Source organism: Danio aesculapii, chromosome 10, assembly GCF_903798145.1.
Source record: "Danio aesculapii chromosome 10, fDanAes4.1, whole genome shotgun sequence".
Classification (NCBI taxonomy): domain Eukaryota; kingdom Metazoa; phylum Chordata; class Actinopteri; order Cypriniformes; family Danionidae; genus Danio; species Danio aesculapii.
Window position 1 is genome coordinate 28,358,248 of NC_079444.1, and position 65,453 is coordinate 28,423,700.

Below are 65,453 nucleotides of genomic sequence, written 5' to 3' on the forward strand. Positions count from 1 at the left end.
TCTTTAAAATACATTCAGTGACACAACAACAGTAATATTCATACATTTCTAGTTGTTTTGGTCTTATGCCATGACTCTTCATGTTAGAAATGTTTGCTGTAACAATACTGGTAATCTATCACATTGACAGAAAGACCTCTCAGTCAATCAGAATCAAGAACCAGGATAAACTGCTGCATGAAACTCTGTATTACAAGTTAGTGTAGGATTATGAATCAGACTATATCAATTATAGTGAAAAGCCTTGCTGTTGTGATGCTTGGAGTCTGACCGGGCTGCATGGAACTGGATGGTGATTACCCAGTGATGAATATATTTCATTCTGCACATAGGTGGGGGTGTCAGATTGGACAGGAGACCGGTGATGGGCTCTTCCTGGTTGAACATGAAAATGACTACTTGATTAGTGTAATTAAATTCAATGGTAACACTTTACTTGAAGTGGTGTTCATTTGACTGTCATGACAGCTTTATAAATCATGAAATGACATGTAATGTAAATGAGATTTTATGCATGCTTATGAAAACTATTATTAAGTGTCATTTACTCAATTATTTCATTTTAAATGCAAAGATGACATGTTTATTATACCAACTTGACATTGTCATGAACTTTGACATTTTCATGAACTGAGTGAATGATACCAAATGACAGTTGTTATAAGCATGGATAAAATCTCAGTCACATTTATGACATGTCATGATTATAAAGGTTTTAATGGCAGTCCTATCAACACCACTTTAAGTAAAGTGTTCCCCTTACGAAAATATGACATGCATTTCATTTTAGCTTTTAATGATTTGTAAGGTTAAGAAGACTTGTATTATCCCTTAATACAAATAATAGGATAATACAAATGTTCTTTTTTTGAGTAAAACCTCTTTGATTCTCAGTGATTTTTCACATATTTGACGCACACATATTGAATATTGAAGAATTAATGTTATACTCACTGTAACGCTCACAGAAGACTGTAATAAGGAGTACTGCAAAAATCAGCAATGCAGAGGTCACCACAGCTATCCATATGCCTACGGTATTAAAAACAATTATTGAGCAGAACTAAGTAACACAGTTATTGCATTCCAAACAAGCTACACTCAAAAAATGCTGGGGATTTTTTTTATTTCTTAAAATAAATATATAGTGCCAAATTTAACTCTATTGTCCATATTATACCCAATTTGTCTGAAAAAAACAGCATTTTTTAGAGTGTGTGGGATTTAATGCTGTTATGAGATTGTATATCAATTACAAACACAAATAAGGTAATACTTCGGTCCTTATTACAGTAATTAGGAAGCACATGAAGAGTTGTTGGTTGGCTCAGGGTCGAGTGGTTCACCCAACACGAGTAGTTTTCACAGTCAGATATATTCAGATATGAACGGAGAGTGAAGGATCCATCTGGGTTGGTTTTGTTAATGTTCAATGTCTGAGAAATGTTGTGAAATTCTCCATTTCTCATCCACACCTGCTCTATAGGCGAAGGGTAAAACTCTTCAGAGCTGCACAGGATTGTGAGAAATCCATTTGATGCTCTCATTTGTGATACAGACACAATGGGGCGAGCTATAAAAAAATGAAGCATCAGTAATTTTAACAGCATTTACATGTAAAGCCATTGTATATTATCTACCATCACACATCAGTTTGATTCTAGTCATAATTAACTTACCAATCACTTGAACAAATGTTCCGTCTTCTCGCAAAACAACTGAAGGAGGTGGAATTAGTCTTGTCTGAACACATTTATAAGTGCCAGTATCATTTATCTGCAGATCTGATACCTCAAATGAGATGTTATTAGGAATCCAAATTAATCTAACATTATACTTACAAGATTGACTAATCAATGAATTGTTTATAATCTTTGCTGAGCATAATATATAATTGTTTCCCAGTTTCACATCGAAACTGACAGTTTCATTTGATGGTTTGTAGTTACAGCTAATATTTACTGATGCTCCTCGATGAACAGTTTGAACTGATGTGATGTTAGAAGATGTTAGTCCAGCTACAACAGCTGAAAAAAAGCAGGCAGTTTATATTTAAGAAGTAAGTATCTTTATTGTCGAATCACAGTATGAAGATTAAACTGAATTGCATAATCATTACCAGAAAACAAAGACAGGAGCATCCACTCGCATGCAGTCACAAAGATACTCACTGATGTTATCTATTGAGAACACAAAGATATAGCAATATTTTATTTTTGCCTGTTCTGCAATAATGACTAGCTGACTAGTGACAAATCGCCATTAAGTATTGATCTGGATTCAAATAAAAGTTATCAAAATTAAAAGTTAGAGGATACAAAATGGATGAAACTAGAACAAATAAGAAAACAGCGGCAAGCTGAGAGTCAGTCAGAACATATTTTACATTTCCGATAACAGACAATAAACCAAACAGCATCAAGCATGCACAAATATAAAAATCTTTCAGCAAAGTGATCCTTATCAAGATTTTAAAAATCATGTACATTACTGCATGATTATGATTCACAAATTTGAGCAAAACAGGTTTCACATTTGACTGTCAGAGAGCTTCAAGCTATTTACTAGCAGCATAAAAACCTTTTCGCATATACATTTTAATCTTACATAATATAAAATCTCACCATTTCGAATGCCAGAAAGTGCCTCCTTGTTTGTAAATCTCATGAACCGATGGTTCAACCTCACAGTGGTGTGAAAGAAGAAGTGATGATTCTATGAGGAGGAGCTTTCATTTAAGTGAAGTAAGAAACAAGCTCAACCAATCTGACGAAGGCAGTCTGAAACTTAAAAACCTATCATTTAATTGTAAGTTTTTTCCAGATTCTCCCAAGAGAAATGACTATTCATTCAGGGAGCAGCCAATCACAAATGCTCTGTTCTTTTCAGGCCTATACTATGTTGCTGAACTGAGGAACTTTAAATGGTTAAAACCAATGTCCTCCAGACCTCATTTACTTGAAACTTTCTGCACCAAGGCTTCTGTTGTACAGCATGCTCTTTGTGCTCTGAAGAAGCGGTGAGATCTAATTTAAACCACACGGTGTAGGAGGTTACGAACACGTGCAAGGCAGGGAAGTTGATTTTTAGGTCATGTACAATAAGACATACAATACAAAAAGAGATACAAAATGAAAAGAATGAATTATATAATGACCACAAAGCCAGTGCATTGATCTTGTGCTCTTGTGCGCACCAGTTTCTGTTGCATCTTAAGGCTGTTATAGGAAGCACTTAGAAAGTGATTTCCTTGTGTTTATGCTACAAGGCATGCTATATTTGGCCTTTCACTTTGTGCAGCTAGTCACCCTTTTTGTCACAACTTTAATACAAGTTACTTACTCCAAACAATTTTCAAACATTTACAACCCCAAATCAGAAAAAGTTGTAGATAAAAGAAAGTAGGGTTTTGAAGAAGGTAGAGAAATGGATGCTGTGTGGTCCGGACCAAAGAAGAAAAGGATCATCCAGACTGTTAGCAGCAACAAGTCCAAAAGCCAGGGTCTGTCATGGTATGGGGTTGTGTTAGTGCCCTTATTTCAAAAAGACAATGCAAAACCACATTCTGCACACACATTACAAAGTCCTGGCTGTGGAGGAAGAGAATGGTCTGGTGTCTGGTCTCTCTGCAGTCCCAACCTGTCTCCAATAGAGAATGTGTGGTGCATTTTGAAGTGCAAAATGCAACAACAAAGACCCATACTGTTGCGCACCTTAAGACTTGTTTGCAGGAAGCATAGAACAAAATTACACATGAAACTCTTCATTACTTGGTGTCAGTCCCTAAACACCACAGTCACAAGTCACAGCTGAATGAACCGAACATTTCAAAACAATAGGATTTTTTAATGAATTTCAGTTGTTTTATAATATTCATTCAATCATTTTCTTTTCGGCTTAGTCCCTTTATTAAACTGGGGTCACCACAGCGGAATGAACCGCCAACTTATCAAGCATATGTTTTATGCAGTGGATGCCTATCCAGCCGCAACCCAACACTGGGAATCACCCATACACACTCTTTCACACACATACACTACAGAAAATTTAGCTTATTCAGTTCACCTATAGCACATGTCTTTGGGCTGTGGGGGAAACCGGAACACCCGGAGGAAACCCAAACCGGGAGGACATGCAAACTCCACACAGAAATACCAACTGACCTAGCCGGGGCTCGAATCAGTGACTTTCTTGCTGTGAGGTAATCGTGCTACCCACTGCGCCATCGTGATGCCCTGTTTTATAATATATTTGATCGAACAAATAGTGACCTATTTAATTCTGTATGGAAATTGTATTTATAACAGATCGGTTTAGTGAATAATTCAATGACTCCTCTGTCTTATAGCATTTCATTTTTGGTAATTAATCACCCAAGTCAATAATTCAATGATTCTCTTTTTTGGTTGTAGTATGATTCAGGGTTTCCCACAGAAATCAGCTAAATGTGTTATTCAAAGAATTGTTTAAAAACAATTGGTTGCTTTCTCACACATTGAAAGATCAGCTTAGTCTGCTTTATAAACAGGGATCAGTCTTCTTTGAAAGTCAAATCTGAAGTCCAAAACTATTAGGGTAGTGAAAAAACTACTGTTCTATCATTGTAAAATGCATCCATTTAACATTTATTGTCGAGAAGGATCTACTCCGATAGGGCTGCATGGTATTGGATGATGATTACCCAGTGTTGAATACAACACCTCAGACTGTAGGTGATCTTGAAGCACAGGCTCAGATGTGACACTCACAGCTACTGGAGACACAGATGACTTATGTGCTCTTCCTAGAAGAACATGAGAGTATACATTCAGTCACTGCATTTTATGATAAAAGTATTTTTCAAAACACTCTAATACTTGGCCCTTCATTCAATAAGCTTATGCAACATCACAGAATTTATTTTAATCAAGAGTTGGGTTTATTTTTGACAGAGATCTTGTATGATCTATTGTAAAATCTAAAGTGCCAAAGACTTTTAAGTGGGAATAAGGTGAATGGGGTATATGCACACAGACTTTTAATTTTCAGTCAGCCAGCCTAAGCACTTCTGGTGAGCTGTCGCTCCATTACAAAATCACCATGTTTAATATCTGATTTCTTTAAAAATCTGTGATCTTTGCTGCGATAGATATACGATATAAAGAGGGTATCCGACCAGACAATAAGCACTGCATTAAATTCCATTTTATCACACCATATATGTAAAATACGAATATTCATTTTACCCCAGTATTTCCTACGCTAGCCTGATGCTACTGGCAGATGCTGTGGAGCGTTTACACCAGGGGTCCCCAAACATTTTCCTATAAAGGGCCAAAAAGCCTCTTGATTGAGGGCTGTGGGCTGAATATACTGTATACCAAAGCATATATATTAATTTTGCCATGGGTTATTTACTCATTTTTTTATGTAATATTTAAAACTAACTAGAAAATGTTGCTTTAAACTAATGCAGTATAATTTGTAACATTTTATAATGAACTAATAACAGTAAAAACATCCCATTTGTAACACAATGGAGTTCAATGCTGAATTTGAGCTGCGCCTGCCTTTGCCTTGATTTGCTCGCAGATGTCTTGTGCTTTGTCCTCCATCTGTCAAGTGACAGTATTTACATTTTAAAAGTCTGATTAACTTACAGTATTTAATTAAATCATTTAATTTCAGTTGGCTTTTTTTTAGCTAAGCAATAAAACCAAGAAACAAAATTATATTATATATATTATTATATTAAATTCAAAATGATGATCTCTGACAAAGGCATTCGCCCCAATTACCATCCCATCATTCTCCCTCTCTTTTCAGATGGGACGGTGGGCCAAATCAAAGGTTACCATAGGCCATCTTTGGCCTGAGGACCCTACTTTGGACATCTCTGGTTTACATTTAGTTCTGGTCTTTCATTTAGTTTTATGCTTGAACTAAACGAACGCTTAAGTCTATTTAACTGATTGTATTGTAATTAAATCACAACATCGGTGCAGTAAAAGGAACCTGAAATTGAAAATAGTCACATAAACCTTTCACCAGAAGTTTATCATTAGCTGAAAATCACTAGCTGTGCATAAACCCCAATGGTGACAAAATAAATAAATTGAGCCAGATGAATCTTGACATTTTAATCCTGGAATATAACCACAGGACATGCTTTAGGAGATGTTTTTTTAAAGAAATAAAAGCCACAAAATGATTAAAAGAATAAAACAATTCAAACCAGAAACACAATAGTCTCAGCAATTAGGGTAGAATCATTAAGTATTTGCTTTTTTAAAATTCAAACAATTTGTTTCCCCCTTTTTGACAGGCAGTCTATAACACCATCTGTGCATGTGGCCAGTAAGGTTTACCAGCCAAGCCAAGAAGTCATAGCATAGGACATTGACTGTTGACAATGTGTCACGGATTGGCCAGGCTCTTCCACCAGCATCACGCAAAGATCACCATCACCTGAGTATTAACCACACACAGCTGCACCCAATCACTTAGTCACTATATAAGCACACACCTCACTTCACTCAGTGTCCGGTCTCGTTCCTACGAAGCGGACTCTGAGTGAACACCTCCTGGTAATCACTTACACTCGATATCAGTATATTGTACTTATCTGCTCTCTGTCTCTCCTAGTTTGTCCAGTGTTCCCGGTGTCCTGTCTGCCTTGTGTTTGTCATCAGTCTGTCTTCCCCGCAAGCCCTCTGGTGTGTGCATTCGGTCTCCCTCAGTATCAGTCATCCAGCCTGCCACCAAGGATCATCCGCACAACCGGACTCCACTCACTTCTCCTCCGTTCTCCTGATGTGCTCATGTGTTACAAATAAACATTGTTAATAATTCACTCACCTTCCTTGTCCGTCTGCTTCCCATAACAGAAGACCGGACCACTACAATCAACAGCATGAGCACTCACGATCCCATTCAAGAGTTGGTGGACTCATTGAAGAGAGTTTTATTACCATCTACTCCACTTCCCGAAGCACCACCAGCACCGAGCACTTCTTCACCGTCCACCCACTCATCCAGTCCCATGGCTCGACCAGCGCCCTACTCTGGCGGGGCGGAGGAGTGCAATGGATTTCTTTTGCAATGTTCTCTCATATTCACCATGCAACCTGAGTTATATCCCACAGATCGGTCCAAAATCGCATTCATCATCTCCCTTCTCTCTGGACCGGCTCTTCGGTGGGCAGAAACCATTTGGCAACAGTCTGGGCCGGTAACCAGCTCCATTCAAGCCTTCACCAAGTACTTTAAGGAGGTTTTTGGTCGCGCAGATGCAGAAGTAGCAGCTGGAGAACAGTTATACCATCTCAAACAGGGAGCCATGTCCACTCAGGATTATGCGCTCCGGTTCCGTACTCTGGCTGCTGCTAGCGGATGGAATGAGCGATCTCTCCTCACCACCTACCGGCTCGGACTGGAGCCCAGCCTCCGACTACAGCTAGCAGCCCTCGACGATACCTTGGGGTTGGAGAAATTCATCCAACTATCCCTCCGCTGTTCCGATCGTCTGAGGGTGTACCAGCACGATCTTCCACCTGTTCCCCAAGCACTCCTCCGTTCGCCAGAGCCAGCAGTCCCTCCAGAACCTGAACCAATGATCGTGGAATCTGGTAGACTCACCATCACTGAGCGACAGAGGAGGCTGACCCGGGGTCTATGTATGTACTGTGGTGCCGAAGGACATGTCAGGCTGGACTGTCCCATTCGTCCAGCACGTCCCTTGGTGAGTGTATTCAGTTCCCCCATTGAAAAAATGCATCCTCTCACCACCAATGTCCAGTTAACTACCCCTTCTGTATCTGTTTCAGTCACGGCCCTCATCGACTCCGGGTCAGCTGGAAATTTCATCTCGTACGCCCTCTGTCGCCAGCTCCATCTTAACACCGAAGCCTCGACGCACGTCTACCAGATCCAACCCATAACCAACGCAATCCGTTCCCAGGCACGTATCCATCGCAAATGTGAACCTATCTATCTCCAAGTGGGATTGCTCCACAAGGAGGAGATCCAATTTCTGGTTCTGGAGGGTGCATCCATGGACATCATTCTAGGGCGCCCGTGGCTGGTGAAGCACGATCCCATCCTCTCTTGGGGCACAGGAGAAATAAAGAAATGGGGTGAAGACTGCAAAACCAGATGTTTTCCCGACCTACCTGTTCAACTTCAGAAACCACTTACCATCTATGTCACGTCTGTCGAAAGTCCAGTCAATAAACAATCCATTCAAATCCCGAAGATCTACTCCACATATGAAGACGTTTTTTTGCCCCAAGAGAGCTTCCCAGCTACCTCCACATCGGCCATGGGACTGCGCCATAGACCTGCTGCCAGACGCTCCTATGCCCAAAGGTAGGATCTACCCGTTGTCCCTTCCGGAAACTAAGGCCATGGAGGAGTATATTCAGGAAGCACTGAGTCAGGGGTATATCCGCCAGTCCACGTCACCCGCTGCCTCAAGCTTTTTCTTTGTGGCCAAGAAGGATGGAGGGCTGCGTCCTTGCATCGATTACCGAGTTCTGAATCAAGGAACAGTTAAGTTCCGGTATCCCCTTCCTCTCGTCCCTGCGGCCCTGGAACAACTCCGATCCGCCAAGATTTTCACGAAGTTGGACCTCCGCAGCGCCTACAATCTGGTCAGAATACGTGAGGGGGACGAGTGGAAGACTGCGTTTGTGACCCCTACAGGGCACTACGAATACCTGGTCATGCCCTATGGTCTGGTCAACGCCCCCTCCGTATTCCAGAACTTCATTCACGAAGTCCTCCGGGAGTTCCTCCATATCTCCGTCATAGTCTACATTGATGACATCCTAATTTACTCCCGGAGTGAGGCCGAACACCGCCACCACGTTGCGGAGGTCCTACAAACCCTCAGAGACCATCAATTGTACCTCAAGGCTGAAAAATGCTCCTTCCACCTACCATCTGTTCAGTTCTTGGGGTACATTATTGATCAGAAAGGGGTTCGCATGGACGAGGGGAAGGTCACTGCCGTTGTCTCCTGGCCACAACCAACAACTATTAAAGAACTCCAACGATTTCTAGGGTTTGCCAATTTCTATAGACGATTCATCCACAACTACAGTCTCATTACCGCTCCGCTGACCAACCTACTCAAAAATCACCCCAAGAAACTCTCCTGGCCTCCCGAAGCCGATGCAGCCTTCCAAACCCTCAAACAATCATTCACTCAAGCTCCACTCCTGACTCACCCAGATCCTGAAATCCCGTTCGTGGTCGAGGTAGATGCCTCGACAACTGGAGTTGGAGCCATCCTGTCACAGCATCAAGGTACACCAGCATTACTCCATCCATGCGCCTATTTCTCAAGGAAGCTCAGCCCGGCGGAGAGAAACTATGACATCGGAAATCGGGAGCTATTAGCTATCAAGCTTGCCCTGGAAGAATGGCGACACTGGCTGGAGGGAGCTAAACATCCTTTCCAGGTGATTACAGACCATAAGAATCTCCAGTACCTCAGAGAAGCCAAAAGACTCTGTCCTCGTCAGGCCCGATGGTCCCTGTTCTTCTCCCGATTCCAATTCTCAATATCTTACCGACCTGGGTCAAAGAACATCAGAGCGGACGCACTTTCCCGTATTTATGATCAGCCGGAAATCATGGAGACCCCAGCCAGAATCCTCCCAGAACAGATCACGGTCTGTCCCATCACCTGGTCCGCTCCTACAGTCGTCGCCACTCCCGAATCCAGGACTCCGCCGGGCTGTCCCCCCAATCGTCGCTTCATTCCTGAAAACCAACGGGTAGATCTGATCCATTCCACCCATACATCTTTGGGCACAGGACATCCCGGGACCAACAACACCCTCTCGCTGCTATCCCAACGCTTTTGGTGGCCGCACATGGCGAGGGATGTGAGGAGATACGTTCAAGGCTGTAGAGAGTGCGCTATGTCGAAGAGTCCTCGCCATCTACCTGCAGGTAAACTCCATCCCTTGCCCATCCCAAACCGCCCCTGGTCACACCTAGGAGTTGACTTCATGACAGATCTCCCATCATCTGAAGGTAATACCTGCATTTTAGTCATTGTCGATCGATTTTCCAAATTCTGCCGTCTGATTTCCTTGAAGGGACTGCCCACAGCCCTGGAAACCGCCGAAACCCTATTCAACCATGTCTTCCGATGCTTTGGATTACCTGAGGACATAGTCTCGGACAGAGGACCCCAGTTCATCTCCAGACTATGGAAAGCCTTCTTCAGACTCCTAGGTGTGACCGTCAGCCTCTCGTCTGGCTATCATCCACAGACCAACGGCCAGACAGAGAGGAAAATCCAAGAAGTGGGGCGGTTCCTCAGAACATTCTGTCACGGTCATCAAAACTCCTGGAGCCAGTTTCTGGGCTGGGCGGAATACGCCCAGAATTCCCTGCGGCAACCTACCACCGGACTTACGCCATTCCAGTGTATTCTGGGCTTCCAACCTCCACTCTTTCCCTGGGATGGCGAACCTTCTGATGTCCCCGCAGTGGATTACTGGTTCCGGGAGAGCGAGAGGGTCTGGGACGATGCTCATCACCATCTCCAGAGGGCAGTTCGCAGAGCCAAGGAGGTCTCCGACAAGAGGAGGATCCCAGGTCCAAGCTATGCGCCGGGGCAGAAAGTTTGGCTCTCCACCAGAGACATCCGCTTGCGACTGCCCTCCCGAAAACTTAGTCCCAGATTTGTTGGTCCCTTCACCATCCTGGAGCAGGTCAACCCCGTCACATTTAAGTTACAGTTACCACCACAATATAGGATCCACCCCACATTCCACGTTTCACTCCTCAAACCCTTTCACGACCCTCTGATTCCTTCCACAGAGCCTGGCCATGAAGAGGAACCTCCTCCCCCCCTGATGTCGGAAGTCGGATCCATTTATAAGATCAAGGACCTTCTACGGTCCCGACGTCGTGGTGGTCAGCTGGAATATCTTGTCGACTGGGAGGGATACGGTCCGGAGGAGAGATCTTGGGTCCCCAGATCAGATATATTAGATCCTGCACTTATGGAAGAGTTCCACTCCAATCACCCCGAGTTTCCAGCACCTCGTGGACGTGGTAGACCACCACGGCGTCGGAGGTATAGGCCCTCAGGAGCGGGCCCTGGGGAGGGGGGTAATGTCACGGATTGGCCAGGCTCTTCCACCAGCATCACGCAAAGATCACCATCACCTGAGTATTAACCACACACAGCTGCACCCAATCACTTAGTCACTATATAAGCACACACCTCACTTCACTCAGTGTCCGGTCTCGTTCCTACGAAGCGGACTCTGAGTGAACACCTCCTGGTAATCACTTACACTCGATATCAGTATATTGTACTTATCTGCTCTCTGTCTCTCCTAGTTTGTCCAGTGTTCCCGGTGTCCTGTCTGCCTTGTGTTTGTCATCAGTCTGTCTTCCCCGCAAGCCCTCTGGTGTGTGCATTCGGTCTCCCTCAGTATCAGTCATCCAGCCTGCCACCAAGGATCATCCGCACAACCGGACTCCACTCACTTCTCCTCCGTTCTCCTGATGTGCTCATGTGTTACAAATAAACATTGTTAATAATTCACTCACCTTCCTTGTCCGTCTGCTTCCCATAACACAATGTTGATGCCACAGGATAAAAAGTTTAATGACATTTCACTTGTATATTAAAAATAAAAATGGTAACACTACAATAGCGGTACATGAATAATGATGTATTAATATGTAAACTAAACATTACTTTATTATGAACTAAAGATGAGTTGATGCATGCGCTAATCATAAACAAAATTTAACTACAACATGAGTTCATGTATGAATAACGGCTACCTTGATTACTTGTTAGTACATTTGTTTGTTAATTAATGTATTAGTAACAACATTAGTTTATGCTTAATTTAACTATCGTCAACTCCTGATATGTTAATGTATAGTTATATTGTGACATCATCATTACCCATTTTTAATACTCATGAACTCCTTATGTATGTCTGTCTAGTGCGTTTACACCGAAGTGTTCTGTCAACATCAATATAAACAGTTTAAACACAGGAGTAGTTAAGGATGAGTTTATCATGATGTGCCCCTCCAAGTAAAGTCATGACAAAATTACACATGAACAGCTCATGAGCTCATGTTGGTTACATTTAGCTTAAACTTAAATGTTAATTAATATATTAATTAATAACATGTACTAGCAAGTAATCAAGGTAGCCATTATTCACACATGAACTCTTGTGAGTCATGTTGTAGTTGACGCACGTCTTATCTCATCATTAATTCATAATACAATTATGTTTACTTTACATATTATAATATCATTATTCATGTACAGTGTTGGGGAGTAGTTACATGTAACGGCATTACGTAAATTTAATAACAAAATAAATGTAACTGTAATTCGTTACAGTTACTGAGAAGGCCTGTGAGCTGTGAGGCCGGTGTCTAGCCGATGAGAATAAAGCCATATGACGGCAAGAAAGACTATTTCTTCTTCTACCTGTTTTACGGTGGTTGACAACAAACGTTTTGGTCGCCAACCAAGGCTAACACAAGAAATTTGCTTGATGGAAAGATGACTGAGGGAGAGGAGGTCTATAAATATATATATATATATATATATATATATATATATATATATATATATATATATATATATATATATATATATATATATAGTTTACTGTAGTAACGGCTAAAGCATACTATGGTAATTACTATTACTTCATGATAGTTACTAATGATACTACATTATGTAGTGTAATTTATTAATGAAGAATTGAATAATATATATACACACAATATAATGCTTATTTCTAAATATTTCCCTTTACTATATATTACTATAGTATTTTAAATGTGTAACACCTGGTTTTATTGTATTTTGTTTTGGCTGTTATATTCTATAATTTGTTTCTGTTTGGTACAGCTTATTAATTACAGTAGATAACTGAACTGAACAATTATAATTCATATGTTTCACTGACAGTTTTATTGATCACTAAGGTATGAGTGACTTGGATTGCTTCGATTTAAAAATGAAAATTGCAAAAATAGCTTAGATGTATTTTTTTTTTTATTGCAAATGCCACAAAAATCACCCTGCACAACTAACTAAAACTTTGATTTTAGTTGAATACATCAAAGCTATTTTTGCAATTTTTATTTTTAAATCGAAGCAATATATATATGGTCTGGTTTTGTGGTGGCTGTACTTTAAAATTAAATTAATATAATTTAAATTCAAGTGATGAAAAAACTTGAGTGCTATAAGGTCACACCTGTTTGGTATAAATGCTTGAAAATGATTTAGTTGAAAATATCCATTAGACACTTAAAAGCAGGGGCGTAGCGGACATTTTAAAAGTGGGGGGGACGGCTGTATGAGATCATATGTTCATATAATTATTAATTACCTGTTTCTAAATGGTCTGCCTCTAAAAGTGAGGGGGACGGATCCCCCCGTCCCCCCTGGTTGCTACGCCCCTGCTTAAAAGTAATCAGATGTAATCAGTTACTTTACTTTTATAAATTAATTGAAAAGGTACACTACTTATTACATTGTAAATATGGTCATTTGTAATCTATAATCTATTACATTTCCAAAGTAACCTCCCCAACACTGCTCATGTACTACTATTGTAAAGTGTTGTCTAAAAACCATTCGTAGTCTTATGTGGACAAAACAAATCTGTAGTTCTAGTTTCAAAATGATTTTCACGAAAAGAATAAGTCACCAAGAGCTGACACTGAGACTTACTGTAAGATTTACAAATGATCAATGCAGTCATCAAAAAGACAGTCAACAAGACCACAGACACCACTGTCACAAGCAGAGCTACCCCTAAAGACAAAATAATTTCCTCATGAATACAGTATTTAAATAAACACATTTAAATAAATATTTAAAATTTCCAAACTTACCCTCTTTTTCATAGCAGGCAGAGCTTGATAAATTAGCGATGAGTGGTTTGTTTAAGGACGAGTGGTTTACCCAGCAGGAGTAGACTGTGTTGTTGATTTGGGGTGGCAGTATAAGGTATGATTCATGACTGAATGATTTGTTTGAGTACGAGTTGTTGATGAATTCTCCATCTCTGATCCACAGCAGTTCAAGTGAATCATTGTGAAATGCTACAGAGCACAGAATCCTGGAAGATCCGTCAAGCATCTTCTCACAGGATAGAGACAAGACCGGACGCACTGAAAATAGCAGAAGCATTCAAAGAGAGTTATACAATAACTTAATCACTAATCTCTTTTTTTCTGATGGCAACGTAATTATTTACCAATAACTTGGACTTGTGTTACTCCCAGATTCACGTGTGGTGGTGGTATAGTCCTCATCACAGTACAGGTGTATGTGTTTTTATCCTGAATTTGAAGATTTAAGAGCTCAAATGAGATTTCCTCAGTCTCTGGAATCCAGTTAAACTTGACGTAATCTCTGCAGTTTTGTTGTTTCCATAAACTTACATTAAAGCGAAGTGAACAGAGAGTATAATTTGATGACTGAATATTCACTGCCATCAATTCTGTGTCATCTGTTCGGCTGTAGTTGCAGTTGATTCTTGCAGACTGCCCATGATTGACAAATAAAGTTGTAGTGTGATTCATTGCCGCATTGACAAAATCTGAAAAAGCAAACAAGAAGAACTTGAATCCCCCATAGCAAGCTGTGAATTACTTGCATAGCTTCTCTATTGACAAATGCTTCCTGTGTAATTTGCTGAAGCACAAAATGCATTTCACAAAAATATCTTCATGTTCTTTATATTGTTCATATTAAAATTTACCAAAACCTCCAGGTTATTAGCATTTCTGTCAACAAAAGAATCATTAAGAGTTGTTTCTTACCAAAAGCCGAAGTCAGCAGCATCCACCCACAACAGATCAGAGAGAAACACTGTAAGACAGTTGACACGTTTAACTGAAATGTCAAATGACTATTTATAACTGGACTAGATAAATAACCAAGCATCTAAGCAATAGGTACAAATTTAATAATTACAACCCTAAAATATACAAATGCATGTTTTTTGTTGCCCATCGAGAATTGCAAACAAACTCTGTAACAAGAGCTAAAAAGATTGAATAAAAATGTTCTCAGCTCAGTTAAATGCATTATAATGATTTACATCTATAATAGATATGTTAATAAAATGGTATAAAGAAGGTTTCTTATGTTCATGAAGATCACACTTACCATCCCTCTTTCCTGTGAAAGCGTGGTGTGTTGTCTCGCTGTGTTAAGCTGAAGTGCAATGAAACTGGGCAGAGGTGGTGATTTCCCCTAAGTTATGCAACGGTTAGCAATAATAAACTAGACAACAATACGTCATCTGGATCTCATCAAATTCCATGTATTTTTCGAAACATATTTTAAAAACAGTAAATGACCAAACACACAATTCCAACAAAGATGGTCTGACAAAAATGAAACAAGAATAAGAACATAACGACATCCTTTTCTGACACATTGAAATGTATTTGGAAGGCCCTTCCTACTTTCATATAAATGAGCAGGCAAATGCTTTACACCAACACAATCTGAATTAGTACAGATTTTTCTGAGTTAAACCATTGTTGGAAACATTTGTAATAATGCACACATCAACAAAAACAACAACAACAATGTGTTTTTGATAAAAATCATGAAATAAACGAAGATTTCTGAAGGTTAAAGCAGTCAAAAATTAGTAGCACATTCACAGGACTCATTAGTCTCACAGGACATCCCTAGTCTCTCACTTCTCTACAGTGATCTTAATTAGCTTTTCAGTCGTTTCCAGTTATCTGACTGTAATTTAATAGCCATTTGTTTCAATAAAGGATTAGTCAGGTTTAGATCAGGACTCTGGGCAGCCATTTCATTATTTCAGTGCTTTCAGCTTTAATTACCTGTTTTAGCAATTCTGCGAGAAGGCTATAAACGAAGGTTGGAGCCAGCTCCAAGTGGGTGAAGCCACCTTTCCACTACATAATACATTTGGACACGACTGTCGGAATATGCCCCCTTGTGGCAGTCACACAAAATTTTCAGTTTTGTCGTGCACCATGGCAGAGAAGCTGTTCTCGCAGTGTCCGAAATAAAGGAGTGCAAAAGCTAGAGCCTTTATTCTCCATCTGTTCACCATGGTTGAATGAATGAATCCTAGAAGCTCACAGACCGCTAAATATTTTGGAGGGAATGTGAAGACAACATAAAAGAATAATATTTTTTATTACTCAAAAAATTTCTCATCTCACGCACACGGATCTGCTTAGACAACACTGGAATACATCACATCCAGTCGGCTTGTCGCATACGGTCTAGCTGCAGAAGTTCAAATATTTTAATGTATTCGCAGCTCAAATCGGATCCTAATTTTCCACATACGGAAGTGATCGGAACTCCACGCCGCTCCCGGAAATACTCTCCATTGGAAATGAATGACTTCCAGTCTGTCGCTTGTCATGTGAAAAAGGAAAGGCAGCTTAAGACTTGAGCTCCAAGTGGACCGTACAAACCTGGAGTTTTTATTAATTTAATGTCTTGTATATATGACACGGAGCCCAATATTGTGCTTTATAAATGTCTACACCTACCCCAACCCTAAACCCAACCTCTCAGTATCTGTTGTGTTTTATTAACGTTTACACCTATCCTAACCCTAAACCCAACCTCACAGTAACCTGATGTGTTTTATTAATATCTGCTCCACCTACAACACCTAAACCCAACCTACTTGAGGTTTAAGTCCCTCCCACTTGGAGGTCACCCAACCTTCTTGCGGTGTAATCCCTCCCATTTTGGGTCTCCGGGCTGCAGTGATACCTACTTGCATTCTGCTGTGTGGAGTCATTGTCATATATGACAGGTGTTGGGAGATTTGTATTCACTATGGCATGTAGCTGTAAAAAGGGCTATACTCATGCTGCTAACAACGCCCCCCTGCAAAAAAAGGGGAAGTGCGTTTGGTAATGCGCGCTGAGACGTGTGATGTGCACAGAAATCTAAACTCTATGCCGAATTAGGCTCACTTTCATGTAATGCAGCTTGAATCGTTTAAAATTATTAAAACACAATACTTTTATAAAGATTGTAAACAAGCCTGGCTTGCCAAAACATGTTTTTAAAGCTCACGGTCACATCGTAGCTATGCTGCCAGGGTGGGCCAAGCATGGAAAGAGTCCTGAAAAATCATACTCCAGTACCATTATTTGCTAAAAAATGTAGGTCAAGTGCATTTATAAAGCTTCTGTGTCTTGAGGCTGGACTTTCTGATTAAATTTTTCTACGGGCAATTTGATTGGATGGGAATCACAAGATTGATTAATCTAAAATAAACATAGTGACTGCAGATTGAAGGAAAATAGCAATATAAAAGCACCAACACAGAACAAAATATTGACTCAAATAAAAGTAAAAGAATGCATTTAAACTATTTAGTAAAGTACAAATAATGAGAAAAAACTTCTAAATTACAGTAATTTGAGTGTTTGGCACACCACTGTCTTTCACTGACATTTTTTTTAGACACTTTAGGTTCAGTCTTTCTCTAGTTTGACAATGAGCATTGTGTTTTCATCATTATGGGAAGTCATTTTAACTCTTATAAGGATAAAAAGGAAATTTTAGACTGACCAGTTATCTCAAATGTATTGAATAAGTAGGTTGTGTATTCTTTGTTACAATAGATGTCATCAGTCTTGAATTTGAAAAAGATTTTATTGCATTAGAGTTTGACTGTTGCTTGTTAGTTGGAAGTGTAAGAGGATGTTGACTTTCGTCATATCTTCAAAAATACTTATTAACCACAAACACAAGGGGGAATGAGTGGGAAATAAAGAGTCAGGCCTGTGACGCAGCTGATGAAAAACATGTAAACCACTGACATTTTAGAGACACTACCTGATAAAAGGTCAACGAAGTGCATCAAACGGATGTTGTTCAAAATGCATTTTGTGTTTTAACACAACTTTGATGGTTTTACTCACCTTCAAATGTTGACTATTGTACTAGGCCTACAGAGATATTACAGTTTAGAACCACTTTACAGATGCTTTCATGCAAAATTATTTAAACATGTTATTTGTTTACACTCATGAGCCAAAACATTATGACCACCATCTATTATACTAGTCCTCTGTGTGATGCTAAAACATTACCAAGGCATGGACCATACCAGCGGTTCCCAAAGTGGGGGTCATGGAACAATGACGAGGGGTCACTTGGTGATTTCCAAAACACAAACAAATAAAAAGTTTATTAAACTATTAGAATTACCATATTTTATTCATAAACCACAGAAGATAGTTAATAGTTTTGTTAAAGAAACAACAACATACAAATAAACATCAATCAGCCTCCAAATTATATATATATATATATATATATATATATATATATATATATATATATCCTGAAGTCCACTATCATCTCCACTGTTTTCAGAGTGTTGAGCTCCAGGTTGTTGTGACTGCACCAGACAGCCAGCTTCTTAACCTCCTGTCTGTAAGCAGACTTGTCACTGTCCTGAATGAGGCCAATAAATGTGGTGTCATCTGCAAACTTCAGGACTCCTTTGAAGTGCAGTCACTCGTGTACAGGGAGAAGAGTCAAGGTCGCAGGCTGAAATGTTTGGGAATCCTTGGACTATACAAAACCCCTGGAGGTGTACTGTGATGTAGAGCACAAAAACACTAGCAGTAGACATCCCACAGATGCTGAATAGGATTGAAATCTAGGGAATTTGGAGGGCAAGCAACACCTGGAATTCTTCATCACATTCTCATGAAAATATCATTTATTCACTGCTGAAATTAACAACAGAAACCACCACAGAGCAATATAAATAACAATATAAATGTTACAAAACACAACGGTTGAGACCCAAAAGACCATTAAAGTTTACATTAAAACAAACAATTTCCATTAAAACTATTAAAAATGTATGTTTTTCCATTTCATTGGTTACCACACATACAATATAATAGTTCAATGCTTTCTAAAAGATGTAAATATATTTAAAAGATGTAAATATATAACTGTCACGGTCACACAATGTTTCATCAATTTATTCAGACAAGTGCATTAATAAGCAGGTAAGTGAGAGTCTTTGCAATGCAGCAGCTTAAGTGGTTTACGTTGTAAACAGATAGCTTCAAGCAGACATAGTGTGTAAAGTCACTTCCCTTAATAATAGCTTTGTTCATCCACAGGTTTGAGAGAATCATCCACAGTTAAACGTTTAGAGGAGAGGGGAAACAGCCACGAAAGAAGTCGAGCCAGGGAGAAGGCAAGGTGACCCATCAAACATCGATTCTAGCTACTGACTGACTGACTGGAATCGAGGAGGCTTTATAGGGGACTTGATTAAGGGAACAGGTGTTGGTGATTGGCGAGGGAGAGCGCTGATTGGGAGAGTGGAAACGAGCCATTGGTGTGACAATAACATAGTTATTGTAATTACACTGTACCCCGCTGTTGTCATTACTAAAGATATTAAGTTAAAATAACTTGATGAAAATTTGATATACACGCAGGGGCGACAAGGTGGTGCAGTGGGTAGTGCTGTTGCCTCACAGCAAGACGGTCGCTGGTTTAAATCCCGTCTGGGTCAGTTGGCATTTCTGTGTGGAGTTTGCATGTTTACCCAGTGTTGGCGTGGGTTTCTTTCAGGTGCTCCATTTCCCCCACAGTCCAAAGACATGTGCTAGGTGAATTGGGTAAGTAGTGTTGTCTGTAATTGTCTGTAGTGTATGTGTATATACCCTGGTCCTCCAGGTTGGGGGTTGAGCTTTGAGCTAATAGCCCACCTCGTAAAAATTTGATGTTACAAAACACCAACATGGTGCAGCTAAACATAAACTTCGATCTAAATGTCTCTGGGAGTAAGTAAAAAATATAAAAGCTAAAAAATTGGAAGTTTAGTCTTTTAGCTATTTAAGTTATCTGTAATTAAACATTTAAGTTAATTCAATAAAGAGACCACATTTGGTCAGCTCAATTAACTGAGTTGTCGATTTCCCATTACTCAAACAGACTGAGGGAATCCCTTTCCTCAAATCATTTGAGTAGTCTCAACTTATTAGGGTTTACAGTGTACACATTGCAGTCTGCTCTAGATTTTTATTGCTTTATATACAAAATAGTGAAAACGGATACAGCATCAAAGTAAAACCGCTTAACACGCTTTGGCCTACATGTTGACGTTGCACAGCAAATCAGGCATTAAAGCAAAGGTTAGGTAAATTCTCTTCTGCCTATTCTCTATACTCTTCTGCCTGTGGTTTGGGCTTGTTTGCTCTGCCTGCTCTGTTGTTTGCTCTGATGTACATAATAGCTCCAATTCAACTATAAAAAGCACAACACAACATATCATGCCTGCGCTAAGGGCCCTTGTCAATAAACCCCTAAAATTCTGTGTCAACAGTGAGTAATGCAATGTAAGAAGAAAATGTCAACTAATATAATCCAAACAAATATGTTACAAGATGAATGATACAAGTGAAATAAACCATTTAGTCAAAATAATTGCCTACTGCACAAAAATTGAATAAGTGATTGTGTGTAATCTACAAAGTATTTACAGGGCTCCTATTTGACCCCTTTTACAAGATATAATATAGGCTGTGTTTTCATAATGCATCTGTAAAGTTTCAGCTCAAAACACTCATCAGATCATTTATTATACCCTGGTGAAGATGTTGCCTGTGCCTTTAAATGAAAATAAGCTGTCTCTCCCCACCCACATGCGTATCTGCCTCAACTGCGTTCCGTCAGATAAACAGCGGTCAGTGATACAGACATGAATGAAGCAGAGATCCAGGTTCAGAGTCAAAAATACCACAGTAAGAAATTGATCAGCACTACAACACCTGCACATGTCATCATGCACGTCATGGCTATCTCTTACTTCCTATTAGATTGACGACAGAGACTGCTGTAGTTGTTCAAGTTGCATTATTATTTTTTGGTATTTTTTTTTTGGGAAATCACAAAAAGCAACGATATAATGTGGCAATAAGCTCATAACTGTACTGTAAATTTCCACCGTGGCCATATTCACAACATAGGCTCATTCTGAAAACGTAGCCCTTTATACATTTAAAAACACAAGCCAAAATGTAAAATAAACAAGTTAATAACAGGGTAAGAATGTGGTCAAATCTGAAAATGTGGTAAAAATCAGGCAAGGGCTTTTCTTTTTCTGAATTGCTTTTGAAAACACTGCGGTTGGGTTTAGGGAAGGGGGTGGGCGAGTCAATTGGTGCTTTTTAAAATACTATTGGTTGGGTTTAGGAGGGTGGATCAATCGATCGGTCAGTCAGTCAGTCATCAGCGGCCCCTGATTAATTTACGCTGGCGCGAATGGCGCTCGCAAGAGAAATTTGAGATCTCAAAAAGAGTACACAGGCCTCTGTGTGGCCTCTGGTGGATTTGCAAAAACAAAAACTGCAAAAAAACAAAACAAAAAAAAAAAACGTAGCTCCTGGGATGTATTTGGCACTCTCCAAAAATGTATATAGAGGTACATTTTCAAAATGAGCCTGGGTTGCATAATTATCCATGTAAACACACAAAAACCACATTAACATTATACCAGACACTATAAAAAGGTAATTCCCAGCCACTAGACTTTTCTGACAGGGTATTCGAGTGACAGATGTAAAAGTATGTTGTGGGACTACTATATAGCAGTTATTATTATTAAAAATTATTAAAAATGTCCGCAGAGTCTGTCTGGCCCTAGGTATGAGAGGTAGAATTAGTATTGGCCATTTAATAATCGTATGCCAATCAATTTGGGGGGTGGAGAAAACCTGACTGCTATGGTACATTGCAGTGGGTCTCAAAACCGTTGATGTTTGGAAGCTATTTTAACATAAAAAAAAAAAAAACTTAATTGTTCATATCACTCTAATATGCCACACAGTTCTGTCCAAACAGCTTCCAAAAGTTGATTTTGCATGTTAGGAGTCTTTTAAGAAATACAATAACTGACTTTGTTACAGTGAAAATTTGCCAAGACCAATATTTTGTCTAAGCCCAAAATCTGTTTCAGTCTTTTAGATTGGTGCACAAAAGCGACTTGGAGAACAGTGGTTATTTTAATTTGGTTGAATTCAGTAAAATGCATACAATGGAAACATTTGTTAAAATTGTACATGGGCCCTTTCAAAAACTAAAGACAAAAAGGAACAGAAACTAATTGAATTCACAATTCACAGGTTCTGAAGTAAATATATATATATATCTCTGAATGCTCAAGAGATGTAAAGACGTGAAAAAAGCATGGTCTTAGATTACTTTTAGCTGGGTTTCTTCTTAATGCAGATGTCAGGACATTTTATCATATGAAACAAATATACATGCTTTTATTATCTTTTTAACTAGAAGTTGTTCTTAAAATATACCAAATGCAGTCATAGTGACCAAAAGCAGAAATAGACAAAATAAAAATGCTGAAACCTATATGTAGAGATGTGTCTTTAAGTGTGCCTCAGCTCACACATCCTGAAAAATGTATATATATATATATATATATATATATATATATATATATATATATATATATATATATATATATATATATATATATATATATATATATATATATATATATATATAAATAATCATTTTCATTGCACCCTGGTGGCAGGCTCCAAATTATGTCTTAGGGTAAGATGACTTGTCTATCTGTTGATCCATTTTAGATGTTGCAAAAGGCAGGTCAGTTTGTAGCTTAATGATGCTTAACTACGGCGCAAAACTGTCACTATATTGAGAGTCTATATTAGTGAAAAATTAACATTTGTTAGAAAGAGTAATATAAAGATTTTTTTTATGATAAGTCTTTAAAATTCAGTATTAAATTATCATAAACAGTTTTGGAATTATCACAATATATGCTTTTTCTTAGTAAAACTACACAATCTAAAAATAAAATCTGTTTTTAGGCTGCAAAAAAAAAAAAAAGGCACAATATGATGTGAAGAGGTTTAAGAAGATTCAACTATGCCACCTAGGTTTTCATCCAGGAATAGCCATTAAGCAATGTGGTTACAATTAAGTAAAAGACCCAACTGGTTCGTATAATAATTGAAGACAAGAGGTATGACTTCCCAAAAATAAAATAAATAAATAAATATTACACACAAAACAAAAACACAGGTTAAAACAATCTCTAGTAATCAAGAAACAAAACAAAAACAAAACTGCTTACCAGTTACAGTACATACCCACAGGTAACAAAATATCTGAGTACTAATAAATAAATAAATAAATAAACAAGTTAATAAATAAATAAAGCAGATCAATGCTAGCCTACCTCAAGTTAAGCCTGGCAAACAAACAGACACAGAATTATACTTGATACAAATCAAATTTCTTCCAAACTGCCTAGAGAAGGGGATTAAAAAAATATATAATAATAATAATAATAATAATAATAATAATAATAATAATAATAATAATAATAATAATAATAATAATAATGATGATGATGATGATGATGATGATGATGATAATAATAATAATAATAATAATAATAATAATAATAATAATAATAATAATAATAATAATAATAATAATAATAATGATAATAATGATAGGCCAGAAATGCTTGAAACACAAAGCAAATTAACCATTCTATACATTAACATTCAGCCATTAGAGACCTTTTGCCGCATTGACTAAAGACAGGATCACGCAAAGATGCAGAAATCAGCACTGATTCTTTAGTACAAGAACCAAAACAGCAGGTGTTTCAAATATTCCACACCATAAAACTCTACAGGGAGGAGTCCAATGAAGCAGTCCATTGGATGAAAATAAGAAACAACCAAAAGGAAACAGGACAACAAAAACAAGAACCACAGGAAACAGCAGCTAGAGCTTTCAAGCTGCACCTGTAATACATGCGGTAAACAGGCACAATAAATTTTATAATAAAAATGGTAATCAAAGTTACTAAAATAAAAAACAAAAATCAGCTGAAAGATTCCAATGATAAATCTCTTACCTCTTACAAACTTAAGTTGCGGTCACCTTTCTCCCCAAAGACTTCCATTCATACGCACAAGAATGCGTCAGACCGGAAACGCAAGCTCGTGCAAAAAGTTCTGCAGTTCGCTGCATTGGAAAGTTCAAGCTTAGTGAACTCTGACCTGCGAAATCGCATCACATGATTGCGAGAGACCAATCGAAGATCAAAACATGACCTCTCTGGACAGGAATTTAAAACATGGACCAATCACTCACTTTTTTTCATCTTGTTTAATCCTGCCCTTTTCCCAGCACCGTACTACAGAATTTCGCACACACAAACTCTAGTGTGACTGCAGCTTAACATAACCCACAAGTACAGACTGCACTGGCCACAAAGACACACACATTCATAAGTGGCAAACATTCATTTAGTTTGTGACTTGGGACATAAAGCCACACAGATGCATTCAATTAAGATGATTTGTTCAATACCAGTGGGCAGATCTTTCCATGGGTCACAAACAGTGCAGACCCCATTTAAAATAGTGGACCGGCCAAATTTGCATCTGATATACTTTTTGTTCATACTGCTAATTTCTTTCTTTCTTTCTAAATTGCTTTTTGAAAAATAATCTCTTTAAATTTATCATTTTACTGAAATATTGAATTAATCAATTATTACTCATAATATAAGTTTTATAATAATAAACTATGATTAATTCCAACACAATTAACAGGTTTCTTTAAAAAAAACAAACATATTGCTTCCTTCTAAAGAGGCTATTTTTAGACCAACTTCTGCTGTCTGAATATTTTTTACTACTTAGAACAGCAGTTTTCAGAAAGTCATAAGGATTCACCAGAAAAGTATTTCAGAAAGAAAGACATTTATTTAGATTTTGATGGTAAATGTGTCATTTTACAGCTACAAACCAAAGGGCAATCAGCCTCTTTGTGTTTAAGAAAGCCCAGGTTACCTTATCCTTTGAGGTCTGTTTACTCATTGGATTTTTTAAAAAACTCTCCCCTAAATCCCATTTTATTTTTAAGCTTTTGGTTGTCAGTAATTGTCGTATTTTTTTACATTGAGGCCATCTAAATAAGACTGGGCTATCAGACAAAGTCTAATGTAGTTTTACCTTTTTTGTGTAAGCTAAAGATAAATTATATATTTCTATTGTGACAGAACAGCACTTGCTTTTTATTCAGTCACAAGTTGCCTAAAGTGTGAGTGTTTCATGTTCATTATATAAAGTGGAGAGGCTTCCAACTATAAAATAAAAGGTCTTTAATGTTGTGTTTTGCACCATCACATCACTAAATTATTAGAACAAAGAACTAAAACAGTAACATATAAAAGTAATATTAAGCTATTTGTATTTTAGACACAATAATGTCTATATTTGATCTTTTAAAAAAATAGTTCCAAACAGCAGAAATGCAGTCATCTCTGAGCAATCAGGGGGATTTTGTTGTTGAATAAATTTGTGTTTATGAACAAACAAGTGAGCCACTTATTTCATTCTTGAATGAACTGTTGGGAATGAATCGTTTGAATGAATGATTACCTTGTCAGCATTAAGTAGTGGTTTTAGTAAAAAAAATTATAAAATAAATAAAAAAAATTATATATATAATTTGAATGAGCAGGTAAGTGTTTTCTAAAAATATCCTAATTGCAGTTTTTCTGCATTGTAAAAAGGTGTTTATTTAAAAAGTCTTACAAAAGAAAAGAAAAAACTGCCTCTGAATTGCCTTAACAAATATTTATATTTTTGAATTATACTTTTGCCTGGTGCCGATTTAACCGATCAAACAAACACATTTGCTTAATCCTGCTTACCCATGACATGCAAACACTCTAAAATAGGCATGGGACAATAATTTTCTGCTATACCATTTCTACGGTATATGTTTTATGTATTGTTTAAAGCTTTTTAGGATAATAGTAGAAAACAGTATCTCCAGCAGAAAAGATACCAAAAGAAGCTGTTTTAAATTGTAAAGAAATCTGTGTTTTTGACACTAGTGAAGAGAGCAGAAGTCAGTGACTCATTTGAATTATTTAGCCTGACTTATTTACTGTTTCAAAATATTATCAATGTTTCTCAAAATAAAATATGCTGTGTTTAATGGGGAAAATGTTTTATTTTTTTAAGATTTATTTTTGGCCTTTTTGCCTTTATTAGATAGGACAGTGATCAGACAGGAAGCAAAGTGGGAGAGAAAGAGGGGTAGGGTCAGGAAATGTCCTCAAGCTGGGATTCAAACTCAGAGCGCCCTAAAGTGCTACTGCACCATATGTCAGTGTGCTAACCCCTAGGCTATTGCACCTACAAATTTGTATTTATTTTTATATTTTTTTAAAGAAATATTTTAAAGCAGTATTCACAATACTGTGAAACCTTGATATTTTTATCCAAGGTTATCATACCATCAGAATCTTATACTGGCCCATGCCTACTCTGAAATAGGCTTGCATTTCTGAAATGATATATATGGAAATCAGAACAGACTTGGCTATATAGTTGAACAATCAGAACGGAGTCAGCTTAAAGATCGAAATCATAAAAAAATGTTTGGAGAAAATTACAATGTTTTCAAATGGATTTAAGCAATGATTTACACCTGTTAGGTGACTCCAAAGCAATATGATGACAATTTATAAAACCATAATTAATATTTCTATATTACAAACCTTACATTAGGTTTTTATTAGTAGATATACAAGTCAAATTTAGACATATAGGTGACACGGTGGCTCAACGGTTAGCACTGTCACCTCACAGCAAGAAGGCAGCTGGTTCGAGTCCTGGCTTGGCCAGTTGGCATTTCTGTGTGGAGTTTGCATGTTCTCCCCGTTTTGACGTGGGTTTCCTCCGGGTGCTCCGGTTTCCCCCACAGTCCATAGACATGCGCTATAGGTGAATTGAATAAACTAAATTGGTCGTAGTGTATAAGTGGGAATGAGAGTGTATGGGTGTTTCCCACTACTAGGTTGCAACTGGAAGGGCATCCACTGTGTAAAACATATGCTGGATAAGTGGATGGTTCGTTCTGCTGTGGCAACCCCTGGTGAATAAAGGGACTAAGCTGAAGGTAAATTAATGAGTGAATGAATTTAGACATAAAAAGTAGCAAGGGAGTTTCAATGAACTTTTTAAACATTTGACCATAACTTTTTAAATAGCTTTTTAATTGTGAAACTTAATATGTAAAACTCTGTAGCTGAATATTTAGCAAATTTAACATTAAATTTTAACATCATTTTTGTTAAAGGGTACAACAGATGTATAGGATTGCTTTAAAACATGGTTAAGCCAAATGTCCTGTAGACTTCTTTCTACAGCACGTCTTTAGATCTTCATGCATCTTCATGCACAGAATGGGCAACTGAACTATTTCAACCACACAGTGGGGGAGGCTGTAAAATTGAAGTAGGTTATGGCATCAAAGGCTACCACCAGTAGTCATGCAATGGTAGTACATGTAAAAAAGGTTTACAACAAATTACTTTTGACCTCTACAGCACACGGTTTTCAGCTGCACATTTTCTCATAGTTATGGGAAGCTAATTCTTTATTTACATTAATAAAATACAGGCCGTGCTGTTTTTGTATGTTTGGTGTGTTGAGGCTATAGCTAACCCACAACCTTTACACTGGTGTACTCTTAAGGTGACATTTATTTCCATACTGAAAGCAGCAGCCGAGCGTTGCATCAGAATAACTACCAAAGGGTTTGAAAATGAAAGTCAATGACTTAGTGCAAACCAGTCACTCGGCTTATGTACATTTAAATAGGTTAAACGTGTATGTATATGTGGTATATTATAACCCTTACCATTTTGTTGGGAGCGCAATGGCTGATATTTAAATGAATGGCTTGTATTTAAATGTTTCTGTCATGTCATGTCGTGTTTGGTGCAAAGAGCTAAATGAATTCTTGTCACGTAGCTTGTAGCTAAGACATAGTGTAATGTGCTAATGTGTTCTTACTACAATCAGGATGATGTAAGTGCTTTAATTTGGTTGTGTGTTTTAGAACCTCACCAACAAGTCCAATGCAACAGTCAGTATATATTGATAAGCATTTCAGTCACAGGAAACGTGAGCGGAAATACATTTTGATAGGGGTCTGGGTGCTGACCTGGTGCAGTGGCAAGCTGAGCTGCATGCAATGCTTTTAATGAGCACACCTAACCCCACCCCTAACCCTACCCTTCACATGCATTGTGTCTGAGTCATAATCAAAGCTGTATCCAGATACTATTGGAGTTTTCAAAAATAAAACCTTTTAATTTCAGCATTTCCCATGTGGGAACAACAATCTGTGTTTGCTCTGTATTTCTTAGAATACATCTCAAATAAAACAGCATCATGAAGCATATGACAAAACAAGAGGAGATCCGATGAGATCTGTTTAACAGAATATGGTGGTTTGTTGTGCGTCCTTCTTTTAAAATCACAGTGCTTAACCTAATAACACCATTCACTTTACCACTGTCATGTGCATATTGCAAAAGTCTATAGACACGAGTGCAACAGTCAATGATATCCCACAAAAATATACATTTGTCTTTTTGTTTGACATAATTTTAATCAATTTGCAGCCTATTGACTTTAAAAAGAATCATAACATCACAAAGCATATATGAACTTTTTTATATTCTCATTTACACAAATACAGTACAGTATACTCTGAGAAATAAAGGTACGAGAGCTGTCACTGGGGTGTAACCTATTCTAGAGGTAAACGTGTGCCTAATGGGTTCTTACTGATACCACAAAGGTATATATTATACCAAACAATTTCACAAGGTACTCTTTTGTACAAGTGATGTATGAATATGGACAGTGACACTCTCATATCTTTATATAGGCAAGTAATTAAATAGTTTTTGATCTCTGAGGAACTGAAGAAAGTTTTTACATTCTTAGAAGTGAGAAACAGCAATAGACTGTTACAAAAGCATGCTAGTTTAAGAATGAAAATAAATATAGACGGATTAGGGCAGAGTGCACACTTGAGACTTACCAGTGTTTACACAACTATAGTGACCAAAATTACAGTCAACACCGCAGAGATGACAAATGCCACTGCTACAGTCCCCATTAAATCCCAACCTAGAAGACAGAAATATTACAGAGGCCTATAATGAACCACCATATACTAAAACGGCATTATATCATACGATACATGTTTTTAAAAAGAAAATAAATATGCATAAAATCTTATAAACTTACCCTCTTTTTCATAGCAGGCAGAGCTTGATAAATTAGCGATGAGTGGTTTGTTTAAGGACGAGTGGTTTACCCAGCAGGAGTAGACTGTGTTGTTGATTTGGGGTGGCAGTATAAGGTATGATTTATGGCTAAATGATTTGTTTGAGTACGAGTTGTTGATGAATTCTCCATCTCTGATCCACAGCAGTTCAAGTGAATCACGATGAAATCCCACAGAGCACAGAATCATAGGAGATCCGTCAGGCATCTTCTCACAGAACAGAGACAAGACCGGACGCACTGAAAATAGTGAAAGTGTTCAAAAACAGTTATACAAGAAATTAACATTTCTGATGGAAACTTAATTATTTACCAATAACTTGGACTTGTGTTATTCCCAGATTCACATGTGGTGGTGGTATAGTCCTCATCACAGTACAGGTGTATGTGTTTTTATCCTGAAAATTTAAGAGCTCAAATGAGATTTCCTCAGTCTCTGGAATCCAGTTAAACTTGACGTGATCTCTGCAGTTCTGTTGTTTCCATAAACTCCCATTAAAGCGAAGTGAACAGAGAGTATAATTTAATGTCTGAATATTTACTGCCATCAAATCTGTGTTATCTGTTCTGCTGGAGTTGCAGTTGATTCTTGCCGACTGTCCATGATTGACAAATAAAGTTGTAGTGTGAATCTTTGCCGCATTGGCAAAATCTGAAAAGCAATGAGCAGCAGCAACTTGAATCTGTTACAAATTGTGAATTACACATTTAAATGATTGATCATAATTCATAATATGCATTATTCATAAATGCATCATAGATTTTGAACATTTAACATTACCATTAGCTGAAGACAGGAGCATCCAACCGCAACAGATTAAAAATAAATACTGCCAAAAATAAAGATCAATTAAACACAAAGAAAAAGACAAAGAACAATGTTGAATGTTGGTTTTGTAAAGAAATGTAATAATTCAGAATTAATAAACAAGCTTCCAAGTTGAATTATATTTCTGTTTATATGTATTTTGTAGTTCTCAATATTGTTTTTCACTATACAAAAATGGTTTCATTTCTTAACCTTTCCTACATTATTAAGTTAACTAAAAAATAAACAATATTTCTGAATATTTGCTCACTTTTATACAAATAAATGATCTAATATTGTTTCTGTTCACATTAATAAAGTATATTGATCATTTATTTTTCATTAAAGCATTAAATACAGTTAAAAAACAAGACTTATTGTATTGTACTAAGTTCTTAAATATCTTAAAAGTTACAAGAGACACACTCACCATTCCTCTTTCAAGTGAAAGCGCTGTGCATGTCCTGCTTTGTCTTATGCTATGAAACTGAATGAAGTCGAGGTGCTCATTTCCTCTTTAACTAAAGTAAAATGTAGGAGTTGCAGACAATATAAATCACTAACAATTCTGTATTCATTTAGTAAAATATTAATAGAAATATTCCAATGATGACAGATTGTGCTGCAGTCAGTGGTTGTACAATTTAAACTAAATTAAAAAGAAAAATAAATTCCACAATAAATTTTTGCTATTTTAACCCCAAAAAGAGTCACAAGTAGAGGAATGTTTATTGTATTAAATCAGTTTATTCAACTGGGACTTCTAATCTAGAGTAATGCTGTATATATTGACTAAAATGCCATGTCTGTTTGTTTTCACACATCACACATGCACAAACTTCCTGACCAACTTCTGTTAATGTCAACATTCAACAACATTTAAGTCAGTTCAACAATCATATCTTAGTTGAACCAATAATTGTTCAAACAACTTATTTTTACCAGTCCAGCTAACTAACAAGTACTCATTAGGCCAACATTTCATTAGTTGGATTTTGTTTACAGTGTAGATTAAGAAATTTACTTACAGATCTCATATGCACTAACCAGAAAGTTTATAATACTCTAAACACACAAACAAATAATTTTGTGTGACCTGACAATTGAATATTGAGTCAACAAATTATAATAATTAGCCAATAATTTTAGCTCATGGTCTGAAGTTAAAATTAAAAATATATATATTCACCAAACATTGTTCAGCCAATTCATCAAACAGAAGTGAAACATTTGTGTTTGGTCAACAAACCTTGCAGCAAAAAAATGGGTGTGCACAAGCATGTGAGAGCCGTTGGTTAGAGCAGATTGGTGGCAGAGATCAGACGAAAAATCATATTCAGATGGATTTTCCTTTAATAAAGTTATGGTGTGTAGTGAATTATGTATTTATTAAATCATGTTTAAGTTTAACCAAGTGGAAGTCTCAGTACAAACAACATAAAAACAAACAGCATGGGCATTACATTAGCCTGCCGCCTCCAACATAATGTTGGACACAGGAACGTTAGCTTGCGTTACTCTAGCTATATTTGGCAGAAAAACTGAATTCACACCCGTAATAGCGACATCTAACCTACTGTTTTCTCTGGGTACTTTAAGTTGCTACATTCCTTCATTCATTCATTTTCCTTCGACTTAGTCTCTTTATTCATCAGGGGTCGCCACAGTGGAATAAACCGCCAACTTATCCAGCATATGTTTTACACAGCGAATGCTTTTTCAGCCGCAGCCCAGTACTGGGAAACACCCATACACACTCATTCACACACACTGACAATTTAGTTTATTCAGTTCACACTGCATATCTTTGGACTGTGGGGGAAACCAGAGCACCCGGAAGAGAACACACAGGGAGAACATGCAAACTCCACACAGAAACACCAACTGACCCAGCCGGGACTAAAACCTTCTTGCTGTGAGGCAACAGTGCTAACCACTGAGCCACTGTTGCCCCTAAGTTACTACATATTGCCCCTAAGTTACTACATATTGTCATTACATTATTTTATGACGGAAGAAACACGAATTTGCTATAACATGTTTCTCTTATTCTTCTTTCAGTGTAAGGTGAAGCCAAAATTGCTGAAGAAAATTATATTAATGGAATGGAGACATTTGTATATGTATTTGATATATGTAGACTTAGTATTGACATATTTTTAACATACAGGACTATGGAAAAAGCACACAAATACAGCAGAGATGGGAATCCATGAACCAGTAAGCAGCGGCACATGATGAACATTAAGAGAGCTCTCAACTGTGCTGAATGTCTGCTGTCCCAGAAGAGGAGATGGTGCTTGACAATTTAGGAGACTTTATCATAGCATTTTATGTGCTTTTGGATTATTGTATGTACTCAATCGGGAATACAACAACTTTCTAAACATGTTCACATGGTAAATATTTGAAGTAGATGCAGCTTCACATGCTTGAAGTTCCCACTGAAGATTTTTTTCTGTTTTTCTTGAGATTTGTGTTAGTTTTGATAGTTCCTGTTCTGGAAAACTCTGTGTCAACTTGGTAAAGGGATTCATTGTTTTTGATGGTGTTTTTGACGGTTTTAATATTTAAATTTATTTGATGTATAATATTAATGAACTAATTTAACCATCCGAGTTCATTTTACCATTTGTAGAATGGTCACATTCAGTTTATTTGTTATTTTGAAGTATTTTACAATAGCATCTGTTTAATAAGAACAGATAAAAAAGTGGCCTTGTTTAATGAATCATTATTTTGTATATTTTATTTTGCATTTTCTTTTGGGACAATGGGGAATAAACAATTCAATAAAAATGCTTTAGCAATGTAAAATTACCAATTTACATTTTTTAAATTGGGTGGAACCAAAAAAAGCATGCTGGAAAAGTCCATCTAATAGCCCAATGACCAAACTAACAGCATGGTCGAAGGTTAAATGCATGTTAGCCTTTTCTAGCGCTTCTGAAAAGAATTTTGTTATTTATTAGAATTTATTTATATTAAATTTTTAGCTCAGAATTTAATCTGACGCCAATTTTAAGTGATTGTAAAATTTAGACTGTATTTCTAATTGTAAGAACGGATCACATTCATCATTTATGACTTAATTTAGAGTTTTGATTTATATCCGATTCCTTACTCTTAAGTTATACGTTCATTAGAGACCAAATGCTGCTCAGAGTTTCACGATCCGGGTTTGCATGTCTTCTCACGGACAGTATGTCGACACTCTGATGTTAGTCAGAGGATGCAGGATTAACTAATATTCAAATAGACTGGTTGCAAACTACTCACTCATCCTAAAAGAATAATCAACTTAGCCAAGCCCATGCAACTTGCTAAAATCAGCTATTAGATGATTAAAAGATCTCCATGCTGTCGAGCCAAAATGGCTCCGTACAGTCAAATGTGTCTTTAAAATCCATCTAATCATGTCGCATCATAAAGGTAGCGCAGACTCCACTTAGTCTACTGGATATAAAAAGAATTCAGAATGAATCAAAACTTAACATTTTATTTATCAGGTAAAATTGTATTAAGCCAATTACATAATAAAATGATCAGAAAGCCAATTCAGAGATGATATTGTAAAAATACAACATCCATTACTCAAAGATAAATCAAAGAGTTAGAGATGCATTCCTGACCAGAGAAGTATGTTGCAGCATAAGTCTCAGAGATGCTGCAACGAGGTGTCTTGGCTACAAGATCCCCCTGACATTTGTCCACATTTCCTTTAAATACTCAACTGAGAACAAACAGCCATAAATTAAAGATAATTGAAGTGTCACCGAGACCCTTGCTTGGTGAATTTGAGGAGTTAACCATCTCTAAGGAGGGGGAGCATCTGACAAAAATCTTATCAAAGCCAAAAACCAAATCAACATATACAAGTGAAATATTACAATGAAATTAAGACAATTTTACCAATCACACAGAGACATTTAAAATGATACCAAACATGAATATAAGGCTATCAGATGCACCATATTAAAACCTTGGACATTTAATGTGAAATGTGCTCTGAACTTCGGTCAAGAAGAAGGGTGAACTTTCTCGCATTACCCCCTGGTGTGGTGTAGCTCTGTTTTTCCAGCCCATGTTTGCATTGTCAACAGTGATTTGAATAGAACAGTTGAACAGCTGGTTTCCTGATCTTCTTCTCACATCAGAAAGGCTATTGTTGTATTGCATATCAATTCTTATGGTCTTGTCTCATGAAATTCCATAACAGTTCTTAAGATCTGATATTCTGGAGTCTTACAATGCAACAACTATTTAAATATTCAATTGGGCCAATACCATGATTGGGCAGACTTGATAGTTTTTCAACTGGCTGCTTTTTTTATCAGCCATTTCATCTTTGCTATCAAACGTATAACAACAAATGCACTGTCAGAAAGTTGACTTGACAGAAAAATGTTTTATTCACAGAAATGTTTGTAAACACAGTACTCTGTCAATGAATCTTTAACGTTTTGATCAATGAAAGAAGGATTTTTCTTTAGTTTATCTTCTCTGATGATTTAAATTAGGGGAGCCCAGACTTTTTGTATGTAGGGCCAAAAAGCAAAAGTCATTGAGAGCCGTGGGCTGAAAGTAAATATACCAAACTTTATTACATTAAAGTTGCCCTAGACAATCTCTAGCTTTTTTTTCATATTAAAAAATAAATAGAAAATATTACTTTAAATCGTAATAAATAATGCAGTATATTTTTTACAATGATAACTTATTACAATAAAACCAAAGCAATCACATGTATAACAGTGAAATCAATGCTGAATACACTAGTCAAGCAGAATCTGTTTTTGCTTTCATTTGCTCACTGATGTTTCAGATTGTCTTCTATCAGTATGTACATTTAAGAAAAAATCTGATTCACTTAAAACATTTAATTGAAAGATTTAATTGCAGTTAGGGTTAGGGTTAGTGTTAGCTTAGCAACAAAACAAACAAACAAACAAACAAACAAACAAACAAAATGCTACATTAAATTAGAAATGACAGTCTAATTAACCATCCCCATCGTTGTACTTCTCTTCTCAGATGGGATGGTGGGCCATGGGCCAACTTTGACCTGCGGGCCCTATTTTGGGCATCTCTGATCTAGATTGTGGGTGGTCACATGGATAGGAAGTGACAGGAACATGAGCGTACGTGTGCAGAAGAGTCACAGACACTGAGCACATCAACATGGTTTTGAAACGGATTACAGACTATCTTTTGTTTTGGACTTTAATTCATCTTTCAAATACAGGTAAAATACTTCATTTATGTTTACTGTGCTCTTTTATTTAAAGCAAAGAAGCTTCGTGGGATGTCTATCATGATTCATAGTACATTACAAATAATAACTAATAATAAACAAAGTTCTCAGTGACAGGCTTAATTAACTGATTTTATGTCTGGTTGGTTTTCTGTGATGTATTTTACAAAATAAATGTGATGTATGTTTTGAATTGTCTAAATGGAACATTCTGGTGTTTATAACATTGAAATTTATCAATCCACAGATGCGGAGAAAGTTTTTAAAGCAGTGGAAGGAGCGACTGTCCATCTGCCCTGCCATTTACCTCCTAAAGACAGTCAACAAGTTACAGTAGACTGGAGCATAAATACAACCAGTGGCCATTCTATGTGTACATGGAACATTGATATGTCCAACTCTCTTGTATTTCCTTTAAAAAACTGCTTATCTAATTTAACATTAACCAGTGAGATTATTAAATTAGAGATAAAAAATGTTCAGCCTGGTGACTCTGGTATTTACAGCTGTAAAACAACTAGAGTAATTCCACCACCGTCAGTGGACGAAAGCTTATCTCTGATTCTCCAAGTTGCAGGTGATTTTGCTATTCATAAGTGATTCTAAACTGTCTGTTTGTTGTACATCATCTTACCTTGATAAATCTAATGTCCAGGTCTGTTCCTGAAGCGACTGAACAGCACTAATGACAGCTGTGTTCATCTGCTCTGCTCTCTGGACTCTGAGCTGGCCGACTTCACCTGGAGTCGAGGAGGTCAAATGTTACCACATGTGTCTACATTAAATTACAATAATAGTGAACTGCATCTGTGCAAACCTGACTGGAGTGAAGGAGACACAATCACCTGTCACGTCAGCTACTCAGGAACCCAAACCCAAAAAAGCATCAAATTCAGCAGCTCAGAATATGCTAACAGTGGTGAGTCAATTGAAGAATGTATACTGAATTACTTTAGTAGCAAAATTTCATTATTAATCAGGTCACTGAAATGGTTCAATTGATTTAGATGTAATTTGTTTATTAATAAAATCTGAATTATATAAATAAAAAAAGTATCAATTAAACATTCCATGAGGGTAACCCGTGGTCCATCTTTCCCAGGAGACCAGGATTTCCCAGCTGTTTTTGTGGCCTTGTTGAGCATCTTCATCAGTTTCATCTGAATATTGTTCTGCATTTTACAATGTAAGTTCTTCACAGATAACTTACTTTATTACTTAATTAGATTATAACCCTTACTATTTTGATGAAATGCATTGGCTTATATTCAAATGAATGGCTGGTGGGCCCATTTTAATTTTTCTGTCATGTCGTGTTGCGTTTGGTGCAGACAGCCAAATCACTGTCTAGAAGCTTGTCACGTTGCGTGAAGTTAAGACACTGAGTAATGTCCTAATTTGTTCTTACTACAATTAGGTTATTGTAAATACTGTAATTTGCTGTAATTTGTTTTTAGAAACCCACCCAGAAGTCCAATGCAACAGTCAGTTAATATTGATAAGCATTGCAGTCACAGCAAACGTGAGCGGAAATACATTTTGATAGGGGTCTGGGTGCTGACCTGGTGCAGTTGCAAGCTGAGCTGCATGCAATGCTTTTAATGAGCACACCTAACCCCACCCCTAACCCTACCCTTCACAGTGACGTCACAATCTCCATTGAGTGCATTGTGTCTGAGTCATAATCAAAGCTGTATTCAGATACTATTGGATTTTTCAAATCAAAACCTTTTGATTTCAGCATTTCTCATGTGGGAACAACAATCTGTGTTTGCTCTGTGTTTCTTAGAATACACCTCAAATAAAACAGCATCATGAAGCATATGACAAAAGAAGAGGAGATCCGATGAGATCTGTTTAACAGAATATGGTGGTTTGTTGTGCGTCCTTCTTTTAAAACCACAGTGCTTAACCTAATAACACCATTCACTTTACCACTGTCATGTGTATATAGCAAAAGTCTATAGACACGAGTGCAACAGTCAATGATATCCCACAAAAATATACATTTGTCTTTTTGTGTGACATAATTTTAATCAATTTGCAGCCTATTGACTTTAAAAAGAATCATAACATCACAAAGCATACATGAACTTTTTTATATTATCATTTACACAAATACAGTACAGTATACTCTGAGAAATAAAGGTACGAGAGCTGTCACTGGGGTGTAACCTATTCTAGAGGTAAACGTGTGCCTAAGGGGTTCATACTGATACCACAAAGGTATATAATTTACCAAACAACTTCACAAGGTACTCTTTTGTTCAAGTAATGTATGAATATGGACAGTGACACTCTCATATCTTTATATAGGCAAGTAATTAAATAGTTTTTGATCTCTGAGGAACTGAAGAAAGTTTTTACATTCTTAGAAGTGAGAAACAGCAATAGACTGTTACGAAAGCATGCTAGTTTAAGAATGAAAATAAATATAGACGGATTAGGGCAGAGTGCACACTTGAGACTTACCAATGTTTACACAACTATAGTGACCAAAATTACAGTCAACACCGCAGAGATGACAAATGCCACTGCTACAGTCCCCATTAAATCACAACCTAGAAGACAGAAATATTACAGAGGCCTATAATGAACCACCATATACTAAAATGGCATTATATCATACGATACATGTTTTTAAAAAGAAAATAAATATGCATAAAATCTTATAAACTTACCCTCTTTTTCATAGCAGGCAGAGCTTGATAAATTAGCGATGAGTGGTTTGTTTAAGGACGAGTGGTTTACCCAGCAGGAGTAGACTGTGTTGTTGATTTGTGGTGGCAGTATAAGGTATGATTTATGGCTATATGATTTGTTTGAGTACGAGTTGTTGATGAATTCTCCATCTCTGATCCACAGCAGTTCAAGTGAATCACGATGAAATCTCACAGAGCACAGAATCATAGGAGATCCGTCAGGCATCTTCTCACAGGACAGAGACAAGACGGGACGCACTGAAAATAGTAAAAGCGTTCAAAAACAGTTATACAAGAAATTAACATTTCAGATGGCAACGTAATTATTTACCAATAACTTGGACTTGTGTTATTCCCAGATTCACATGTGGTGGTGGTATAGTCCTCATCACAGTACAGGTGTATGTGTTTTTATCTTGAATTTGAAGATTTAAGAGCTCAAATGAGATTTCCTCAGTCTCTGGAGTCCAGTTAAACTTGACGTGATCTCCGCAGTTCTGTTGTTTCCATAAACTCCCATTAAAGCGAAGTGAACAGAGAGTATAATTTAATGACTGAATATTCACTGCCATCAGTTCTGTGTCATCTGTTCTGCTGGAGTTGCAGTTGATTCTTGCCGACTGTCCATGACTGACAAATAAAGTTGTAGTGTGAATCGTTGCCGCATTGGCAAAATCTGAAAAGCAAAGAGCAGCAGCAACTTGAATCTGTTACAAATTGTGAATTACACATTTAAATGATTGATCATATTTCATAATATGCATTATTCATAAATGCATCATAGATTTTGAACATTTAACATTACCATTAGCTGAAGACAGGAGCATCCAACCGCAACAGATAAAAAAGAAATACTGCCAAAAATAAAGATCAATTAAACACAAAGAAAAAGACAAAGAACAATGTTGAATGTTGGTTTTGTAAAGAAATGTAATAATTCTGAATTAATAAACAAGTTTCTTTAAGTTTATATGTATTTAGTTGTTCTATATATTGTTTTACACTGTACAATATGGTTTCATTTCTTAACCTTTTAAATATTTGCTTATACGTTTTTACAAATACATGATCTAATATTGTTTCTGTTCACAATAATGAAGTATGTTGATCATTTATTTTTTTATTAAAACATTAAATAATGTTAAATTTTAAATATCTTAAAAGTTACAAGAGACACACTCACCATTCCTCTTTCAAGTGAAAGTGCTGTGCATGTCCTGCTTTGTCTTATGCTATTAGAGCAGCTCTAGGACTCTCCGATCACTGCCTGGTTCATCTTATACCAACTTACAGGCAAAAACTTAAAACTACTAAGCCAGTATTAAGGACTGTCAAGAGATGGACCAACGACACAGAGCAGGTCTTACAAGCCTGTTTTGAATGCACTGACTGGGATGTTTTTGAAGCTGCAGCCACAGATCTGGACGAGCTCACAGAGACTGTAACATCATACATCAGTTTCTGTGAGGAGTTATGCATCCCTACCAGGACCTACTTGTCATTTAACAATGATAAACCATGGTTCACACCAAAACTCAGACAGCTTCGTCAGGCCAAAGAGGATGCTTACAGGAGTGGTGACAGGATCCTGTACAATCGGGCCAGGAACACATTGACAAAGGAGATTGGTGTGGCTAAGAAAAGCTATGCCAAAAAGCTGCAAAACCAGTTTTCAGCTAACGACCCTGCATCAGTGTGGAGAGGCTTAAAAGATTTCACTAATTACAAGACACCGTCCCCCAGTATCGACAGCAATAAACATATTGCAAACGAGCTGAATATGTTCTACTGTAGGTTTGACACCTATGACCAGACACCTCACACCCACCCGGACCATCTCCCTACACAGCCATCAACACCACATCAACACAGCCCGGACCATCGCCCTACACGGCCATCAATACCACATCAACACAGCCCGGACCATCGCCCTACACAGCCATCAACACCACATCAACACAGCCCGGACCATCGCCCTACACAGCCATCAACACCTCCAGCCATCTTCCTCTCCCCCCCTGCTCTTCAGATCAGTGAGGAAAATGTGCGTCAGATCTTCAGTAAACAGAAGAGAAGGAAAGCACCAGGGCCAGATGGTGTCTCACCAGCCTGTCTGAGAACCTGCGCTGACCAGCTGGCTCCCATTTTCTCCCATATCTTCAATAGATCACTGGAACAGCGCAAAGTTCCATCCTGCTTTAAGCGCTCCACCATCATCCCAATCCCAAAGAAGCCAAAGATCACAGGACTCAATGACTACAGACCTGTGGCCTTAACATCTGTGGCCATGAAGTCATTCGAAAGACTGGTGCTAGCATATCCGAAGGACATCACTGGACCCCTGCTGGACCCCCTGCAGTTCGCCTATAGAGCAAACCGGTCTGTGGATGATGCAGTCAACATGGGACTGCATTATACCCTACAACATCTGGACAAACCAGGGAACTACGCAAGGATTCTGTTTGTGGACTTCAGTTCTGCCTTTAACACCATCGTCCCATCACTGCTTGAGTACAAACTGGCCCAGCTCTCTGTTCCTAGCTCTGTCTGTCAATGGATCACCAGCTTTCTGACAGATAGACAGCAGCTAGTCAGAATGGGCAAAATCACATCCGACAGCCGCACCATCAGCACTGGTGCCCCCCAGGGATGTGTTCTTTCTCCACTGCTCTTCTCCCTGTACACCAACGACTGCACTGCAAAAGACCCCTCCATCAAACTCATTAAGTTTGCAGACGACACTACTGTTATCGGCCTCATCCAGAACGGTGACGAGTCTGCATACAGACAGGAGGTGGAGCGGCTGGCGTTATGGTGCAGATACAACAACCTGGAGCTGAACACGCTCAAAACAGTGGAGATGATAGTGGACTTCAGGAGAAACCCCCCTGCACTCCCCCCACTCACCATCATGAACAGCACTGTGGCTGCAGTAGAGTCATTCAGGTTCCTGGGCACCACCATCTCTCAGGATCTGAAGTGGGACACTCATATAGACTCTATTGTGAAGAAAGCCCAGCAGAGACTGTACTTCCTTCGTCAGCTGAGGAAGTTCAACCTGCCACAGGAGCTGCTCGTACAGTTCTACTCAGCTGTCATCCAATCCATCCTCTGCACTTCAATCACCGTCTGGTTCGGCTCAGCTGCCAAAACTGACCTCCGTAGACTACAGCGAATAGTCCGGACTGCTGAACGAATCACTGGCACTACCCTTCCTACACTTCAAGAACTGTACTCTTCCAGAGTGAGTAAAAGGGCTCGCAAAATCACTCTGGACGCCTCACACCCAGCACACTACCTGTTTGAACTGTTACCGTCTGGTCGGCGCTTCAGAGCACCGAGCACAAAAACAGCCAGACACAGGAAAAGTTTCTTTCCTCAGGCTGTCTACCTTATGAACAGTTAAATATTCCCCTACTGTGCAATAAATATGTGCAATACTTTCTCATACGCACTTGTACACAGCACCTTATATCAATATACAATGCAGTACTTTCTACATTCGCACTTGTACACAGCACCTTGTAACCTGTATATTTATAACAATCTGTACATACAACTCAACATCCAGGTTTCTTCACTAACCGCATCTGTTTAATGTTCATCATTTTTTTATTATTATTATTTTATTTTTTCAGATTATTTTGTGTTGTCACATGTCACTTTATGTACACTGGAAGCTTCTGTAGCCAAAACAAATTCCTTGTGTGTGTGAAGCACACTTGGCAATAAAACCGATTCTGATTCTGATTCTGATTCTGATTCTGATTAAACTGAATAAAGTGGAGATGCTCATTTCCTCTTTAACTAAAGTAAAAGGAGTTGCAGACAATGTAAATCATATAGAGTTCTGTATTCATTCAGAAAATTATTCATAGAAACATTCCAACAATGAATGATATAGACACATGTGCTGCAGTAGTTTGTACAAATTAAACAAAATGAAAAAGAAAAATCTCAAATCCATGACAGTTTTTTGCTATTTCAACCCCTAAAAGAGTTACAAGTAGAGGAATGCTTACTATGATAATTCAGTATATTCACGAGTATTTTTAACATGTTCACTATTGAAGTGGTCTTATTGATGTGCAATATATAGCCCCCCTTTGAATTTTTTTTCTCTTTAAAATATTTCCCAAACAATGTTTAACAGAGCAAGGAAATATTCACATTATGCCTGATAATATTTTTTTCTTCTTGAGAAAGTTTTTTTAATTTTCTATTTAGGCTCGAATAAAAGCAGTTTTTAAAATTTTAACACCATTTTAAGGACAAAATTATTAGCCCCTTTAAGCAATTTTTTTTCGATAGTCTACAGCAGTGTTTCCCAACCCTGTTCCTGGAGGCACACTAACAGTACATATTTTCGGTGTTTCTCTTATCTAACCCATTAACTTCAGGTTTTGGAGCCTCTTCTAATGTTCTGATGAGTTGATTCAGGGGTGTTTGATTAGGGAGAGGTTGAAAATGTGGACTGTTGGTGTGTCTTCAGGAACAGGGTTGGGAAACACTGGCCTACAGAACAAATCATCATTATACAATAACTTGCCTAATTACCCTAACTTGACTAGTTAACCCAATTAACCTAGTTAAGCCTTTAAATTTCACTTTAAGCTGTATAGAAGTGTCTTGAAAAATATCTAGTCAAATATTATTTACTGTCATCATGGCAAAGATAAAATAAATCAAGTTTAAGTTATTAGAAATGAGTTATTAAAACTATTATGTTTAGAAATGTGCTGATAAAAATCTCTCTGTTAAACAGAAATTGGGGAAAAAATAAACAGGGGGGCTAATTATTCGGAGGGGCTAATAATTCTGACTTCAACTGTAACTGTAACTACAGTGGACATTAATTTAATGATTTATAATTTGAGTTTCTTCCTTCCTTCCTTATATATTTTTTTACAGTTCATTAAAACATGCCATCTTTTCCTTTTTTGCCTGAATTCCAAAAATTTAGCCAGTGTTTATCAATGTGGCTTTCTAGTGCTCTTCCTTAATATTTTCCTAAGGGAAATCTCAGATTTTTTCCATTCAGATTTAAAGCGTCTATTGCTAATTTGCTAGCTATTTCATTTCCTTGAATTCCTATACGAGATGTTATCCAATAGAATTGCACATCTGTAGTTTTTCCAGGTTTAGTAATGCTGTATATTTAGACTAAAATGCCATGTCTGTTTGTTTTCCCGCATCACACAAACTTTTGTTAATGTCAACTTGTCAGTTTTTAAGTCAGTTCAACAATCATACCTTCCACAGTCAGGCCAGGTCCTCCCCTCTCACAATTACCCTGATCACCTTCACCTGAATTATGATTAGTCCCGCACCTGCACGTCATCATTGCCCATTACCCCAGCCAGCACCATTTAAGCATGCATCGCTCAGTGTCCTGCCTCGTTGCAATAACAAAGACTGTATTTTCCATACAGTCAGTGTCTATTCCTAAACCGAAGTTAGTCACCTCGCAGTTCCTTGTGATCTCCAATATCTGTGTCTATTTCCTAGTGTTGGTCTGTCCTGGTTCCCAGTTTGGTTGTTGTTTGTTCTTCATATCTGTATCTCTGTTTTCCTGGTTCCCTGTCTTCATCCATCCGGTCAAGCCATCTCCATCCTGCAAACTGTGTCTCTGTTTAACTGCCATCATGATATAACAAATTATTCACATACTTACCACCCTGGTTCCTGTATCCTTCTGTGACAATACTTTAGTTGACCCCAACAATGGTTCAAACAACTTATTTTTACTAGTCTAGATGGCTTTGTCATGAATTTTTGTCCAGCAATCTAACTCATTAAGCCAACATTTAGCTAGTTAGATTTTTTACAGTGTAGATGGACAGGATTAATTACAAATCTCACTAAAAACAAAGTTTAACATTTAGTGTGTACAATGTAAAAAAATAATGCTTGAACTGTAAGTGGATTTTTGTGCTTTTCATTTAAATGTTATCAGAGAATATAGTGGGATAAGATTGTGCGAGCTGGTGGATAATTTTGTGATTAATTTTTCACACTTTGCTTTGAAAGTACAGAGGACACAGATGGTTTATAATATATTATTTATTTAGAAGAGATTAAAATTACAATATAACTAGTACAAATAAAATACACTAAAAGTACAGGGAGAGATTTTAATAACGCCCCAGCATTTCATCTAATACCCACAGATATGAAGGCCTGTCCAATAATTATTATTTAAACCACCACACAATTGTAAATAGTAAATACAATGAGAACACAGTTACATTCCTGATAAAAGTGCTTGCTTACAGTTTTTTTTCAGTCAATAAAGACAGTTCTTTAAAAATACAGAGCTTCACATTTTAGCAAAACCACATAACACACTGTAGCCTACTTCACATAGCCTTTTAACCCATCCGGCTTCAAGCTAAGGTTGTGAACGCAGCTGATGTTAGTTCTCATAGATACATTCTTCTGTTTGTGGTTTATCATTGGATTGTATGTTCTGACGAGACATAGCGAAACTGAAGTTCTCGTAAACTTTGTTGCTGAACACTAAAGATCCACTTTCATTTCGCTTTCGGCCTGCACAAACAAACAAAAAACACAATTAGACAAGCGAATTAAAGACATTCCAATAAACTGTACATTAAACAGAAACTTAATGGTTCATTTTGACAGAAAACTATTTTAGGGTAAAGCTGCAGTCACGCTGTACTTTTCTCCCCGTAGACTTCCATTCATACACATGCGAATGTTTCAAACTGGAAATGCGAGTTCATGCGTCAAGTTTCGCAGTTCACTGCGGTGCAAAGTTCAAGCTTGGTGAACTCTGACTTGCGAAATCGCATCACGTGACTGCGTGAGACCAATCGAGGATCAAAACATGACCTCTCTGGACTGAAATGTAAAATATGGTCCAATCGCTGGCTTTTTTAAATGTTTAATCATCTTGTTTAATCCCGCCCCCTTTCGCAGTGCCATACGAATTTCGCATGTGACCGCAGCTTTATTCAGCATATTTATATAAGCTTATTACTGGTTAATTAGTCAACCCAGGCTCATTGGAAATCCACGCCTCAACCTACATTTTTGCAAAATGGAAAATGCATTGCTGCGGGAACATTTCATTGACTGTTTAGATGACAAAAACCACTAGAGGGCACTGTCTACATTTTTGCAAATCTGAAATAATTTACTTAGGGCAGTGTTTCCCAATCCTGTTCCTGAAGGCACACCAACAGTACATCTTTTGGATGTCTCCCTTATCTGAACCATTCATTTCAGGTTTTCAAGTCTCTTCTAATGTTCTGATGATTTGATTCAGGTGTATTTGAATAGGGAGAGATTGAAAATGTGTACTGTTGGTGTGCCTTCAGGAACAGGGTTGGGAAACACTGACTTAGGGTATATTTTGTTGTATGTTTTAGATACACATGTTTTCAACAAAGTTTTGGTTGTTTTGATAATAAGATATATAAGCAAATCTAAACAAGATATTTGAAGATATTTTATTTTATTTTAGGCTACAAAAATCCACAAAGTCCAGGAGAGACTGAATAATAAACAGCCAACATGCAACCTAATATCTAGTTAACATGTACTAAAACATTACCTTTGTAAACCATCACAGAAAAAAATTACTTTTTCTTTTTAAACAGTGTACTATAAACATTTTAGCTAATGTTAGTTTAGTCAACTTGCTGGAAATTCATTTGCTTTTGTCGCCACCTGGTGGTTCACAATATTGCAATTACAAGTTTACAACCACACCACATTTTAAACAAAGCAAATATATGTTGAAGGCTGTTAAGAAGCTAAACAGGATAATCAAGGATGGTTGAGGTTGCCGTGTTCACCATGGATCATCTAAAATAATGGAAATTCCCCCTAAGCTCACCATTACAAATATAGAATATGTAGGATGAGTTTACATTGTTTTATGATGAGCCATGATGAACACGTCAACCTCAAGCATGCTTAATTTGATCATTTAGCTACCTAAAACATATGTGGTTGTTTGCTTTGTTTAAAATGTGGTGCTTTGGTCTTAGCCACTTCCTCGAAATGTTTTTTTTTTCTTCAAATAAGCTGGTTTGATCTGGTTTATCATCCTCATTCAGAATTAGATTGGGATTTGTTTTTAGACTGGGGGAGCAGCTAGAAGCAGATAGCTATTTTTGTTTGGTTCTCTGTATGCTACAAACAAATATGCTTATTCCTTATATTAATTTTAGACATTATTCTGAAAGACATTTTTAAAAAGCCTTCCTCAATTTGTCACGTCATGGTTACTGAAAACAGAAATAGACGTAAGGAAGGTGTTGATGTGTTTGAGAAAGGTGTTTGAACAGGAGGAGGGGGTGGAGGTGAGCCAGTCATTATTTCCGTTAAATTCTGGCCCTCTTTTTTTAACTGCTGAACCGTGTCTTAACTTGCATTATTGTGCAACATATGTAAGTAAGTAAGACTTCATGCAATATCCTATTTTTGTGGAAGTCACAGTTATTATTACAATATTTTTTCCCCTGAAGGAGGATTCTGTGGTTTTACATATTGAGATTAATTGGTGAAGTGTTAAAAAGCGACTCACATTTGCAAACAACAACAGGGAGAATGATGCAGAGGATGAGACCCGTGGCACCACAGCCTGTGTAGATCACCAGATCAAGAGGGACTGAAGCTGTTATGGTCACAAACAGGAAAAGGTCATATCATATACATCAGAAGAATGAACTAGATGAATGTCTTACATAAAAAGAAAACAGCTACAGTCCATCACTAGTACTTCTTATTCTATTTCAGGTCAAGTTTATGCATTTGCATTTCTTTCTTTTATGTTAACTAGCCAATTTGGCAGGTTGAATATAATTTTTTTAAATTATAATTCAAGTCATGTGGATAAAAAAAAAAGGTTTCCAAACAGTTTTGTGTTTAATAGATGTCTAGACATCTAAACGTATACAGCTTGGGTAAAACAAGGCTAAACTGGGGCTTTCAGTGAATATCTAATAGACATCTAAGAAGAGCCAAAACTAGACAGATTACACAGACTTTATATGTGTAGTCATTCATTTCTGTATTTTGACGACTAGTCTAGTTTTGGCCTATTCTTAGACGTCAGATTTTTACTGACAGCCCAAATTTAGCCTTGTTTTTTCACCAAGACGATTATTTAGCTCAAATTTAGCCTTGTTTTAGCCAAGACGACTATGTTTAGACGTCTATTAGACATCTTTTAAAAACAAAAAATGCTTGCTGGGTTTCCACACAGTAAAAACTATTGGATCAATTAGTTATGACAGCATTTGTTTTTAGGTCATTGTAACTTATTAAACAGTTGGTCATTAAGTTAATAAACTTATTAAAAGTCAATCATGTTAATTTTATAAGTTACACAAGCTGTTTTAAGTCAGTTTAAGATAACATAGGTGCAATGGACTCATAATTTTAATTTGATTCAGCTTAAAAATCTAAAAAAAAACTGGATTTTTTAAAAACTGTATGTACTTTAGTGCAGAGATTAGTCTACAGCACTACAGTGTTTACCACTGCTGTTAATAAGCATTTACAAATAATTATATAAATAGTTAATAGTTTAATATATTTTTTTTAAAAGCATCTTTTCAGATTCCACTATAATTGTATTCATTAGAAGTTACTCTAGTTAAATGGTATGACCTGTAATATTAGAAGTGCATCAAAGTTGTCCTATTGGACAAGAACGGGTGTTTTGGTTTAATGCCAACTTTGATGAAAAGTTTTGATCCACTTCAAATGCTGACTGCTGTATAACAGCTGGTACATTATGCATAATATAATATGGGTGGTCAGATGGGTTTTAAATGACCTAAATCAAATAAAATGACTTCAAATTAAGCAAAAGTGAAATTTAAGCATATTAAATGCACAACAAAATTGTGGCAAAAATACAGAGTGGCTATAAGCTTTACACTACTAGCTACAGTGGCTGATAAGCAAAAATGTTACTGTCGAGCCCTGGTTATGTATTATTAATGTATATTTCTTTGATAGAACTCCTTAACATTAAAATCAACATATAAATAAATCAATAGACCATATCAATGTGGTAATGTCATTGGCCCATGAACATTTCCTGCTTATTGTGAAACTATTTCAAGAGGCAAACAAGAGGCAATTCAATCACAACTTAACGTTAAAACAATTATCATAACATTATTGATCAATATCTCGGAAGCTGTGGAAATGAAACATGTAAAACAGGAACTACGTTATAAGACCATTCTCATTGTTTACATCCCTCAAAATGATCTATGTAATATATTTGAAGATGAATAGGCTTACATATGAAAAATGACTAAATAAAACAATGTTACTTGTATGTCAGATGTATTAGTTTTTCAGCAGATTAGTCTATTCGCAGATTAGCATTAACATCTAAAAACTTAACAAATAAAGCATTAACAAATAAAAAAAAATGCTGTTCAAACAAAATGTTGCTCAAATATGGACAAACCCCAACTCTGAGTAGAATTTTTAGAGTAGATTCAACATTATTGTCATTACACATGTACGAGTCCAAGGCAATGAAATGCAGTTTAGGTCTAACCAGGAGTGCAATAGCAGCAAGAGCAGGGTATAGGTACAGTTATAAAGTGCAATTATAGAAAAAGCTATTGTGATTTTTACAGATGGATGTACTATCAACATTATATGCAGGTTGTATTGACTATGATCAGAGATTTACAATAGATTGTTATATTTACATGTTGCTATTAAATTACAAATGTATATGTACAGTGGGTATGTACAATTCAAGATGATAGTAATTTCTAAATTATTTCAGATTATTACACACTCTCTGGAATAGTTGATTCTGATTGGTCAATCAAAACATTCAAAGGTATGTTTTTCTTAGATAACAACATGAAACTAATAATACAGGCTCATCTGGGTACTTAAAATCATCTTGACCATCACTGAGTGATTCATATCCATATTTCTATGATTTTTATTTATGCTGCTGAGACGTTTAGACGTTAGACATTTTTCTTTTGGCAAGCTTTACATTTAATCAAATAGTTGGAAGATTATTAAAGCTAAGGGCTCTCATTTATAAAAGTAGCATACGTACAAAAGGAGGTTGTAAGCGTGCATACGCCAACTCCAGTGCAAGGGTTGAGATCTATAAAAAAGCAAACTTGACATGAGAATGTGCGTAGCTGTAAGTAAATTCTTAGTAAACATATTTAACTTAAATTTTGACCTAATTAAACCACTTAAAATAATCATATGAGCCGTAATCGTTATTATTAATAATAAATGTTATTCATATTCAATTCGTAATATTATTCACAGTCTTACACAACTGCTGATAAGCATGTTGGGCTTTATTCTGTGAGAACAGCTGCCTATATGTACTTTATCCCTACTAATAGTTAGATCCGACAGTTAGATTTGTCCAAATTTGGTGTGAAACAACCCAGCATCTTTTGAGTGCATGTTAGTCAAGCATTGAATTTTAGAAATAAAGCATTTGTACTCTATTTTATCCTGGCTAAAGTATTGTACTTATGTACTTCAATTGACTCACCTTTTGAACTATTGAAATTGATGCTTTTTTGCGTTTGGGTTCCTGAGTAGCTGACGTGACAGGTGATTGTGTCTCCTTCACTCCAGTCAGGTTTGCACAGATGCAGTTCACTATTATTGTAATTTAATGTAGACACATGTGGTAACATTTGACCTCCTCGACTCCAGGTGAAGTCGGCCAGCTCAGAGTCCAGAGAGCAGAGCAGATGAACACAGCTGTCATTAGTGCTGTTCAGTCGCTTCAGGAACAGACCTGGACATTAGATTTATCAAGGTAAGATGATGTACAACAAACAGACAGTTTAGAATCACTTATAAATAGCAAAATCACCTGCTACTTGGAGATTCAGAGATGAGTTATTGTCCAGTGCAGGTGGTGGAATTACTCTAGTTGTTTTACAGCTGTATTTACCAGAGTCACCAGGCTGAACATTTTTTATCTCTAATCTAATAGGCTTACTGGTTAATGTTAAATTAGATAAGCAGTTTTTTAAAGGAAATACAAGAGAGTTGGACATATTAATGTTCCATGTACACATAGAATAGCCACTGGCTGTATTTATGCTCCAGTCTACTGTAACTTGTTGACTGTCTTTAGGAGGTAAATGGCAGGGCAGATGGACAGTCGCTCCTTCCACTGCTTTGATAACTTTCTCCGCATCTGTGGATTGATAAATTTCAATGCTATAAACACCAGAATGTTCCATTTAGACAATTCAAAACATACATCACATTTATTTTGTAAAATACATCACAGAAAACCAACCAGACATAAAATCAGTTAATTAAGCCTGTCACTGACAACTTTATTATTAGTTATTATTTGTAATGTACTATGAATCACGATAGACATCCCACGAAGCTTCTTTGCTTTAAATAAAAGAGCACAGTAAACATAAATGAAGTATTTTACCTGTATTTGAAAGATGAATTAAAGTCCAAAACAAAAGATAGTCTGTAATCCGTTTCAAAACCATGTTGATGTGCTCAGTGTCTGTGACTCTTCTGCACACGTACGCTCACATTCTGAGTGATGAATTTCCTGTCCATGTGCCCTCCCACCATCTAGATCACCAGAGAAGATATACTGAAGAAAAATCCTTCTTTCATTGGTCAAACTGTTTCATTTGTACACACTTAAAATGCAAATCACCATCGTTGTTTTGCACCATTGACAGAGTACTGTTTGCAGACATTTTTGTGAATAAAGCATATCTTGCCGTGAAGACAACACAGACTCGTTGCATTTGTTGTTGTTCATTCGATGGCACAGAGGAAATGAAAATTAAAAAGGGCTGATATAAAAAGCGTGTTACATTCATATATGGAAATGATAGAACTTGGTGACTGTTGGCTGTTTTCCTCTTTCCTTTTTTTCAAAGGTTCTGCTTTCCATGTAAAAATCATACACAAGACGCTGCAGCGTACTGGAAAGGGAGACCACAGTATTTCACAATCTACTCTGAATACTAACCTCCCACTGGTGCAGACAGAAGAGTCATGCACTTAATGTTTTGAGGGGGCTCCAGTGACAGTTTTCTGCATGATCTTTTGAGATTGTGGGCCGTGATTATGTGAAGGTGGCGTACTTTTAGTTTAGTGTGCAAATGAACATTTCTTATTAAAGTAAAGCATGCAAGTTGAAGGGAAGTTGCAGCTAGATGCAATTATGTTTAGATAATTTACCTAAGCAAGATATTATTAACTTGCATAATGACGTATTCTGCAACTAATCTTGCGTCAATTAGTGGTTCATCATTTCCGTATCATGTAATGGTGAATAGATATACAATAATATGGACACCAAAATGTAAAAAAATGACTGTATCTTACCTCAGTGTTTTGCAAACCTGACGCAGATTTCTCTGTTTACGCTGTAAGGCTTGAAAAGTGGATGTATAAAAGGAATAAATGGATATATAATACATTTTAAAATTATTATTGACCATGGTTTTGCCACATTATCAGGTTTAATTATTTGTCGTAATAACGTGGTTATACAAATGGAATTCAATGCAGAAAACCATGGATACTACAATTTTACTGTATAAAAACCATGGTTTACCTACATAAGAGATCATAATATGGTATATGCGGTGACATGTTAACTACCCAGCAGACACAGGATGTCAACATGACGTCAGATTGATGTTGTACCCCAGTGTCATGGGGACGTTGCAGTTTGTTTAGAAATGAAAATCTGGTTGTCGTCAGAACTCAACGTCACGGCGACGTCAATGTGCAATGTCCAACCAATCATCAATGTCTAATGATGTTAAAGCTTGACGTTGTGTGGACGTCACCACTATGACGTCTATCAGACATTGGATTTTGGTAGCCATACCTGATAAATTAATGTCAATATTTGACGTCAATATGACGTTGGTTTAAGATGTTGGCTCGACATTGGATTTTGGTCACTTTCCAACACATCCTAAAACCAACCAAATAAATCAACATCATTTGACATCATTATTGGATGTCAAAATAACGTTGTCCTTAGTTGCTAGCTAGACATTTGGTCACAACCTAAATCTAATCTAATTTTAACGTCTTATGATGTTGTGTGCCTGATGGGTCATGTAGCTAACATTAGACAAATAGCTTTCAATGAAACCGAATTAAGCTCATTATCTTAGTACTCATAATTGCATGAAAATATAGTATATGCCAATTCACAGTCAATATGTGAACAGGTTTTCGTACCAAAATTACATCAGTATTGTGACAAAATTCCAGACTAAATTATATTTGATAGTCACCATCAGCAAAATTACGATCACAGTGGTTAAAGGGACAGGTCAAGCTAAAATGAAAATTCTGTTATCAGAATTCTGTTATTCTGTTACTCAGTTTCTCACTCTTTACTTGAGTTTGTTTTCCTATTAAACACAAAAAAAGGTATTTGGAAAAATGTTGGAAGCCATTGACTTTCATAGTAGTTATTTTTCCTACTATGTCAATGGTTATCGCTTTTTTTCTTCTTAAAAATATCTTCCTTTTTGTTCAACAGAAGAAAGAAACTCATAAAGGTTTGAAAGCACTTGAGCGAGAGTAAACGGTGAATACATTTCCATTATTGGGTGAACCATTCCTTTATGGACAAACTGTCAAAATTAAGCACATTTTTCAGATTTTGATGTAAAATTACCTACCGAAAACTTTTTATTAACCCAATTGGAATAACTGTAACCCTAAGAAGACTAGTGTGAGTAGACACATGAGAGTAGGCAATCAAATTATCTTACTGCAATAATTGTATTTTATTAACAACCTTCCAAACAGGGTTACTTTAACTGGTATTATAACATTAAAAACATCAAGAAAAGAAAAGCTTTTTTGTACATACAGTAAAGGTTCAAAAAGACATGTTAATTTCATAACCTGTATATTTATAACAATCTGTACATACAACTCAACATCCAGATTTCTTGACTGACTGCATCTCTGTTTAATGCTTATCTCTTTTTTTTCATATTTATTTTGTGTTGTCACTTGTCACTTTATGTACACTGGAAGCTTCTGTAGCCAAAACAAATTCCTTGTGTGTGTGAAGCACACTTGGCAATAAAACTGATTCTGATTCTGATTCTGATTAAACAAAATTACAAAGGAGTTTTATAGTACAAAAGTTAGCCTCACAGTAAATACTACATTAGGAAATACTATAAACAGTGAGAAACAGCTACATTTGTCAAAGAAATTACGTTAATGTTAGTTAAAAAAAATACAACTGAACTTTTTTGTTATTAAGCATCAACTAAGAAATGAACATCACCTAAGGTTATTTAAAGCTAACTTAACAAATGTAAACTTACTGTGAAGTGTGTACATAATGACAGAACTTTTATTTTAGGAAGCTTGTAAAGAACCATGATGGACACTATAGAGCACCAAGTCATACAACAACTTCAGCTTTCATTTTATTCTAAAGTTTCTAATCTGTGAAACAATAAATCCACATAATGTTATTATGCTTATTACATATAACAGAAATTATTTATGATCACTGAGTTGATTTTAACAGCAAAGTCAATGAAAATCTGTGTAAATCTTTGGAAATGACCATTTTTATCGAAAGCAACATAGGTTCATTCTGAAAATGTAGCCCTATATAAATTTCTGGAGATCACAAATTATGCAGCCAGAGGAATGGGAGGATGGATTTTCCGATGTTACAAGTTTGTCCAGTGGCTCGCCGCATATGTTGGGGGATTTGAGACGAAGAGTTGACAGGGACGATGGGGTTTGAGTCCAGTGAAGAATAATTCCAGAAAGTAGGTAAGACAAAAACAAAAGTCAAAAATGGGTGTGTGACAACCGCAGCATCTGGTGTATTTAAGCGAGAACAGCAGGCACGAATAACACTTGCGAGAGAAATTTAAGATCTCAAAACACAGCGGCCTCTGACAGATTTGTGAAAACAAAAACTGCAAAAAAAAAAAAAAAAAAAAAAAAGCTGCTGGGATGTATTTGGCGCTCTCCAGAAATGTAAATAGGGGTATAATCAGAATGAGCCTGGGTTGAATGAAAGGGTAGTCTAAAGGGTCATTGTAAAAGTTAAAGCAGTAACTAGTTAAAAGTAACTTGCTAAAGTCAAAGAGGGATCTTATTGTGTTGTGTCTCGTCTTCCTTCTTCTGATGTTGATGGTTCAGGATGGCAGGTCTGAGTTTTGTCTGCAGAATGACACATTTATCAGTGACTTTTAGAGACATAAAATTACCTTGCTTTTGTACAATATTGAAAAAATGTGAAATGATGCTGGAGTACAGATCGTAAAGGAACTTGAATAATATAATATAATATAATATAATATAATATAATATAATATAATATAATATAATATAATATAATATAATATAATATAATATAATATAATATAATATAATATAATATAATATAATATAATAAATAGAATTATGTATTTATTTGGTAAAGTAGATATCTTTGGAGAACTTACATCGTAAAATGTAGTACAATATCCAGATTAAACTGATGCATATGATGAAGATGGTCAACAAGGCCACAAAAACAGCTGGAAAATCCTGGTATCCTGGGTAAGACGAATCACTGGTTACCCTTATGGAATGTTTGATTTATATTATTTTTTCAATTATATAATTCATATTTGTAGTACATATAAAGTCAATTGAACCACTTTTATGGCACTCACTGCAGTTAAGAATCACTTATGAACAGTTCCAGCCAAGCAAGTCAGAGGTGAATTAATCAAATTAATACTGGAGTACAGATTCTAAAGGAACTTAAATACTATATAATATAATATTATAATAATAAAACATTATAATATTTTAAATAATTTTTGTAAGTTTTGATTTCTGTGGAGAACTTACTTTACTTCTTTACTTACATTACTACGCTACTTTACAGTTACTGTAATTAACTAGCAACACTGTTGCCAATATTCTACTGTAAAAAAGCCTGGTAAGGTCTTACAGTGTGGTATAAGAAAAACGACAACAAAAACCAAAGCAATGCTTTCATTGTTCATAAATGCATGTTTTAAACAAATTAAATTGCAAAGGATTCTAAAGTACAAAAGTGAACTTTACAGTAGGATCTCATTAGTAAATATTATAAACAGTGAGAAATAGCTACATTTGTCAAGTAAGTTATGTTAATGTTAGTTTTAAAAATACTTAAAAATGTTTTTGTTATTGCATCAACTAAGAAATGAACATCACCAAGGGCTATTAAAAGCTGACTTAAATTGAACTCAAATTGAAATTGAGTTTAAATCTTTGGAAAATACTAAAAACAGATACTTTTTCAAGAAAGGGTAGTTTAAAGAGTCATAGAAAAAGTCAAAATTGAAAAATAGTGTAACATGACAAAGGATCCTATTTTCTAGTTTGTCTTCCTCTGATGTTGAATGTTCACAGCTGCAGGTCTGGGTTTTGTCTGCAGAATGACACATTTATTACTGACTTTTAGAGATAACAAATTGGCTTGTTTTTGTACAATGCTAAATAAAAGTGGTTTGTGAATGGAAGTTCATGTTGCTATTCAGGGCAGGGGCGTAGCGGACATTAAGAGTGTATGTTTGGGGGGTGGGTTGGCAGCTGTATGAAATCCAAAAGTTTACGTTCATATAATTAGAAATTACCTGTTTCTAAATGGTCCCCCCCCCCACTAGTTGCTACGCCCTTGATTCAGGGTATATGCAGGAGTTCTAAAGGTAATTTTAATACCTTTGTAAGACATTTTTGAAACACCTTCTCAGATTATTTAAGGACCTCATCACCACTTCAAGTTCTAATCAGTATCAAACCTTTACCTTAATAAACAGTTGTTAATATTACACGACTGTTTTCAGCGACAGGCTTCAACCACTGTTTAAACTCGTCTTTCTCCAACCAGGAGTTCGCAAACTCCTTTTGCTGTTTGTTTTGCTCAGTGGTTTCGCTACCTGGGGAGAGTGTCACATCACCTTTCCCACATTTATAGCAAATTACATGACACCACCCGGATGCAGAAGCTTGGCCGGATGTGCCCAGGCCCAAATCAAAAGTGTAAATTGAGCACGCCATTGTTAATATTAGGAGGAAAATAAATATATTTATGCTTTTTTGGACTTTGTAAAAACGCAATTACGACTTTTTAATACCTTTTAAGGGCCTTAATTTTCTCATTCACAACTTTTTAAATACTTTTTAAGACCCCACAGACACCCTGATATTAAATTAATAATGGATTTCAAAGGAACCTGAATAATATAATATAATATAATATATTATAATATAATATAATATAATATAATATAATATAATATAATATAATATAATATAATATAATATAATATAATATAATATAATGTCACACTTCCGTTTGTTAATTTTTTGTTACATTGCATCTACATGCCAAATAATTATCATTAGATTATAAGTAGACTGTTAGGTTGGGGTTAGGGTTAAGGCTAGTGTAAGTTAACATGTACTTTCAAAGTTTCTTATAGTCAGTTAAATGTCTGTTGAAGGAGCAGTATCAGCAGATATTAAGCAGACAGTCTACTAATACTCAAATGGACCACCAAAATAAAGTGTTATAATGTAATATAATATAATATAATATAATATAATATAATATAATATAATATAATATAATATAATATAATATAATATAATATAATATAATATAATATAATATAATATATAATTTAATATCTGTGGAGAACTAAAATTACAAATCTAGAACAATATTCAGAAAAGGCTGGTGCAGATATTCACCAGGGCCAAAAAAGCAGCTGGAAAATCCTGGTATCCTGAAAGACGTACCATTGGTTACCCTTTTAAAGTTGTTAATTTATTTTATTAATAAAAAATTACATTTATATGGTATCCTGATATCACTTTCATAAACTGAATTACTTTACAATACTTAATGATTATTCAGTGTACACAGTTCAATTGACTCACCACAGCTGCTGAATTTGATGCTTTTTTGGGTTTGGGTTCCTGAGTAGCTGACGTGACAGGTGATTGTGTCTCCTTCACTCCAGTCAGGTTTGCACAGATGCAGTTCACTATTATTGTAATTTAATGTAGACACATGTGGTAACATTTGACCTCCTCGACTCCAGGTGAAGTCGGCCAGCTCAGAGTCCAGAGAGCAGAGCAGATGAACACAGCTGTCATTAGTGCTGTTCAGTCGCTTCAGGAACAGACCTGGACATTAGATTTATCAAGGTAAGATGATGTACAACAAACAGACAGTTTAGAATCACTTATGAATAGCAAAATCACCTGCAACTTGGAGAATCAGAGAGGAGTTATTGTCCACTGACGGTGGTGGAATTACTCTTGTTGTTTTACAGCTGTATTTACCAGAGTCACCAGGCTGAACATTTTTTATCTCTAATCTAATAGGCTTACTGGTTAATGTTAAATTAGATAAGCAGTTTTTTAAAGGAAATACAAGAGAGTTGGACATATTAATGTTCCATGTACACATAGAATAGCCACTGGCTGTATTTATGCTCCAGTCTACTTTAACTTGTTGACTGTTTTTAGGAGGTAAATGGCAGGGCAGATGGACAGTCGCTCCTTCCACTGCTCTGATAACTTTCTCCGCATCTGTGGATTGATAAATTTCAGTGTAATAAACATCAGAAAGCTCCATGCAGCTTTATGTACATATGTATATTACATTATACATATTATGGCACAAGATATTTTAGAAAAAAAAACTACCACATACACACACTTTTAAGCTCATCGCTAAGAAATAGATATCTTTATATTCAAATGAATGGACATGAAATCAGAACGTAAATCTCTTACCTGCACGAGAGAAGCAAATTAAAGTAAAAAATATCAGCTTTTTTCTAACCAGTTTTAAAAGCATGTTGACCAAACACTTCTATTAGCTGCTCTCAGTGGTTGTGACTCTTCTGGATGCACACACACATTCTGAGTAATGAATTTCCTGTCATACCCTTTACTCATCAGCCAGAGATATATTTATATAGGAGATATTAAAAATCCTTCCGCTGACCAAACAATATTTTGTTATAATGAATCTTTGCATTTGATCTTTCTATCAAAAGAAATGTATATTGCATGGCATTTATAATGTATGAATCCTATTATATTACGTTTAAAATTAAGTCTTAAATTTAAATTAGTGTTAAATTAAGTTGTTGCCAGATTTCTTTCTATGGGTCCTATGAAAAGTCAATGTGAATATATTTTTTAAATGAGCGCTGCTTACTGCATTTCTTTTTAACTGCACTGTCATTTTGTGACTAGTTCACATGATAATAAATCTATAATAAAAAAATTGTACTGTAAGAATGGGTTTTAAACCACTGCGGTACGAACTGTGGTTTGCCGAATGACTAAAATGTTATCAGCATGATGGTAAAAAACTGTACATTCCAGTCAAACCATTCTTCTGCAATCTTATACCAAAAACGGAAATAAGGGCAGCATTAATAGCTTAAAATGTGGGAGAGCGTTGATATTATGTCAATGTATTGTATTTCAATATGGAGCAATTAAATGTTAAATCAAAAGTAATTAAAAAAATACTTGATAATGAGATGATTTAATGACAATAATTCTCTATGGTTACAACTGAATTAATTACAAAATAACTGTATAAAATGATATAATATGATAAAACATATGATATAAATTGTACCCAGCTTAAATGTTAAATTAAAGTTACCAGAGGTAGAAGGAGAGACACAGGGGGAGGGAGAGAGAGACAAAGAGAGCAGGCCCAGAAGTTAGCCTGATTGCAGTAGAGTCAGAGAAGATAGACTCCAGAGGAGAAGAGGAGCAGAGCAGGAAAGCTCAGAGACAGAAAAGACAGGCCAGGAAAAGAGCCAGAGCAGCGTTTTACCACCTATTTTGAATCTTTCTTGACCATGTGACCAAAGCCCAAAAGCTGAGACATTCAAACTGACCAATCAACATGTGCCACTATCGTAAAACCCCCCCAAAGTCCACACACTAGGCCCTGATCTTATCAGTATCTGCATTTGGAGTCAGTATGGACCTTCTTGGAGTCAAAAAGACATGTTTTGTCATATAAACAAATGCATATGATAATTTTCATTCCTACACTACCAAAATGCTGGAATGTTTTTTTTAAACCTTAACAAAGCCTGCAAGATGTAAGATCCTGACATATAAACAAATAAATAAATAGGTAGATAACTTTACTTTAAGTCTACTTTAACTAGTTGACTGTTTTCAGGAGGTAAATGGCAGGGCAGATGGACAGTCGCTCCTTCTACTGCTCTTGGATTGAAAGATTTAGGACACATAAAACCTATATCATACTCTTATTTATAAAAGCCTATGCCAGAAATGAAATGCCTTTATTTAACATAAATATATAGTATAACATTTTATAACAGCAGAATAACCCATGTGAATGCACTTTATATTACATTGACTGAACAAGAGATTGCAGAAAAAGATCTATCACATACAGATGTGGCCACTGAGAATGCACGTTTGCTTTTAAACTCATGATGCTTTAAACTCATCACTGGGATCATGCAAGCAGGGATCATGTAAATCTTTAACCTGTTTGCAAGAGACAACTGCAAGTAAAAAATACATCCTTTTATGTAACCTTTTTTAAATACATGTTGAAATGCTTCTATTAGCTGTTCTTAATGATCATGACATTACCGCAAACTTTCACACACATACTGAACTTCCTGTCACCACCTTACGCACAGTCCAGATAACCATTAGACACTTTTACACAAAATGCGCTTATGCAAGGCATTTTGTAATAATAATGGTTTTATTTGATCTATTTCTGTCAAGATAAATGTATTACTGGTCTTCAGTTAAGTTTTTCCAACATTTACTGCTTTTATTTATTGCTATAAAGAGCCAGTGAGAATATGCGATTGCGTCATCTCTGCTTTTTATTTCCTTAAGAGTACTGTCATTTTTGCTAGTTCACATCAGTAATAATAATAATAAAAACAAATACTTAAATGCTGTTGTGTACAATGTGTCTTTATATTTTCAAACCTTAACAAAGATGTTAGATGCAATATGTTAGACGCAAAAAATAAGACAAATGAATCGATGATAAATGAATAACAAACGTTAATAAATAATGTATAAACGTATTGTTAATAATACTAATAGTAAAAAATAAATACTATTTATATTAAAATGTATTAGATATTATTATAATATTAGTAAGTACCGTTTCAAAGCAACATGGGTTCTGCTATAGCTACTGTATCTACACTGTAAAACCCAAAGCGTTAAGGTAAATCAAACCATTTGAGAAAGCTGATCGCAACAAACCATTTAAGTTCAAAAACGAATCCTAATGAGTACTCTGAACTTCATCCATTTGAGTAAACGAAGCAATTTGGGCATAATAAAGCCCGATAAATGAAGAGAACTCAAACCAAGTACTGTAAAACCCAATAAGTTAAGGCAACTCAAATCGTTTGAGGAAACCGATTGCAACAAACCATTTGAGTTCAAAAACTAATCTATGAGTACTTCATTTAAGTTGAAGTATTGAGGTATTTAATTAACTCATTACCTTCAACACTGAGTTCAAAACTCTTTTCAAATGAGTAGAATTAACTTTCAGTAAATTTGGAGTTAACTACACTCATTTCATTTGATAAAGCTGACTGTTGGGTTAAGTCAAAATACCCTATTTTGGGGGAAAAAAACAAAACAATTAAAATTTTGAACAAAAAAAATGTAATAAAATTGAATTGTTCACTCTACCAAACCAACTACAGACGGTGTTGGGACTCTATTGTATTAAGTGCCATGAAAATAAATGTGAAAATTGGAAATGTGCATTGCAGCACAGACATCTGTCTGCTGTATTAATGTATTGTTTTACAGGAAAACTATGGGTTGTTTTAAATCAGTTCTGAATCAAACATGGAAAAACTCAATTTTGGGGTTAAAAATATAATTCAGTTTAAGCCGATGGTTGAGGTTGTCCATGTTAGACCCAAGATTATGTTGAAAACAACACAGCATTTTTTGGTGTAGAATTATATTTACAGTTGAAATCAAAATTATTACTACGCCCTTGTGTGATTTTTTTTTCTTTTTCAAATGATGTTTAACTGAGCAAAGTATTTTGTATCGAATTTCCTGTAATATTTTTTCCTCTGGAGAAAGTCTTATTTGTTTTATTTCGGCTAGAATAAAAGCAGTTTTTATTTAAAAAAATAATAATAATTTTAAGGTCAATATTTTAAGCAACTTTTTTTTGATTGTCTATAGAATAATGACTTGCCTAATTAGTTTTAAGTCTTTAAATTGCACTTTAAGCTGAAAACTAGTATCTTAAAAATATCTAGTAAAATATTATGTAGTTAAATCATTAAGATATTTATTAGAAATCAGTTATTAGAAATCAGTTATTTAAACTATTATGTTTGAAATGTGTTGAAAAAAATCTCTCTGTTAAACAAAAATTGGGGGAAAATATATTATGTTCATGGGACATTTGCACAGCATATGCTTTTAAAGGATTTAAGTTATTGCAATAAAATGATCATTTATAAAATAAAGACACTAAAACTGACAAAAAAAGACATACAAAAATGATTAAAATAAATAAAATGCAAACTATGGTCTACCGTGCAATGGGATTTATCTAACATGCAAAAAAGGCATAGAAAAATAAAAAGCTCACATAATCACTGCCATTATAATCAGTCAATATTAAATTGGCTCTTCCTTGTATTTGTTTAGCAAATAAAACAATTGTAGAGCATATAGAAACATTTTACACCCTCCAAGCACAATTCCGCTTATTAACAGATTAGACCATCAGTATGTTTTTATAAATGGAGATATCAGATTTTCTAGTACGTAAAATATATTTCAATACATAATATATAAATAAATATATATATAATCTAAAATACATTTAAATATATAAACAAAATATATTTTAATACATCAATTTATGTTTGATGTATGTTTCTAGAGCACAAACAGCATCAGAGTAAAATAATGTTAGGATCTACCAGAACCTTCATTGTGAACCATTGCGCCCATATTACACTCAAAAGAGGATTTCACACAGATGCAACAGGAAAAAACCATGCACTTCAATTTAACCATAAAGGCATTTTGAAGGGGACAAGACATCCCAAGTTCTTCTCATTAAGAATTACAAAAAAAGATTAGATAGATGAGTTACTTACCCTCACAGCCACACAGCCCAAAGCTGGAAAAAGATTAAATGAGGTGAACAGCAAGTAAAACCATCATAACTGCTGCATATCTGTGCTTCAAATGTTCCTCACTGTCTAACATTTCAATTGACAATGAAAGGCGGTACCTGTGCATCAGTGTATGCACTACTAACTCCACCCTATAAACATTAACCACAGCTCCAGTGTTTATAATAACTACATAACAACAAGATGAAGAAAAGAGAAGAAAAATGTTCAACGTGTAAAACAATTTTAGCATATTTTATATCTATATATAAACTGAAAGATTCATTTAATGTAAATTTATAAGGTCATTTATTATTTTTATTATTATTAATTTCTTCATTAGGGATCGACACAGTGAAATTAACCGCCTATTATTTTTATATTTAATAATAATAATTGTATTGTCAACCCAGAAATTAATCTACATGCCAGATAACATGATCATAGTTAATTTTATCAAGTTAAAATAATTTTAATTATTTAATATTCTTCAGTTAAAAAAACAGCAACATGAAAAATTATAAATTATAAACTATAAGATACACTGAAAAATATAATGTCTGCAAAATTGTTGCAAACAATTTATATGTGTTGAATTTAAACAAATAAAATGTTGTTCAATTTAATTTGTTTGTTTAAATTCAGCCTAAATAAATTGTTTACAACCACCTAACTTTAAAAAAAATCCAATGAATCATCTTTGAATAATTTTTTCCAGTGTACCAACATCAGTGATTCGGCTTTATATGTTCACCGGCCACTTTATTAGGTACACCTTACTAGTACTGGGTTGGACCCCTTTTGCCTTCAGTTTGCCTTAATCCTTCGTGGCATAGATTCAACAAGGCACTGGAAATATTCCTCAGAGATTTTGCTCCATATTGACATGATAGCATCACGCAGTTGCTGCAGATTTGTCAACTGCACATCCATGATGCAAAGCTCCCATTCCACCACATACCAAAATTGCTCTATTGGATTGAGTTCTGGTGGCTGTGGAGGCCATTTGAGTACAGTGAGTTCATTGTCATGTTCAAGAAACCAGTCTGAGATGATTCGCGCTTTATAACAACGCACGTTATCCTGCTGGAAGTAGCCATCAGAAGATGCACACTGTGGTCATAAAGGGATGGACATGGTCAGCAACAAGGCTGTGGCGTTGACATGATGTCCAATTGGTACTAATGGACTCAAAGTGTGCCAAGAAAATATCCCCAACACCATTGCACCACCACAACCAGCCTAAAACGTTGATACAAGGCAGGATGGACCCATGCTTTCATGTTGTTGTTGCCAAATTTTGACCCAACCATCAGAATGTCGCAGCCGAAATCGCGACTCATCAGACCAGGCAAAGTTTCTTGTAGCCTCAGTTTCCAGTTGTTAGCTGACAGGAGTGGCACCCGGTGTGGTCTTTTCCTGCTGTAGTCTATCCGCCTCAAGGTTGGACGTGTTGTGCGTTCAGAGATGCTCTTCTCTATACCTCAGTTGTCATGAGTGGTTATTTGAGTTACTGTTGCCTTTCTATCAGCAGAAATTAGTCTGGCCATTCTCCTCAGACCTCTGGCATCAATATGGCATTTGCACCTACAGAACTGCCGCTCACTGGAAATGTTTTCTTTTTTAGAACATTCTCTGTAAACCCTAGAGATGGTTGTTTTTGAAAATCCCAGTAGATCAGCAGTTTCTGAAATACTCAGACAAGCCTGTCTGGCACCAACAACTATCCCACATTCAAAGTCACTTAAATCACCTTTCTTGCCCATTCTGATGCTCGGTTTGAACTGCAGCAGATCATCTTGACCATGTCTACATGCCTAAATGCATTGAGTTGCTACTATGTGATTGGCTGATTAGAAATTTGCGTTAACGAGCAGTTGTATGGGTGTACCTAATAAAGTGGCCGGTGAGAGTAAAAAAAAAAAAAAAAAGAGACAATATTTATATCAGCAAGATGAATCAAGACATAAAGCAGCCACGTTCCTCATATGTATGTTACTTTAATAGGTGTTTAAAGAATAACATTTGCGTCAGCAGACAGTGTTATGACATAAGACTCAGTGAGAAGGGCAATGGCAAAAAGGGGTCCCTCTCTCTACGCAGGGGTCAGTAAGGCAAGGCTGCATCAACAACTGGGCTGTAACAATCAGATCCATACATTGCATCATACAGTACTAGTGACAATAATCAGATCAAGCACACAAGTATAAACTCCGTAGAGAATTCGGGGAAACAGGATCTCGGATAAGCGTTTAAAAAGACGGCGCCACAACTGCATCTAAAGCCATGAACGTACATTCTCGTACAGAGCAGAAAAACAACAACAATAACAGAAAGAAAGAACGAGAAAAAATCCTCAACGGTTGACGGGGTGCATATTTAAGATTATTAAGAGTTGAATAAGTGAACGTTTGGCAACCGATATCCGTGATCGCTATAATATTGCATGTGTCAGTTGTGTGAAAGCAAAGGTTGTTTGTAAGTCCGATATGATGGCGGCAGCAGAACTGCGCACTAAAGAGGTCAGGATTTTGTGTATTGAGGATGACTGGAAGTTTTTACAAATTATTGACGTCAAGGAAGCAGCCTAGAGTTCCTCCATATAAAGCCACCGCCATACAGAAAGACTGGATTGGAATTAGAAAAATACAGGTACAAAATTCATTACATTCAAGAGACAATCTAGCACAAAAGGGTAAATATCATCATCTTTATAGCTAATATAGGAATTTCTGTTTCATAGAGGCATTTTTGCTAAGAGGCATCATCTAAATAGAAAAAAGCAGGGTGAACTTCATATGACAGGGGTGTTATGGGATGGGATCAGATTCTAAAGATGCATCATGCGGGGACAAATAAGCCGTTTTATCATTCAACGCATTATAATTCTCACTAGCAATTTTTTCTTCTTCTCATAAATGCTCATATTTCCTCCCCCCTCTGGATATGTATGAGAGGTTATGATTTAAGAATGACAATCATGAGGGGACACTGGCGAGATGTGGAGATCAATCTTTATGGGGTTGTTCAAGCAAAAATGTATTTACCCTCCTGTTATTTTGTATGTCTATGCTGTTTTTTTCTGTATAATACAAGTGAATGACGACCAAAAAAAATCCTCCATGAAAGCGTACGGAGGGGATTTCAAATTCTGCTTTTTCTCAACACAAAATTATTATTATATGGCTTAGGAAGATTTGAGATCGAGTCAC

At 36.3% G+C, this 65,453-nt stretch overlaps 4 protein-coding genes across 5 annotated transcripts in view; 1 reads left to right on the plus strand and 3 right to left on the minus strand.

The window, feature by feature from the left end:
• Nucleotides 1–15,212, minus strand: part of LOC130236428 (uncharacterized) — a 15,483-nt gene extending 271 nt beyond the window's left edge. Inside the window, exons 1-9 of the mRNA XM_056467130.1 lie at nucleotides 15,176–15,212; nucleotides 14,827–14,875; nucleotides 14,259–14,603; nucleotides 13,894–14,172; nucleotides 13,730–13,813; nucleotides 1,680–4,783; nucleotides 1,292–1,573; nucleotides 955–1,032; nucleotides 1–375 (exon numbers count right to left, since the gene is read on the minus strand). The exon at nucleotides 1–375 is cut by the window's left edge and continues 271 nt beyond it. Coding sequence (XP_056323105.1) covers nucleotides 4,626–4,783; nucleotides 13,730–13,813; nucleotides 13,894–14,172; nucleotides 14,259–14,603; nucleotides 14,827–14,875; nucleotides 15,176–15,178 — 918 coding nt within the window. The 5' untranslated portion in view covers nucleotides 15,179–15,212 and the 3' untranslated portion in view covers nucleotides 1–375; nucleotides 955–1,032; nucleotides 1,292–1,573; nucleotides 1,680–4,625. The remainder of the gene's footprint in view (nucleotides 376–954; nucleotides 1,033–1,291; nucleotides 1,574–1,679; nucleotides 4,784–13,729; nucleotides 13,814–13,893; nucleotides 14,173–14,258; nucleotides 14,604–14,826; nucleotides 14,876–15,175) is intronic.
• Nucleotides 15,213–28,560: 13,348 nt separating this feature from the next.
• Nucleotides 28,561–30,054, minus strand: LOC130236650 (uncharacterized). Its single transcript, XM_056467397.1, has 4 exons — nucleotides 30,011–30,054; nucleotides 29,543–29,881; nucleotides 29,191–29,469; nucleotides 28,561–29,070 (listed from the first exon to the last, which is right to left on the minus strand). Exons 1-4 carry the CDS (start codon nucleotides 30,030–30,032, stop codon nucleotides 28,988–28,990), a joined length of 723 nt encoding a protein of 240 aa, XP_056323372.1. The 5' UTR covers nucleotides 30,033–30,054; the 3' UTR covers nucleotides 28,561–28,987.
• Nucleotides 30,055–35,200: 5,146 nt separating this feature from the next.
• On the plus strand, nucleotides 35,201–36,279 carry si:ch211-222e20.4 (uncharacterized). Its single transcript, XM_056467524.1, has 4 exons — nucleotides 35,201–35,282; nucleotides 35,539–35,868; nucleotides 35,947–36,210; nucleotides 36,272–36,279. Exons 1-4 carry the CDS (start codon nucleotides 35,219–35,221, stop codon nucleotides 36,277–36,279), a joined length of 666 nt encoding a protein of 221 aa, XP_056323499.1. The 5' UTR covers nucleotides 35,201–35,218.
• A 7,791-nt stretch (nucleotides 36,280–44,070) lies between these two features.
• Nucleotides 44,071–50,548, minus strand: LOC130236356 (uncharacterized). Of its 2 annotated transcripts, XM_056467039.1 has the most exons (6): nucleotides 50,445–50,548; nucleotides 49,863–50,192; nucleotides 49,533–49,784; nucleotides 49,074–49,124; nucleotides 46,551–46,640; nucleotides 44,071–44,542 (listed from the first exon to the last, which is right to left on the minus strand). In XM_056467039.1, the coding sequence occupies exons 1-6, from the start codon at nucleotides 50,506–50,508 to the stop codon at nucleotides 44,409–44,411; spliced, it is 921 nt and encodes a 306-aa protein (XP_056323014.1). In that variant the 5' UTR covers nucleotides 50,509–50,548; the 3' UTR covers nucleotides 44,071–44,408. The 2 variants fall into 2 exon arrangements, with proteins under 2 accessions (XP_056323014.1, XP_056323015.1); XM_056467040.1 differs by lacking the exon at nucleotides 49,074–49,124.
• Nucleotides 50,549–65,453: the final 14,905 nt, after the last annotated feature.

What these genes read in the sequence shown, in the direction of transcription:
- LOC130236650 (XM_056467397.1), bottom strand. Translation starts at nt 30,032, where the DNA reads ATGCTCCTGTCTTCAGCTAATG. An exon ending in GCTCCTGTCTTCAGCTAATG is followed by an intron (nt 29,882 to 30,010) that starts GTAATGTTAAAT and finishes ATTGCTTTTCAG; the next exon opens with ATTTTGCCAATGCGGCAAAG. An exon ending in AACACAAGTCCAAGTTATTG is followed by an intron (nt 29,470 to 29,542) that starts GTAAATAATTAA and finishes CACTATTTTCAG; the next exon opens with TGCGTCCGGTCTTGTCTCTG.
- si:ch211-222e20.4 (XM_056467524.1), top strand. Translation starts at nt 35,219, where the DNA reads ATGGTTTTGAAACGGATTACAGACTATCTTTTGTTTTGGACTTTAATT. An exon ending in AATTCATCTTTCAAATACAG is followed by an intron (nt 35,283 to 35,538) that starts GTAAAATACTTC and finishes ATCAATCCACAG; the next exon opens with ATGCGGAGAAAGTTTTTAAA. An exon ending in TCTGATTCTCCAAGTTGCAG is followed by an intron (nt 35,869 to 35,946) that starts GTGATTTTGCTA and finishes TCTAATGTCCAG; the next exon opens with GTCTGTTCCTGAAGCGACTG.
- LOC130236356 (XM_056467039.1), bottom strand. Translation starts at nt 50,508, where the DNA reads ATGGTTTTGAAACGGATTACAGACTATCTTTTGTTTTGGACTTTAATT. An exon ending in CACGCTTACAACCTCCTTTT is followed by an intron (nt 46,641 to 49,073) that starts GTACGTATGCTA and finishes TGACCATAACAG; the next exon opens with CTTCAGTCCCTCTTGATCTG. An exon ending in CCCTGTTGTTGTTTGCAAAT is followed by an intron (nt 44,543 to 46,550) that starts GTGAGTCGCTTT and finishes TTGTTTGTGCAG; the next exon opens with GCCGAAAGCGAAATGAAAGT.